The sequence below is a fragment of the Odontesthes bonariensis genome, chromosome 19 (assembly GCF_027942865.1).
Source record: "Odontesthes bonariensis isolate fOdoBon6 chromosome 19, fOdoBon6.hap1, whole genome shotgun sequence".
NCBI lineage: Eukaryota > Metazoa > Chordata > Actinopteri > Atheriniformes > Atherinopsidae > Odontesthes > Odontesthes bonariensis.
This window is the reverse complement of record NC_134524.1, coordinates 2736680-2791702: the sequence shown is the minus strand read 5'-3', so window position 1 is coordinate 2791702 and position 55023 is coordinate 2736680. Positions and strand designations below refer to the sequence as shown.

The 55023-nt window shown below is 42.0% G+C and overlaps 4 protein-coding genes and 1 long non-coding RNA gene across 5 annotated transcripts; 3 read left to right on the top strand and 2 right to left on the bottom strand.

Annotated features, from left to right (window-relative positions):
• Nucleotides 1-5656: 5656 nt before the first annotated feature.
• Nucleotides 5657-20353, top strand: LOC142369472 (uncharacterized). Its single transcript, XM_075451823.1, has 4 exons — nt 5657-5722; nt 5982-6197; nt 8370-8525; nt 18871-20353. The coding sequence occupies exons 1-4, from the start codon at nt 5657-5659 to the stop codon at nt 20239-20241; spliced, it is 1809 nt and encodes a 602-aa protein (XP_075307938.1). The 3' UTR covers nt 20242-20353.
• Nucleotides 11611-15441, top strand: LOC142369413 (uncharacterized). Its single transcript, XM_075451777.1, has 8 exons — nt 11611-12040; nt 12705-12942; nt 13212-13485; nt 13573-13750; nt 14052-14128; nt 14233-14413; nt 14894-15142; nt 15266-15441. Exons 3-8 carry the CDS (start codon nt 13270-13272, stop codon nt 15439-15441), a joined length of 1077 nt encoding a protein of 358 aa, XP_075307892.1. The 5' UTR covers nt 11611-12040; nt 12705-12942; nt 13212-13269.
• LOC142368965 (uncharacterized) lies at nt 15678-16927 on the bottom strand. The gene is made up of 3 exons (XR_012767470.1): nt 16616-16927; nt 16363-16517; nt 15678-16142 (listed from the first exon to the last, which is right to left on the bottom strand). It is a non-coding gene; the product is annotated as an uncharacterized LOC142368965 (long non-coding RNA).
• A 4219-nt stretch (nt 20354-24572) lies between the features above and the next one.
• LOC142369470 (uncharacterized) lies at nt 24573-29426 on the bottom strand. Its single transcript, XM_075451822.1, has 3 exons — nt 29415-29426; nt 27755-28973; nt 24573-24826 (listed from the first exon to the last, which is right to left on the bottom strand). The coding sequence occupies exons 1-3, from the start codon at nt 29424-29426 to the stop codon at nt 24573-24575; spliced, it is 1485 nt and encodes a 494-aa protein (XP_075307937.1).
• Nucleotides 29427-35248: 5822 nt separating this feature from the next.
• LOC142369469 (uncharacterized) lies at nt 35249-52425 on the top strand. Its single transcript, XM_075451821.1, has 3 exons — nt 35249-35371; nt 44860-45057; nt 51283-52425. The coding sequence occupies exons 1-3, from the start codon at nt 35249-35251 to the stop codon at nt 52309-52311; spliced, it is 1350 nt and encodes a 449-aa protein (XP_075307936.1). The 3' UTR covers nt 52312-52425.
• The last annotated feature ends 2598 nt before the right edge of the window (nt 52426-55023 follow it).

The window sequence follows — 55023 nt, the reverse complement described above, 5'->3', positions numbered from 1 at the left end:
TTAGTGAAAAAAAGAATATTCAAAATACTATTGACAAATGCAAAAAAACTTTAAATAATTGGCTACAAAGAGACTTAACGCTATTCGGCAGAACCATGTTAACCAAGGTTGAAACATTATCCAGATGAATTTATCCAGCATACTCCCTCGCCATCCCACCTAGAATTATAAAAGAAATCAATAGAATAAACTGTCATTTCATATGGAAAAATAAGCATCACTACATCAAAAATGGAGATTTGATAAAGGATTATGAGGATGGTGGCTTAAAAGCAATTGATTTTGAAATTATGAATGGTATATTGAAGATCAAATGGCTTCGTTCTTTTTTAAGAAATCATGATGAGATATGGTTCTCGCTACCTTCTCTTGTTTTTAAGAAAGTTGGAGGCATTGATTTTCTCTTAGTCTGTGATTTTGAAATTTCAAAACTGCCCATAAAATTATCCAAATTTCATCAACAGCTTTTGTTAAATTGGAAACTGATGTTCAAGCATAATTTCAGCCCTCATAATGTACCATTGTGGAATAATCGGGTAATATTGAGTGGAAGGAAGTCTGTGTTTATGGAAGACTGGATGACTAAACAAATTTGGTCTGTTAGACACATAATGGATGATAATGGAAACATTCTTGAATTGAATTATTTTAATGCTAAATATAGCTTGTATTGTTCCAGTGCGACTTATAGGAAAGTTATACAGAATATCCCACAAGCCCTTATCCAATCAATAAAGAACAATATCTTGATCATTCCAACTCCAAATTTACATAAAATAAAATTAGATGATTTGGACCTAGTAAGTGATAAATGTAATCATAAATTTTTAAGACAGTACTCAGTAAACACCTTATACCCAGGTATAGCAAGAAGCTCATTCATTCTTAGAAATTATAACAAATGTGAAAAATAAAATATTCGGACAAAATACTTAAAATTCCCAGTTCCCCCAAAATGTAAAGAAGTTCATTTCAAAAGTATAAACAACATCTATCCCTCAAATGAATTTTTAAAAAGAAGATTTAAATTTGTTGTAGAAAACTGTTATAACTGCAAAATAAATTTGGAAACAACAGAACACCTATTTTATGAATGTGAGACTGTCCACAATTTGTGGAAATCTCTACATGACTTATTATCATCCAGTTCCATGAGCACAGATTTTTGGTCTTTTCAAGATATCCAAGTAGGCGTAATCCTCAAAGATAAGAAAACAGAGTTCTTGATAAATAACCTCATCATCATCACAAAATTTTATATTCACAAGTGTCGATATGCCAAATCCCCACCTTCATGGCTTACATTAAAAAATAATATATCCTCATTACAAAAATGTTTGAAACATATAAATAATCCCCATGCAAATAAATTATACACACTCATAGAAGATCTTAACCTGTCCTGACCTCTTGTAACTGTTTAGAAGTTATTTATTTTATTCATTTATTTTTTATTATCCCCCTTTTTATTTTATTTATTTATTTATTTATTTATTTATTTTTATCTTGGGCATTTAAGATCCTTCAAGTTGTTTTTTCTATATGTGGAGGTGTAAATATGTAAAGTTAAAAATAATAATTGTTTACTTCTGAGTATGTCATTGTTTTGTCTATGTGACATTTGAATAATAATAATAAAAAAAAAAAATAAAAAAAAAATAAATAAATACTCACATTGAGAAACGGCCCATTACCCGACACACACTGCGAAGCCTCGGCTCATCTCGGCTCATCTCGGAACATCTGGTAGCATAGCAACAGAAAGCTGCATGCAGGTGAGTCCAGAAAAGAATGAATTTAGCGGTCAGACGTTAGCAGAAATGTCTTCAGAGTGCTCTGTGTCATTGGTTTGACTCCTGCTGCTGGACACGGGCAGTCAGAACATGCAGCAGAGAGTAAAAAGTTCAGATAACCTGGCTGCTATTCACTGTTAGCCCGGCCTGCTAACGCTAACCGCTAATGCTAACCGTTACAGCGTTAAACCATCCCAGAAACACAACCTCAGCTATAGATTTCAATAAGCCGGCCAGATGGCCAAATAAAATGGAGCTTTATCCTTTTAGCTGCGTGTGAAACATACTTCTGGGCCCTTTTCTTCCTCTTTTCTAACCTTTTGGGGCACTTTTTGACCATCCTGTCACATTTCCCACTAAAGCTGCAGTTTTCTTAACTTCTTTCTGTAGTTTTGCTGAAATCTTTTGTGATTTAAAAAGTTTGATGATCAATGTCAAATGTAGAATGGTTCTTTCCAGACTTATCTGAGCATCATTTGGCTTTTTGATAGAAGTGTGCAGCCAAAACATGTGATTTGATGTGTTTAACGTACACGTACACAGGGCAGCTCTGAGCTAACAGAGGAATAGTACGCGTTCATTCATTCATTGGTCTTAAAGTTTCAGTGAAATAAAGACAGATAAAGCCTTATTTAGAGGCTGTATTGTCTCTGCCCTGTTATATGGAAATTATGGGGCGCCGTTTGTAAAGCGGCTCACGCTGAAAATAACAGCTACATTTTGTCACATTTAGCTTTAAACAATGTTTGAAAAACTGGTGTGAATTTTTGAGCTTCACTTTTTTGCACATATACAACAATATTTGTCAACTTAGAGATATTTTGAATATTTAAATCTAAATGTTAAATTTAAATGCTAAATCTAAATGTTAAATCTAAATCTAAATGTTAAATCTGAATCTAAATGTTAAATCTAAATGTTAAATCTAAATGTGAAATCTAAATCTAAATGTTTTGGGTGAAACTAAGTATTTAGCTAATATGCAAAATCAAATGGCGGTAACAGGAAGTACCAAAATAAAAGATTGTGGAGGTCAGAGTGTGTTTATAGTGGCCAATATATATATATATATATATATATATATATGAAGAGTTTGGTTCCAAAACGCTATAAATCCATTTTGATCAATTGGAGTAAAAATGTGTTTTCTTTAGCAAGAAAGTGGTCAGCTGAAAACCACTGTTTTCTGTTTCAAACTATCAAATACCATACTAAGGTTAAAATTTCACAAACAAATAAAATCAAGATTTTAATATTTAAAGATTTTCTTTTAAAACACAATTCGTTTTTTCGCAAAACGCAATAAATCCATGCCATGTTTTTTCCCCAAATGTCTTATATCCTTTGGCATCAACAGAATTTTTATTTTTTTGACTGAAAATGTGCAAAATACAATAATAAATAACAGTAAATTGTACATCTTAATATAATAGTGTGACCATTGGGCCTAAAAACACAAATTTCAAAACATTTATTTTCGAAAAAGTGCAAAATTTTTAATTAACGAACAAGACATTAAGACTATAAAATTCCCAAAATCACATGTTACATTCACGTGCTGTAGTGTAGGGTGTATTGCAGTGTAGTGTAATTTAGTGTAGTGTAGTGTGTGTGTGTGTGTGTGTGTGTGTGTGGGTGTGTGTGTGTGTGTGTGTGTGTGTGTGTGTGTGAAGGGGTGGGGTGAGAATGTGGAAGTGTGTGCACATGACCACGTCCACTGTAAACACACACCATGAACATTTCAGAGAGCACCAGTGCTGAGGTGACACACTGTGATCACTAACATTTTTTTTTTTTACTGTGCAATGCAAAATACAATAATAAATAACAGTAAATTGTACATCTGAATAATAGTTTGACCATTGGGCCTAAAAACACAAAATTCAAAACATTTAGAAAAAGCGCAAATTTTCAAGACAATAAAATCCCAAAAATCACATGTTACATTCAAGTAATGTAGTGTAGTGTAATGTGGTGTGTATTGTACTTAGGGCTGTCGCGATAACCGCAAAATGCAATCACCGCGGTGCTGAGAGGACCTCCGCGGTGCGTGTCCAGGCCACCACCGCCCACCGCATGCCCGCTTGCACGAGCAGAACAACTCGAGAAACTAAAAGAGTTTTTAAGCCTGCACAGTAGATACAAAGCGACTGACAGAACTGATACTTTTTAAAGCCAGCACAGTAATAATGATACATTGTATATTCCCCGCAAGGCAGGAGAAACACATTAACACAGCTAGGTGCCGCGTTTCTGTCGTCATCTTTGCATGTAGGCACCGCACACGCACACACGTCTGCATGCTACTCGTTGTGGTCTCTTTCTCCCTCAGCAGCTGATATTACAAGAATATGCCTACTCAGTGTCGTAGCAATAGAAGTTAAAATAAAATGCAGTGGCCTACCTTTATCTCGGCTTTACTCCTCTGTCTAGTCCGGACACTTTATGGCTTTGAATCTTCCCTTATTATCCATGTTTACCGTTGTAAATGCCACCGTCTAATATCAACAATAAACTAGCTTCCACAGAACCACAGCTTGGTGTGCACATTTGCTGTTGGGAAATACCTGATCATTTCAACAAAACTGTGTAGGTGAAACTATTAAAAAAAAAAAAAAAAGTTTAAAAAATGTGCCGGGGTTGGTTGGTCGGCGGCAGTCTGTTTAAAAAAACTGTATCCCGGACACGTGAGCTCAACTGCTGCCCTGATCTGCTTCGTTTTTCTCCGTCATTACTAAACGAAACGTGCGCAGGTCTGCAACAATGTTGATATTTGCCATGTGGCACTGGCAACAATGTTGCAGAACTGGGGCATGCGCTGCTTGATCTCCGCTATGTTGGTCTGTGAGCGAGTAAATGACAGGCAAAGCAAAGTGAAATGTCAGAATCGCTGGGAAAAAAAGACGGATTATGCGCTCGATTTTCATCTAACATTGCATGTCGTGGAAAGTAGCCTAATGAACAAAAATGCGATATCACCGCATACCGCGCTGTTGAGAGCGGCTATGAGTCACCGCGGTGGGAATTCCCTCACCGCGACAGCCCTAATTGTACTGTACTGTAGTGTAGTATAGTGTGTATTGTAGTCTGTGTGTGTGTGTGTGTGTGTGTGTGTGTGTGTGTGTGTGTGTGTGGTAAAAGGCAACTACTCATCACTCTCACTACCTTGCCCATCAGCAACATGTGATAGAAGTGCATCATGATAGAAGGCCTGCACATGGTCACTGGCACCCATTTCCGAAAGCAAGCGTAACACGTCTCTTTTTTTAGCGTCCTTCACAGTGCTTTGTCTCGGTAGAAGACTTGGTCTGAAGCTGGCCCATGTCTTCCCTCTCTTCAAAACTGAGTGGTAGCAGTAGTCACTGCTGTACACAGCCTTGAAGCCGACTTTGTCATTCTGCAACTGGAGCATTCTAGCCTCGCTCAGCTTGAAGGACTTTTGGGCCTTCACAAAACACTGCGTTTCCTTTTTGAAATCAAAGGCCTGCCAGTGCTGCCCGTAGATACGGACGCGCCCGTGATTTCTCATGATGTCGTAGTACTCCTCCGGCATAAGAGTTGTCTCCTGCTTGCGGACCTGCTGCTCAATTCTCCCAAAAACACGATCCACCGGCAGGAAACTGTGCCCTCTTGATGTGGAAGGCATACTCTGCGGTGATCTGTGGGAATTCTTGTTTGAGAACAGCAAACAGCATGCTCAGGATGTTCATGTTCTTGTTCTGCCCAAAACAGGAATCGCTGAAGAGGCGGAGCTTTTGAGTGCTGTGAAGTGCATCTCTCAGCTCGTGGCGTAGGCAGTGGTCAAGGGCAGAAGCTGTCATATTACTCCCCTTTGTGTTTTCATGCTCCATCCATGTGTACAGATGGACGTCATCTGTGGCTTGCCTACTGCCCTTACCATGATGGAGAACAACACCAAAGACATACATGTATAGCTGGCGTGAGTAGTATGCCTGACCGATAGGGGTTCTAGGGAGCACTAAATTCTGCATCATGTCAAAGCACACCGTCACAGCATCATGCTCCACCTTTCCCAGCATATCATAAAAGACTCGTGCTCTCCTTCTATGCAAAATGTACATTGCGGTCTCTCTGCGCAGAACCAATCTTTGGTCGACTTTGCCGCATGAGCCGGTGCAAGATGCTGTTGAAATATGAAGTCTTCTTCGCCGAACTGTTCCTCAACAGTCGGAATCAGGAACGTTTCCGGAACATCTTGATATACTGTACAGTATCAAAGATCGGTTCACTAAAAAACAGCTTGAAGTTTTGGCATGGCCGGCCAACTCGCCTGACCTCAATGTCATTGAAAACCTTTGGGCCATCGTCAAGCGGAAAATTCGCGACAGAAAGCCTACTACGCTGGACCAACTGAAGCAGAACATCGCCACTGCCTGGGAAGCTGTGAGTGCGGAAACATGCGACAAGCTGGTCAAATCGATGCCGCGGAGACTTCAGGCAGTCATACAAGCCAAGGGGGCAGCCACAAAATACTGAGAAAGTGATGATTCTAATTATAATAAAAATTATTCTAATTCAATGAAACGGTTTCTCCATTATTCTAATTCAATAAAACAACAGTGTCACAGTTAAATGGCCTAAATGGGCCTTTTGGAAAGATCAGCTGAGCAAATTTTTTACAGGTAACGAGTTCTGTGATTAGTCTAACGAGTAGGACAGGTGCGGTGAACACCTGATTTGCTTTCTGCACGAAAAATGCATTCAAAGAATTTATTGATTGCACTATTTCAAATTATTCTAATTCGTTGACCAGCACCTGTACCATTCTGATTCTGGCTCAAACTCTATTTTTTTTTTTTAAACGGCGTTTATCGCGTTTTGGAACCAAACTCTTCATATATATATATATATATATATATATATATATATACATATATATATATACATATATATATACATATATATACATATACACATATATGTGTCTAACACCGTAAGAATGCTCAGCCTGAAAGGCATGGTCTGCTAGGTCGGGTAGCTAAGGAGCTAACTCCTAGCAAAATAATGTGTATACATCACTTCAACCTGGTCCCGTTAAAGCGATGACCTAGCGTCATTTCCACCATGACATCCAGCCAAATACCCCATCAGACGCATCTTTAGCAATGGTCAACACTGGTCAAGATAGGGCTATCCACCGAATGGCTTATTACTGGCGCTAATGCTAAATAGATTTTATCTAGTAAATTATCCCACTAATAATGCATTGATTGTTACCAAACTTCTGCCGTAGTACACATAGGCTCTTAACTCACAAAACGAGGCATTAGAAAGTTTGTAAGTTTACCGGGAGTTTATTTAAAAGAACACTTTCCAGACAGCAACAGTGCTGCTAACGCTAACGCTGCGTCGACGTCACTTCCGGTAACTCCCGGAATATGACTAATTGCATTGTTTGCACACCAAAAGCTATGTCAACTTCTGTTATCTGACATGTTATCTGTCATCTGTATTTATAGTGTTATTGTATACGTGTTATGTAATCCTTTGTACTGTGTGTGATGCCTTTTTGTTTGTATGGACATTGAGTCTGAAGCTATAGCTTCTTGAATCTTGACACATACCACCTGCCGTAGTTCAAGAAGTTGCAACGCACGTTTGAAAACGCGAGGCGCTAGAGAGCAAATTCATTCGACTTTGCAAAATAAAGTTGCACCACTAGATGGGGGAAGAAATTACATAATGTCCCTTTTAAGAAAGATACTTATTTTATTCAGTTGATTTTGTATTAAAGTGAATTCCTGAATAATAATTTGTTTTCCATGTGTTCATGTCACTCAAAAAATATGCATCTAATTCAATTCAGGTTCGAGTTAAATAGTTAAAAAATCGTTTCACTCACAAAAAAAAGGGGCTAAAAAATTCATCAGGCCAGGAAGGGAGAAGGCAATCGGGTCGGCCGGCCCTTCTAATGAGGGGTCCCTTATTTCCACAGTTCTGATAACTGCGTTCTTAGAACGGTCTGTCCGAAAGCGGCTATTGTCTTAATGTAGTAAAATGATTTAAGTTGGTGGTGTTCCACTGACTCAGATGAGATTTATGGGATATTGCACACAGTGGCTGTCGGTCTACAGAGTTATTATTACATTTTTTTCTGAATTTGATCAAAAAGCTACAAATATTTTGAACTGTGACCTTAGTGGGTCTTTAAAGAAGCGTTTTAAAGTTCACAGGGGTTTAAATAAAAAGCACAGTAATGAGTTTAATGGAATGTGACTGGATGGTTAAAAACTGTGCAGAAAGGTTATCAAGAGAAGAAGAAAAGTGGGTGTGGTTTAACACGCTGCACGCCACAGCTGGATCTTATCGTATGTGCTGACAGTTGCAGAGTCCATCAGTTGGACCAGAATGGAGCTGAAGCAGGAGCTGAAGCAGGAGCAGAACCAGGAGCAGAACCAGGAGCAGAAGCAGGAGCTGAAGCAGGAGCAGAACCAGGAGCAGAACCAGGAGCAGAACCAGGAGCAGAACCAGGAGCTGAACCAGGAGCTGAACCAGGAGCAGAACCAGGAGCTGAACCATGAGCAGAACCAGAACCAGGAGCTGAACCAGGAGCAGAACCAGAACCAGGAGCTGAACCAGGAGCAGAACCAGAACCAGGAGCTGAACCAGGAGCAGAACCAGAACCAGGAGCTGAACCAGGAGCTGAAGCAGGAGCAGAACCCCTCCACCAGGAACAGAGCCGGCTCATCCTCTGGGTCCACCGGGCCACAGGTCAGTGTGGAGGGGGTTTTTATTTTATTTCTTATTTATTTGGTTAGGACTCTGCACATTAATCAACATATCAGCAAAGCATCCATGTAAATATGCCGGAGTTAGCACAGCTGCTAAATTTCATCCGTTGTCCTCAGGCAGGTATCATAAACACATACAGACAATACACCATGACAAAAAACTAAAGAACAAACAAACAGAAAATATTTAGAAAGATTCACATCAAAGTTAAAGGGACAGTTCGCCTCTTTTGACATGAAGCTGTGTAACATCCCATATCAGCAACATCATTTCTGAACATCTTCTTCCCCCCTGCTGCGTCCTGTGAGCAGAGTTCCAGCCTCGTTTTGGTGTTGATGAAAGTAGTCCGGCTAGTTTGCTAAGGTCCCGAAAATAAAGCGTTTTGCTTCTCAAAACAATATGCGTTCCAAAGAGTAATACATTTGCATCACAAAACCCTCCCTCCAGAAAAAGTCAGAGCTCACATCGCTTGGCCCTATTTTCTCTCCCTTCGTATCACTGCCTGCTGTGTAAACCGTGCAGACCGAAGTGCAGCCCGAGCACTCCCCTGCTTCCGAGCAGCAAACACCGTAACAGCTGCGGCTATCGCTAGGTGGCTGTTAGCATTGATATGAAGGGAGGCAAAAGTAGTGAGGGATACTCCATCATACTTAGCTGCCTTCCCTCTAATTTTTCATGTGTCTGGGCAAACACACCAGCTCCCTGAGCACACTGAGGAGCACTGTGAGCAGCATCAGATGTGCACGCTGTGGCCACACACCTGTATCACACCTGTTCAACCCCCTGGATCATAGCCAGTTACATGGCTTATTAAAAGAATCAAATCACACCAGCAGTTTTCATTAGTTTACTTTTAATAAAAGCGATTTGGCCCACTTAAAATGAAAAAGACAAAAATCTTGTTGTTCATGAGATGTGTAGTATGTTATCTGTTATATGTGAGAGTCATGCTTGCAGCCTTGTTTTGCAGAGTAGACCTTTCTCGCTCGAAAAAGAAAAAATCTGACCCAGTTTCAGCGCTTGTTCTTCTGTTTGCACTCAGACAGCCATTCCATCCTAAAAGAACCGCATTTCTTTTTTACTTTGGCTCGGTGAGTGGATGTGTCGCTGGCGCTGCCTGTTCGTTTCGCCATGATAAGGGGTTGCGTCTCACTGTTAGCTAGCTAACCTGCACGGCGCGTATGGGCAGGGCACATATGCAAGCACCATCAATGCTCTGATTGGCTGCATAGCGCAAGTAAGCCGTATCATTGGCTGAACACCTGTCACTCACTGCGTTATATTGAAAAATGGTACAGAAAAACACAGTATTGGTCTAATTAATTACATTAGATTAGGTCTAGTATTAGATATGAATTAATACGTTTATGGTGAATTTATTTTATGCTCTGCATAGATTTTCTTGTGCGCTGAGACTGTGCGAGCAGATTTCCTCCCGGGCTGACAATAACTGACAGTAAAAGTTATAGCAACTGCAGTTGCTATAAAACAAAACAAACAAACAATATATATATATAAAATAATAAATTAAATAATAAATTAAATAAAATTCAGCTGTAAGCTAAACTAAAAAGGTCTTGAGCCTTTTTTTAAAAACATCAACAGTCTCTGCAGCCCTGAGCTTCTCTGGCAGGCTGTTCCACAGACGAGGTCCATAATAGTGGAACGACGTCTCACCATAAGTTTTTGTTCTAACTTTAGGAACAACTAAAAGGCCGGTACCAGAGGACCTCAGGGTCCGCGAGGGCTCATAATTTAAAAGCAGATCAGATAGATAAGAAGGCCCAAGACCATTAAGACATTTATAAACAACTAAAAGAACCTTAAAATCAATCCTGAAACGCACGGGGAGCCAATGCAGCGATTTTAAAACTGGTGTAATGTGTTCCCGCCCTCTGGTCCTCGTCAGCACACGTGCAGCTGAATTCTGTATTAATTGTAGGTAATGAATACTTTTTTGGGAAGACCAGAAAGCAGGGCATTACAATAATCTATTCTACTAGAAATAAAAGCTTGCATCAGCTCCTCCGTGCTGGTAAGAGAGAGAAATGGGCGGACTCTGGCAATATTTTTAAGATGATAAAATCCTGTCTTTGTTACATTTCTAATATGTTGGATAAAATCCAGCTCAGAGTCAAAAAGAACACCCAGATTTTTTACATGTTGAGAAGATTTAAAGTTTTGTAGTTTGGGTAAAATGATCTCTCTCTTGTCTTCAGGACCAATAATCAAAACTTCAGTCTTGCCCTGGTTGAGCTGTAAGAAATTCTCTGCCATTCATGACTTTATATCTAAAATACAGTTTAAAGGTCCCATGGCATGAAATTTTCACTTTTTAAGGTTGTTTAACATTAATATGAGTTCCTCTAGCCTGCCTGCGGTCCCCCAGTGTCTAAAAATGACGATAGACCTAAACCATGCACTGGAAATTATTCTCTGCCTTTGGAAATGTGACCATGCAGAAGGCCTGATCGAGAAAGCCGCCGCTTATGACGTGTGCCCGCTTATGACGTGGAGGTTGTTTCCACCCAGAGCCAATAAACTGCCTTTCCCCGCCCACAGCTCTTTGGCCAGCTCATTGTAAAATCAGTTGAAAGTCTGCGCAACGCCATCTTGATTTTTCTGCGTAGGATATCTAACACACCATGGCTGATCGAAAGCATAACATTTGCTCTGTACATGGATGTACAACGGATCTAAAAAATCTTTTTAAAGCTCCTGCATCAGAACCCCTAAAGAGCCAGTGGTCAGATTTTGTTTTTTCTGGGAAAGTGACAAAAGAACAGAAGAGATTTGTGTATGTGTGCGCCAAACATTTCACGGAGGATTGTTTCCAAAACTTGGGCCAATACCGAGCTGGCCTTGCCGATCGTCTTAAAATGAACCCTGGATCAGTACCAACTCTCTTTGGCCCAACTACAGACCTCGGACAAGTAAGTAATTTAACGCTCTATAATTGTCTTGCTTTTATGTATGTACAGTATAGTTAAATAGCTTGTTACCACAAGAAAGTGTCCTGAAAGTATCGTTAGCTCTGCAGCTAATAGCTAATGCAGCTACTGTCGCTAATGTAACTGTAAATAGCATGAGGTATGCGAGTGGACACCTCATTTACTGTAACGCCAGTGTTGTGTACTTATTTGTTGTTTTGATAGCCGTCCTGCTGTTGGTGTTATGGCGCGCACGATATCTGCCTTTCCCCTGATTAAAATGACTAGCACTACGTCCATCTTTGCAAACCAGAGCAATCAGCTGAGAATGTCAAAATCGCGATTAGCATAGGGCTAAGTCTTCAAACTTGCATTTGGAAGATATACAAAGTAATAACTTGTACTAATTTGACCTTGTTGTATCTACACAGGCCAGCACATCAAGTGCTTTTATTCAGCTGCCTCTCTCAAGGGATGTTGCCTGCCAGACAGACCAACTGGAAACACATACTGTAGCCACACAGCTATCCTTTAGGACTTTGAAGGCCCACATCAGAAGTGAAGGTATTTTGACCCTGTATTTATTTTGCTTGAGAAAACAACAGAACAAAACTTTACTAAAGACCAGTGTTATATTTTGCATGTCTTACTAATGATCGCAAGAAAAATTATTACAATGCGTTGGATGCAGCCTGAGCCTCATACAGTGGCTCAATGGAGACAGAGGTGTAATCAAGTCCAAGTGATGGAAAATATGACTGCCATTCTACAGTTAAAATTACCCCTATTCCTTAGGAGATGGACACCTGTCATTCTTTATATTGGTTAAGCATATAATTGTATAAGACGAATGTAACATAAGCTTGCAATCAAGGTGAACCTTTTTTTTTCTAATGTATTTTTATTTTAATTTTATTTTAATTTTCAATTTTATTTGTATATGTGTGTTTTATGTATAATATTGTTATTGTTATTATTTGTCTGTTTCTGTGTGGTGTGTTTGTTTGTATTGCCTATACGTTATTGGCAATAAAGTAAAAAAAAGAAAGAAGTGAAGGTATGTTCTAGCCACCTTCAATAAGATGAGATTAACTTTATTGTCCCACATGTGAAATTGGGTTAGAAGAGTGCTGTCACTGTATGAATACATCATATGTCATACACATGAATGACTTGACATATCAAACAAACATACATCCTGACGGTACAATGGTGATATTTGTTGCAGGTGTCCAGGCAACTGTCTCCTGCAAAGACTTTGGTGTTGGGACGTCCAATGTAGACCCTTTGTTCCTGTCATCAACACCAGTAAAGAGACCATCCAAAAGACCTCGATTGGATCTTGAGGAGGAGCAGGAAGATGATGCATTGGAGGGAAGCTCTTTAGTGGATACCCCAAAGGGACAGGATTCCACTTATGACCCTGCAGACTCTGTCACAGCGTCCGAAAACTCTACACTGAGGCTGTAAGTTATCATTATCTGTGTGTGAGTGTGAAGAAAATGTAGGGATTGTGAGAACTTTCATAATTTTTTTTTAATTGTATGGCATTCCAACATGAAGGATTGGTCTCAGCGAGACTGTTGTTGTTTATAGCATTACTTTTAGGATTATTTATGTGCATACAGATTATTCATCCGGCTTCAAGGAGTGTGCTGGTTTAAAGTACTGTCCAGATGAAAGCTCAATCTGATCAACTCAAAATGTGTTTTGCTTTCTTTGTGGTTTTATATAGAGAGGAGTCCTCCACTTCCACACACATCAAGAAGTACATAGTGTACGAGAACTGCATCATGCAGTTGTTTAATGCATGTCCGGTCTGCACACGGGCATGTGATGTGAAGACTCAAAGGCTGGGGACATTCCTGTCTGTGAAGCAGCGGTGTCCCCACTGCACATTTAGAAGACAATGGAATAGCCAGCCTATCCTGGGTAGCACGCCAGCTGGAAACCTGCACCTTTCTGCCGCTGTGTACCTGAGTGGTGCATCTTTCATACAAATAGAAAAGGTAAAGTATGTGCAACTGTAGATACCGTAACTGAAATACTTGTATTTATATCAAATTACATGTATTATTTCTCCCCTCCACACCCAGGTCTTCAAGGCAATGAAGCTGGAGTTGTTTCGGTATGAAACATTTCGCCGGCATGCCAGAGCCTTCATTGAACCTGCAGTTATTCACCACTGGAAAGTCACACAGGATGTGAATCTGCAGCGGCTTACTCGGGAGGAAAAAGTCATACTCGGTGGTGACATGAGGGCTGATTCTCCAGGTATTGTTACTTGACTGAAGTATTGTATTTTGTACAGTGATATTGTTTGAAGTTCAAAGGAATGACAGCAGGCAGGGGGTGGTTTTATCAAGGTCTTTAGCTCCAACTATCTGTAGCCAAAGGCCAGCAATCAGAGTGTAATAGTGCTGGCTCTGAGACACACAAAAGCCAGGGACCAGGTCTGATGGCTCTAAGCAGTGTGTTGTTATGTGAAGTTATGAATTGCACCTAAATATAAGAATACATAATATGTATTGAATAGTGATTCCAAGTGTCATTATTTAAACCCAATTTTTAACAGGTCACTCTGCAAAATATGGGAGTTACACCATGATGGATCTCCAAACTAACACCGTTGTGGACATTCAGTTGGTCCAGGTGAGTTGTTGAAATTGACTCTGTAAAGGGGTTATTTGTTGTAATTTAAAAATCAAGGTCCATAATACATTGTCTACTAATGTGTTTTTTTTCTGTGGTGACAGAGCAACGAGGTTGGTGGTAGCTGCTATATGGAGAAAGAGGGCCTGACGAGGAGTCTGGCCTTGCTCGAGTCGCGTGACGTCAAACTGGATTGCATTGTCACCGATCGTCATCCTCAAGTTCAAAAGTTCCTCAGGGAGAGAAACATCACCCAGTACTACGATGTGTGGCACTTCGCAAAAGGTAACTATTCAGGTTTTCAGGTAACCTAAAGTACTTATGGCATCTGAGGTGGAAAAGACGCTGGCGTTCACCAGTGAATCAACATGTTTGGTCAAAGTCAGATGTTCAGAAATATCAACACCAAGATCTACTCTTTCCACCTCAGAGTCGTTAATCTGGACTGGTTGGTAGACTTTCTGCTGATATTGCCTGAAATCTATATATATCTCCTTAGTCTTGGTAACAATAGGAGTAGGTTGTTGTCTTGGCAACAGTTTGAAAGTCTATCTACCTCATTCAAGTAAGCCTGCTCATTGTTCTTAGAAATTAGGTCAACTACTGCTGTGTCATCAGAAAAATTGACAGCAGTGATGTTGGACAGTCAAATGCTGACATTATGAGTCAATATTATCAAATGCTTTGAAATTGTTTTTGAATTGCTACAGCATAGTTGTCACTCTTACTCTTTACTAAGTGGAATGTTGTTTGCTTTCATTTTAGGAATTTCAAAGAAACTGGAAGTCCTATGTAAGATGAAAGACTGTGAGAAACTGAACAAGTGGATGAAAAGCATCAACAACCACATATACTGGACTGCAGCTAATTCAACCTCAGGGCCAGAGAGAATTGCCAAGTGGAACGCGATCCTCAACCATGTGCAAGATATCCACACGCATGAGAATCCTCTTTACCCCAAGTGTGAGCATGCAATCCGCACAACAACGGACAAAAAGAAATGGCTCCAAGCAGGTATCTCAACCAATATGCAGGCAAAATGTTAAAACAGCAAACAGACAAGCAAACAACGAGGTCATTGCTGTGATATTTGTTACTGTATTGTTTTCTAATAAGATATTTTGTTATTGTTTGCAGCAACTCCAGCTTTCTACAAGTTGGAGTCTCTGCTGACAAAGAAAAGAACGCTGAAGGATGTGGAAAAACTGAGCCCCCACCACCAAACGTCATCTTTGGAGGCTTTCCATGCAGTCATCCTTCGTTTTGCTCCAAAAAATGTAGTGTTTCCCTTTATTGGAATGCTGTGCAGGTAAAACAAATCTTTACTCAATACTTTTAGGAATTTTAGTTTAAAATATCTGTCAATATGAACAAATATTTTTATCTTGTACTTCCAGACTCTACCTGGCTGCTATGCATTTCAATGAAAATGCGGAACGACCACAGGCCGAAACGGAGGAAGGTGTACCCCTCTTTAAACTCTCCTTTCCAAAGTCTCGGAAGGGAGAGTGCAGAGCTAAACCAGTAAAGACAAAGGCGACCTTTGGTAATGGTTCAAATCAATTAAAATGACACATTGTTTGGAATTTTAACATTTATTTCTCTCGAAGAAAAATGGATTACATACAAATGCACAGTAAAAACAAAACTCAACCAATTAAATGGAGATATTGCTTGTGCTTTATGATACAGGTTATGTTTCTGACATGATGGACCTAATCTTCGATGAAGTCTTTTTTAACCCGACACCATACAACGATGCGCTGTTGGCCATCTCTGTCCCAGAAAACTTATCAGCGCAGTATGAGAGGCCGGACAAGGAGGAGGTCATTGCCAGCTTTGTTTCAAGGTTCAAACAGGGGGCCGTTTAAACCCAACATAGTGGCCTTCCTCATCAGGAAACTCCGAGCGGATGCGCAGGACCACACAGGCTGGAATTACAACCCGGATTCTGCGTCCCAAGAAGCCCCAGCACCAGCTCACAAAACTGCGACAGGACAGATACCTGTAGCGACTGAACAATTGATTCAGAAATTTTAGATATTAAATTCTGAATGTATCATTGTGTGTGTGAAAAAATAATTCTATGCACCAATGGATCATATTCGGTCTGTTTTGTGTCCCCCCCCCCCCCCCACCCCATCCCTCGCTGTACAAAAATAAATAAATTATTGGAATACAAAGTCAAAACTCTAAACTTCTGTTATTAACTTATCTAACAATGCACAATTTACCGGTGTATTTCTCTGAACTGTAGAGGACCATAGTCTGCTCTGTATATTTGGCTGGCATTTTGAAGTGAGTAGACATTTAGGCAGACAGGCTCCAATCCAGAATGGTCTACCATGCATGGGAGCTGTTCTTCGACCTCCCGAAGTCGTGTAGTAACCTTTTTTAGAATTAGAAACGGTAAGTGACATTTATTAGCAAAATTAGTTGCCGAAAGAAGAGACAAATTATTTTCCAGTGAGGTGGTGAGAATGTTACCTGTGGTATCTCAAGGCAGCAAATATTCTCCACTTCTGTGGGCATAGTTGCACATTTTCCACAATGGCACCTATGTAAAAAATGTAGGTGGATATAAACAACATAAAAAGGTATAATGGCTTGTTAGTGTCTAGCTTGTGGCTGTTGAGTAAGTAAACATCAAATGTGCTCTGGAGTAAATCAAATATTATTTTTCATACGGTGAACATTTATCTTCAGGAATAAATCATGAGTAATGTGCAACATGATTTACATGGATGTGAAGGCTGCATAGCTCTTTTTTATGACAAAGATTACTGATATAACTAGACATACAACTACTTCAGCATAGGTAGCTAAGCCCACATGATGATATCTGTAACAACACATAAGCAAAACAAACTAAATTAACGGCGAAATACTTAACTAACCATTCAGAGACGTCCTGCTGTAGTCGCTGATTTTCAACTTCTTCAACTTCTTCTCCATCTGGATCAGACTCTGGGTCAAATTGAAAAGCTTGAACGACTGCTGTTCTACGTGCCATAGCGATTCACAACGCATTTGCGCATGGTACCAAGGGCGGAAGTAAGGCCACACCCCCACCCTCCGCTTTGCCCCGTCTTTCTCCTCCTAATTTGCATTTAAAGCTGCAGGCCCTAAACAGCTCATTCTGAGGATCCTAAGAAAAACTCATTTTGGGACTGGCTGTAATTCTGCACCAAGGCAGAATGTTGCCTATATACAGTATAATACAGTATAAGGGGACCACTAAAGCCTCTAAAAATATATAAAAGCCTCCATTTATTTTCATGTCATAGGATCTTTAAAAGAACGTTAACTGGTTCTAGGTCATCAGGAGACACGGCAATGTAAAGCTGTGTATCATCAGCATAGCTGTGAAAACTAATGCCATGTCTCCTGACGACATCCCCAAGCTGCAGCATGTCTAAAGACAAAGCGTGATCGTGCCTTTGAGGTTGTGGCTCCAACTCTTTGGAACTCTCTTCCTCTCTGTCTACGGTCTGCAACTTCTTTAGACATTTTCAAAAAGAATCTGAAGTCCCACCTATTTAAAATACCTTTTATCTGTTCTTAAAGTGCCCATCTGCTCTGTAGCCTCATGCTTTTCTGCATTTACTGTGTTTTCTTATGTGTGTATATGAAATGTTGACTTGCATCGTATTGTGAAGCACTTTGTGAATTTTATTTTCTGTGAAAGGTGCTATACAAATAAATTTATTATTATTATTATTATTATTGTTATCTGAGCGAGCCTCAATGTCGTTATTTTTCAGACCTTCTAGATTTTGGATTTCCTCATTCAGGAATTGTTGCTGGCTTTTGGGTATGAAGTAGAACTGGTGACGTCTGGTGGATGCCATTAAATGCTTCCTCTTAATTTTCCATGAGCACAAGATAAAATTGTGATCTGACAGGCCAGATAATAGATTAAAAGTCTTACAGAGTCTTTCAGGATTATTAGTAAATATAAGATCAATTGTTGTATTTGACGTATTAGTTATTCTTGTCGCTCCTTTTATAATTTGTCTCAAATTGTAATTTTTTCCCTGACTTGATGTTCCAGTTGATATTAAAATCAGCGAGTAGGATGATTTCCTTCTTCGAGTTGCAGTGATTTAAGATTGTCTGAAGATGATCATAAAACACATCCTTTGCTGAGGTGGATCCACACAAATCACAGTAAAAGACAAATTGCAGAGCAGAGTGATGCATTTAGACCAATACACTCAGCGTAAACGTCTTTAGGCCACCTTATTAGTTCATGTTGAAACTTCTCTCTGACATAGATCAATACTCCCCCACCTCGCCCTGCTTCTCTAGCCTTTCTACATACATTATATCCTGGAATGCTGCTAGCTGCTGTAGATGATGATGAATGTGTCAACCAACTTTCAGATATTTCAAGTAGATCGATATTAGAGTCACTTAATAAATGTTCCACTTGCTTAGTTTGTGTTTTTCCTGGTTAAAAACAGCAAAGTGTTTCCTGGTTTCATCTCCTCTCTCTGAGCTGCAGAGTTTACTGCTTAAAAAGCTGAACGTGTGCAGAACACATCAGAGCACAGTGCTGATAACTGAGGGCACTTATAAACGCACCCTCAGCGTTCACTTTTGATCTGAGATATTGAGACCTGTGTGGCTCGGTCTGTCCAGCTCCAGTTAGAATATGTTGGTTAGCGTAGGTTAGCTTAGAGAAATCTTTTGTGTGAACTTCAAAAGGATCTAAGTCTTCTTCCTCTCTGTCATTGCAGAAACGTAGAGCCCAAGAGGGATCCAGATGGCACTGCTGTAAGGACTGTGGGAAAGTTATCAAACAATCAAATCTGAGGTATCATCAGAGGATTCATACAGGAGAGAAGCCATACAGCTGTGACCAGTGTGGGGCAGCTTTCACTGGATTATTTCATCTAAAGACGCACCAACGTATTCACACAGGAGAGAAACCTTTCAGCTGTGGTCAGTGTGGGGCAGCTTTCACTCAATCATCTCATCTAAAGAGACACCAACGTATTCACACAGGAGAGAAACCTTTCAGCTGTGGTCAGTGTGGGGCAGCTTTCACTACATTAAATAATCTAAAGACACACCAACGTATTCACTCAGGAGAGAAACCTTTCAGCTGTGGTCAGTGTGGGGCAGCTTTCACTGATTTATCTAATCTAAAGACACACCAACGTATTCACACAGGAGAGAAACCTTTCAGCTGTGGTCAGTGTGGGGCAGCTTTCACTACATTAGCTAATCTAAAGACACACCAACGTATTCACACAGGAGAGAAGCCTTTCAGCTGTGGTCAGTGTGGGGCAGCTTTCACTGCATTAGGTAGTCTAAAGACACACCAACATATTCACACAGGAGAGAAACCTTTCAGCTGTGGTCAGTGTGGGGCAGCTTTCACTCAATTATCTAATCTAAAGACACACCAACGTGTTCACACAGGAGATAAACCTTTCATCTGTGGCCAGTGTGGGGCAGCTTTCACTCAATCATCTCATCTAAAGAGACACCAACGTATTCACACAGGAGAGAAGCCTTTCAGCTGTGGTCAGTGTGGGGCAGCTTTCACTACATTAAATAATCTAAAGACACACCAACGTATTCACACAGGAGAGAAGCCTTTCAGCTGTGGTCAGTGTGGGGCAGCTTTCACTCATTCATCTCATCTAAAGAGACACCAACGTATTCACACAGGAGAGAAGCCTTTCAGCTGTGGTCAGTGTGGGGCAGCTTTGACTACATTAGCTAATCTAAAGACACACCAACGTATTCACACAGGAGAGAAGCCTTTCAGCTGTGGTCAGTGTGGGGCAGCTTTCACTACATTAGGTAGTCTAAAGACACACCAACATATTCACACAGGAGAGAAGCCTTACAGCTGTGGTCAGTGTGGGGCAGCTTTCACTACATTAGGTAGTCTAAAGACACACCAACGTATTCACACAGGAGAGAAGCCTTACAGCTGTGGTCAGTGTGGGGCAGCTTTCACTACATTATCTCATCTAAAGACACACCAACGTATTCACACAGGAGAGAAACCTTTCAGCTGTGGTCAGTGTGGGGCAGCTTTCACTCAATTAGGTAATCTAAAGACACACCAACGTAGTCACAATGCAGAGAAATGATTGGCTTAAATCAACATCAATTTTTACGGCAGATAAGCAAATATTCACCTGGGAGCAGCAACTGGAACTACCGATCAGAAGCCTTTCCTTTGTTCAGATTAAAAATCTTCTTTGTGGATTACCACCTTCTCTTGTTAGGACTTTAGTTCTGAATGTTCTGTGGGGAGCACATGTTTGACGAACCATTGAAAGTGCTTTATAATTTGTTGGGATTGCTTTAACTGGGGACGGATCTCCCGACGTTCAAGACAAACATGGCATCAATTGTGAGTTGATGGACAGAACAAAATGCAGTCTGTTTGAAAGTAGAAACATGTTTATTCTGTTATACTGAACATGTTTGTTTTGTTTAAAGTTAAGATCCACAAAGTAGCTTTGCACCAGCTGTGGGTATTTCTGTAAACATCTGAAGAAGCAATATATCATTTCAGTTTGATGTGAAGTCGAGCTTTACACTCGTCTGTATTTCATTGTTCTGCATTTCATTAAAGGTCAGATGTTAACTTTTCTCATGCTTTTCATGTTCTTGCTACACAGATATTTTTGAAGAAAATGTGTATTTGGTTACGAGGGAAAGTTGACCCTTATCATCTTCCCCAAAGACCCAGAAATCTTTAACGCAGTCTGAAAAAGGTTTGGAGTTGTTCCCTGTACTTCCCAGACAGCTGTATGATGCTGATGACTGAAGCTGAAAGTTAAGGCTGTTCCAACACTAAAAGGGCACGAGGATCAACTTCAAGCTGTGAAACTCTTTCAAATGTCTGTTGTGTTGGAATCAGACGTGTGAACGCATTTTAGTCCAAACGTCATGGCTGCACTGAGGGAAAAGGCAGCTAAGCAGGCTAACGCTACTTTGAATTGAACCGTTTAACATGAGAAAACTGAACTGATCTGTTTGTCGCTTCTACAACTGCTCAGTTACTCACACAATCAGGTACTGAGCAGATTTACCAAACAGACATTCTGCTGTAATCTCAGATGCTCTCAGTCGCGCTGCTCACGTTGTTTTAGTCCACAACTCTTCTTCTTCTTCTTCTGCCCCGACGGCTGCACAACTTACCCAGAACACCCGTTGGCAGAGTGTGCACACGACACCCTTATACTTTATTGGATTGTACCTCAAACTCAAACGCTGATCATTTAAACCTGCTTCAGGCTGTTTTTGTTCCTTTTTTTTTTTTTTTTTTTGTTAGTTTAGTTTAGTTTATTCCAAACAAAAAAATATACAGAACAAGCGGCTAAGTACATTACAATTTTTGTACAATACACAAACTGAACTTATTCGTAGTATTTTAAAAGTACATTTATACAACTTAGATTCAAATAAGCTTGGAAAGCTTAGAAGGAGCGTCTCTGCACCCCAGATGTTGAAGTGCTGGCTGTGAGTTTCTGTCCATGTTGTCTGCTGACAGAGTTCACCTGAGTTACCTGCTGACGCTGTGTGTGACATCATCAGCTGAGCTGTTGCTAAGCTACAGAAACAACAGCCCGACCCACTGATGGAGACCTCTGAAGGTTTCTACCACACCTTCCTCTCTGCTACACTTCAGCTGATTACATTTTATTTAGTTCTCTGTAACAGCAGCTGATCTTTAGTAATAACTAATCCTGCAGGGATATAATTTACCTTCAGGGATTAATGAGTATTGTTGAGTTGAATTCAACTGAGCTCATTTACAAAACTGATTTTGTTTGATTCATTTAAATGTTGATAAAACTTTATCATAAAATCACATTCACCGAGTTAATGATAAAGTTTCCCGTCTCATGGCCTCCCCGTCCCAACGAGATGCTGTAAGGTGTGGTTGAGGTGCAGCTTTGAGCTTTCTTTCTGAGGCAGAAACTGAAGTGTTTTACCTTCTGTCAGTGTGAGGTCCCAGCCTGGAGCCCTGAGGCGCCCCTGAGTGTGAGAGTCTTTCCCCTCGCCATCTTGGACACATGCCTAAAGTCTCTGAAGGATGGGTGGAGGCTCTAAGTTATGGGGAAATGTCTTCATTTGTAACATTCAGTCACAAAACAAAAGAAACTCCTTAAGGCTAAAATAACTTTAATGATTACAAATCGGTGGAGGTCTGCTCGGGGCCCAAATGCTAATTACTCCTTTCAACAGCGGCATTCCTCATCAACTGTGACAAACGGGCATTTGTAAAGTCATTAATAAAAATGTAGGAGGATCTCCGGGTGAGAAGGAGCAGGAACAACGAGCGCACAAAGACAAAAAGTGATGGAGCAGAGCTGATGACCCTCTGATAAATCTGCCAGGAGCCACCACTGAGTTATTATGATAAAACCTGCATGCAAAGCATAAATAAATCGCTGTAGAAGTGAAATAAATCTCCTTCTCTCAGACTGCATCTTCTGCAGCCATCAGAGCTGTTTGTGTTGAGTTCAGCTGCATATTTTCTGATAATCTGCTGTAATCTAAACTGGACTAAAGTCTCTCCCAGCAAATATATACAGGATACAGTGAATTATGATTCCAACTGTTTATTTACAGCTCAGCATAAAGAACATACAATGTTCAGTAGATTTTACATGAAACGTTTATTCTTGTTTTAACACTGATGGAGCAACAAGCCTGAAAGAGATACAATTATTTTCCGATATATAACTTCTGTCTTTTGGGTTTTATCTTTTATGTATAATGTATAATTTCTTCATTTTTCAACTTAATAAAATATCTGAGTAGTACACAATCTGCTTCTTTATCATATATTAGTGCTTATATATATATATATATATATATATATATATATATATCCTACATCACATATGTTACAGAGCAGAATATTCTATTACTGCTGAGCCTACTATGAATGTTAAAATACGTGTCATGTGTCCCGTATCATGCCTACATGTATCACGTTTGCAGAAACAAAAATCCGTTGAAAATCAGTTTTGTATTCAGCGATTTATGATTGATTAAATGCGCTGACGCTTCATGGCTCCAGCCAGACAGATTACACTGAGTGGAGCGATGACCGGTCCAAGATGGCCGCCCCAGGTTACAGGCTGAAGGTTGGCTTTGTTGTCCGAGGGCTCTCAGCAGGATGGATGGACCGGAGGTGTCCCATCATGGAGGATGTGTTGGCATGAAAGGCCAGTTCTTGTGGGCAAATCAAACACCGCACCTTCAGCAGACAGAAAAGAAAGAGATAAGCCATCACTTTTTAAAATGTGTGGAATAATGGCCGTAAGCGCTTTGTTTGGGATATGCGCTAAATAAACAAGTCCAAAATGAATGTATTGTCCTACATACCTTAGATTCTTAAATGTGCTGCCCCCTTATTTTAAGAAGAGAAGTATATTAGCATGCATACCCATAATAATAATAAAGCTTATATTTACAGTTGAAAAACAAAAACAAGCAAACATCTTGCATCACACAACAGTATATTGTACAATAGTATCAGCTTATTAGGAGAAACCAAGGTGAAGTGATCCCAAGCCACAGAACGTTTCCTGTCAGAAGCCATGGAAAAGAGCAATGAATTGAGTTCAATTGTGACAGTTTGGGATTCATTTTACTTTTGTAGAGAACAGCGCCCCCAAGTGTTCAAACGATGAGAGACCTCTGAACCGTGGTTCCACCGAACAATGCGTTCTGCGCTTCTGACGTCATCAATCACCTGATCAGCGCCATCTGGTGAGAGAGAGAGAGAAAGGAAAAGAGGAAAAAGAAAAGGAGAGAAAAAAAGAGAAAAAATTTAAAAAAGAGAAAAAAATAAGAGAGAGAGAAAAAAGAAAAAAGGGGAAAAAAGAGAAAAAAATGAGAAAAAAGAGGAAAAATAAAACAAATGAGAAAGAGAAAAAAAATGAGAGAAAAAAAGAAAAGAAAGAGGAAAAAAGAGAAAAAAAATTAAAAAGAAAAAGAAAGAAAAAAAGAGAAAAAAGAGAGAAAGAAAAAGGGAAAGAAAAAAAAGAGAGGAGAGAGAAAAAGAGGGAGAGAGAGAGAAAAAAAGAGAGAAAAATAAACAAAAAAAACAAGCACCGACAATGGATTCTGCCCAAAGATGCACCTCTGGAAACAACAGCTGGAACGGGCCAACCTGGACATGTTCCCCCTCTGAAATGACTGAAATGAAGTGTTGCAGCACTTTGGGGGACAATATATAACAGGTGAGCACCTGAAAAAGCCTCGACTGGGTTACGGATCCTAACAACTCAGCTGGGAGGAGCTAACTGAACTAAGACGAGACCGAGGTCTGAAGCTACAGGACGCTTTGCTCATCACCTTTGGACAGTTTTTGGTTGACTGCTGCAGAGGAACTGCTCCCATCGTCCAAATATATCTAAGAGAGCAAGAAGTGTCCAACAACCGTCTCACGGCTCTAAACAGAGGTGCTGTCCTGTTGGCTCTCAGTGTAAACCGTGATGCCATCATTCACAACACGAATAGAATCCGTAACGTGATGGAGGGCTTTGAGTTCTCCCAGGAACCTGAGAGCTTTGTTGTCGGGGGTTACCTTCCTAGTAGGGTCTCCCCTGGCACCTTGCCTCAGGGGTGGGGTCAGGCTTGGATTGACACAAAGACCTTGATGGAGCAGCACCAGATTGTGAACGCTCACCTCCCAGGAAAGGGAAACTGGAACACACCCGAGGGGTCAGGCCTAGAGAAGGAGCTCACCTCCCAGGAAAGGGAAACTGGGACACACCTGAGGGGTCAGGCCTAGAGAAGGAGCTCACCTCCCAGGAAAGGGAAACTGGGACACACCCGAGGGGTCAGGCCTAGAGAAGGAGCTCACCTTAGAGATAAGAGGAGGAGCTCCTGGGAGGTGGCCCCAGTCCAGTTACTGTCCTCTTGTTCATTTACAGGAATCTCAATTAATCCGTCTTTATTAAAATGTGCACTCTTTCCACCTTAAAGCCTTTCACTCTTTGCTTTGGCCTCTAAAACCTGGAGACATTTAAACTCTTTGAGCAGCTCTCACAGGACTTGAACATATGATCTCCGAGTCCCAAAGCAGTTTATTGCCCCTCTGAGCGATGCCTCCGCTGCTTTGTGCTGCTTTCTTGGCACTTTTTACCTGAGACTGATGAGCACAGACACTATCTTTTAGTCTTCCAACATGTTTTCTGTGAAGCAGCTTTGCTCATCAACTGTCTCTGCTTTGTTCAGCTGCTCGGTGTTCTGTCTCATGCTCTGTATCCCAATAAAGTCTCAGACTCGTTGGTTTCAAACTTTGAACACTGAAAAAGATTGAGTGGAACCTGGAAAAGGCTTGAACTCAGTCCCTATGAAAAGAAAATGAAAAGAGAAAGTTTAGGATTCAACCTTTCAGTGTGTAGTTGGTGCATGTAGTTGTCTTATCCACCAGTGACCTCACATTTCCCCTGATGATCGAGGGAAGAAATGCTTTAAACTTCCTCCTCCTTTTCCTCCAGGTTGTTCCTGCTCTGCATCCTAGACGTCTCCTCTTCAGTTCATCCAGATTTGGGGTATTTTTCCAGCCATTTCTTGGGCTTTTGTGAAGCTCAGTTAGCTAAACCAACAGGTGAACAACTTTCCCATTGCTACGGTTACGCATCATAACAGATGTGAAAACCTACCAGAGTGACCAGCAGAGGTCCTTCCAGCAGCATCCACACCAGCTCAGAAACATGTTTCAGAGGTCTCTGTTTTCACACAGAAAATCTGAAGAAGATGCAAAGAATTCTGGGATAATGGTGCTGACCTGGTTCTGTTCCACCTGAACCCAAAACATTTCATCCGGAGTCAAAAGCTTCCATCCAATACGTATCATCAATCTACATTTATAAATAACTAAAGCCGACACATGAGTTTATCATTTTATTTTTTGAACTAGAATTATATTACGGTGGAATTCTGCAGTTAAAGAAAGAGGTAAACCTCCATTTAACCAGGAGTTACAGCAGATTAAATCTATAAGTTAGTGTAAATATAAACATATATGGTGAAAAACACTAACTTGATGGTGGCACTGGAGGACACTCAGGTATTCTGCAGAAGCACAGGAGTTCATCCCCTTCAGATCATGAATATCTGACGCTGATTGCCGCTTTTAAAAGAATCAATGAGAAATCCCCAGTGAGACGACGCTGCCACCAGAAGGTCAGATTGGAACATTACACTATTGTTTGGATCCAGCACTGTGTTCTTCAACAACCTTCAGTTTTACAGATCATTACGGAGGTGGAAAAAGTGAACACAAACTCCTGAAAAACACTGAAGCACAGAAGCAGCGCTCAGTGTGCTTTGGGAGCAGGAACCACAGAAAGACTTCTGGGGACTGAGGGGATTTTCCTCATTTTTACGTCCCTTCATTCATTTGCCTTTTTCAAGCACTTGTTATTACTTATTTGAATTGGCTGATGTGACAATTCTTCATGCTGCTTCCTGCTTTTGATTAGTTTCAGGTGTAGTCTGAGTAAGAGGAGAGAATAATGCAAAACAAGAAACTGCAGCACTGATCAGACACGGCTGGATCTCAGCAGGAAACACTCCCTGAGAACCAGATCTAACATGTGACTTCCACTGTGAGTCAGCTCAGTTACAAACTGGGTTTAACTTCTGAGGTTGGTCTCTGACTGAGAGACTGTCTCTGTCACGCTAACAGCCCCCCCGGCTGGCTCGCCATGTTTCGCCACATATACACAACATGACGGGGTTCATTCGGGGGAGGTGACTTCACTGATGACCATCTGCATTCAGGAAGACCGTCCTGCATAACATTCAGTGGCTACAGCGACTGTCTTGCATTTCTGGTGGCTACTTACTGTTCAGCCAGGACCATAGCTTAAGTCATGAGCATCATACAGCTGTCTGGGAAGTACAGGGAACAACTCCAAACCTTTTTCAGACTGCGTTAAAGATTTCTGGGTCTTTGGGGAAGATGATAAGGGTCAACTTTCCCTCGTAACCAAATACACATTTTCTTTAAAAATATCTGTGTAGCAAGAACATGAAAAGCATGAGAAAAGTTAACATCTGACCTTTAATGAAATGCAGAACAATGAAATACAGACGAGTGTAAAGCTCGACTTCACATCAAACTGAAATGATATATTGCTTCTTCAGATGTTTACAGAAATACCAACAGCTGGTGCAAAGCTACTTTGTGGATCTTAACTTTAAACAAAACAAATATGTTCAGTATAACAGAATAAACATGTTTCTACTTTCAAACAGACTGCATTTTGTTCTGTCCATCAACTCACAATTGATGCCATGTTCGTCTTGAACGTCGGGAGATCCGTCCCCAGTTAAAGCAATCCCAACAAATTATAAAGCACTTTCAATGGTTCTTCAAACATGTGCTCCCCACAGAACATTAAGAACTAAAGACCTGATAAGAGAAGGTGGTAATCCACAAAGAAGATTTTTAATCTGAACAAAGGCAAGGCTTCTGATTGGTAGTTCCTGTTGCTGCTCCCAGGTGAATGTTTGCTTATCTGCCGTAAAAATTGTTGTTGATTTCAGCTAATCATTTCTCTGCAGTGTGACTACGTTGGTGTCTCTTTAGATGAGATAATGTAGTGAAAGCTGCCCTACACTGACCACAGCTGAAAGGTTTCTCTCCTGTGTGAATGCGTTGGTGTGTCTTTAGATTATTTAATGTAGTGAAAGCTGCCCCACACTGACCACAGCTGTATGGCTTCTCTCCTGTGTGAATACGTTGGTGTGTCTTTAGATCAGATAATGTAGTGAAAGCTGCCCCACACTGACCACAGCTGTATGGCTTCTCTCCTGTGTGTATACGTTGGTGTCTCTTTAGACTACCTAATTCAGTGAAAGCTGCCCCACACTGACCACAGCTGTATGGCTTCTCTCCTGTGTGAATACGTTGGTGTCTCTTTAGACTACCTAATGTAGTGAAAGCTGCCCCACACTGACCACAGCTGAAAGGTTTCTCTCCTGTGTGAATACGTTGGTGTGTCTTTAGATTACCTAAGCTAGTGAAAGCTGCCCCACACTGACCACAGATGAAAGGTTTCACTCCTGTGTGAATACGTTGGTGTCTCTTTACACTAGATAATGTAGTGAAAGCTGCCCCACACTGGCCACAGATGAAAGGTTTCTCTCCTGTGTGAATACGTTGGTGTGCCTTTAGATGAGATGATGTAGTGAAAGCTGCCCCACACTGACCACAGATGAAAGGTTTCTCTGCAGTGTGAGAACGTTGGTGTGTCTTTAGATTACCTAATGTAGTGAAAGCTGCCCCACACTGACCACAGCTGTATGGCTTCTCTCCTGTGTGAATACGTTGGTGTGTCTTTAGATCAGATAATGTAGTGAAAGCTGCCCCACACTGACCACAGCTGTATGGCTTCTCTCCTGTGTGTATACGTTGGTGTCTCTTTAGACTACCTAATTCAGTGAAAGCTGCCCCACACTGACCACAGCTGTATGGCTTCTCTCCAGTGTGAATACGTTGGTGTGCCTTTAGACTACCTAATGTAGTGAAAGCTGCCCCACACTGACCACAGCTGTATGGCTTCTCTCCTGTGTGAATACGTTGGTGTCTCTTTAGGTGACCTAATTCAGTGAAAGCTGCCCCACACTGACCACAGGTGTATGGCTTCTCTCCTGTGTGAATGCGTTGGTGTCTCTTTAGATGAAATAATGTAGTGAAAGCTGCCCCACACTGACCACAGCTGTATGGCTTCTCTCCAGTATGAATTATCTGATGATACCTCAGATTTGATCGTTTGATAACTTTCCCACAGTCCTTACAGCAGTGCCATCTGGATCTCTCTTGGGCTCTACGTTTCTGCAATGACAGAGAGGAAGAAGACTTAGATCCTTTTGAAGTTCACACAAAAGATTTCTCTAAGCTAACCTACGCTAACCAACATATTCTATCTAGAGCTGGACAGACCGAGCCACACAGGTCTCAATATCTCAGATCAAACGTGAACACTGAGGGTGCGTTTATAAGTGCCCTCAGCTATCAGCACTGTGCTCTGATGTGTTCTACACATGTTCAGCTTTTTAAGCAGTAAACTCTTGCATTTTGCTCTTTTACTAATTCTTTTTGTCATGATGAAACTCTGAAAAGGAACTTGAGCTACAATATTTCAGATAGATAGATAGATAGATAGATAATAACGTCTCATAACGTCCACGCCTTGTAGCGGTGTGAGGGCTTGCGTGTCTCAATGACCCCAAGAGCTATGCCAGCGGGAGTGCCTCAATGCTTAGCACCCCCGGCAGGGTCACCCATGCTGGACAGGTCAAAGGGTAGAGGCCAGACAAAATGTGGACCACCTCACCTCGAAGGTAAAAAGGGTTAGCGTAGGGCCAACTACCTTATTTAGAAAAATACAGTTACAGAAGCACCGATGATAAGAATCCAAGAAACACAAGTAGAAACAAGGACATCACTTTACTTATGGGCGACCTCAATGCCAAGATAGGGTCAGATAACACAGGCCATGAAGAGGTAATGGGAACACAAGGGCTAGGTAAGATGAACGAGAATGGGGAAAGATTTGCAGATCTGTGTTCGCTCAATCAACTAGTGATAGGAGGCAGCATCTTTATGCACAAACGAATCCACAAAGCCACATGGAGATCACCCGACCACGTCACAGAAAACCAGATCGACCACATGTGCATCAACCGGAAGTTCCGACGACTGTGGAGTGATGTAAGGGTGATGAGGGGGGCAGATGTGTCATCAGACCACCACCTTATTGTGACGTCAGCAGGGCTGAGGCTGAAGAAACACTCCACAAACACCAATCCACGTAAAAGATTCAATGTAGGCCTGCTCAAGGATAAGGACATCCAGACAGCATTCAAACTCAGCATTTCAAACAGGTTTCAGCCACTGCAGGAACTCTTTAAAGAGGAGGATACAGATATTGAGAACCAGTGGCAACAGGCCACAAAGGGCTGGCTGGACACATGTGAGGAGGTCTTGGGCAAGACGAAACAACATCACAAGGAGTGGATGACCTTCCACACTATGAAGAAGCTAGAAAGGAGGAAACAAAAGAAAGAGGTATTGAACACAAGCCGGACAAGATCAGAGAAGGCAAGGGCACAGGAGGCCTACACAGCAGCAGACAAGGAAGTTAAAAAGAGCATCAAAAAGGACAAAAGAGACCACTTTGAGGACCTAGCCAAGCAGGCAGAGGAAGCTGCAGGGAAGGGAAACCTGAGGGAGCTCTACATGACGACAAGAAAGCTAGCAGGTAAATTCCAACAAGTAGAGAAACCAGTTAAGGACGAAGAGGGCAACCCACTTACAACAACAGAACAGCAACTTAGAAGATGGGCAGAACACTTTAATGAGCTATTAAACAGACCAGCCCCAGAGGCACCTCCAGATATACCACCTGCAAACACAGAGCTACCTATCAACACGGGAAAACCTACAAAGGTAGAGGTCAAGAAGGCCATCATGTCTTACCCAGGCTCCGCCCTCGCAGTGACGCAACACCTTCGGCTCTGCTACACTTACTCAGGCCAACTGCTCATTCAGGTGGATTCGAGTTCCCGAAAAAATGGGAACTCCACCCACTTTGTCGGGAAGCAATCAACTTTGAGCAGCGCCAACCAAGGCGGGTTCAAGGTAGTGACGTGGTTGAACTGCCACTCAACCCATGGATTGTACACGGAAGCGCTTCATTCAATATCACATGGAGCAGCATCAAGCTTTTGACACTGCTGTAGATGCTGTAATGAAAGTGTTCGACGGGAGATTCTCGTTAAAAATCGAGCAAAGAACAGCCCTTGAATCGTTTCTTGACAGGAAAGACGTTTTCGCCTGGCTTGCTCCCTACTGGCTTTGGTAAGAGTTTAATCTACCAGTTAGCCCCGCTGGTAGCTAAATCATACGTCAGAGGAAAGAGTGGTGTGATTGGCTTAAGCTTAGGCACAGCCTTTTCTGGCCACAACCAGTAGCAACCCGAGGGAGGCGGGTTGACCAGGCCATTTCGAATCGTATTCGTTATGGTCTTGGTCAGACCAGAATCTCGAAGAGATTTGAAAGTCTATGTTAACCAGGCTAATCATGTCTCTAAAGAACGGGAAGTCAGCAGGACCAGATGAAGTACCAGCAGAGGCCCTCAAGGCGGACATAGTGAGCTCAGTCAACATACTGCACAGCCTTTTCAGTAGGATTTGGGAAGAGGAGCATGTTCCCCTGGAGTGGAGGGAGGGCATACTCGTTAAGGCGGTAGCATGGTTGCCGCGTCTGTCACGGCGGTGTCGCACCGTGACGTCAAAATGACGTTTCAGGCCTGGCGCTTCCCTTGAAAAGACGGCGCAGCGCGTTGTCGTGCACCAGTCGATTTTTGTAACTTGGCGGCGCCGAGCACAACGAACCGGATGGACCGATGTGAGACCAGGCTAAGTGGGGAGGTGCGTTTGTACAGCAGCTGTACGAAACTGCAGTGAAACAGCACAGGGAGCACGTAAACTCCCCAAACTGGTGCACAGAGATGGGCAGAACTTTGGGGAAAGAGGGAGAGTTCTGTAAGAATGTGTGGAAGAAGCTACGGGACAGATACGTGAAGGCAAAGAAGAGGGCAGAGACTCTGTTGATGCCGGGGGCTTCAAACCTTCACCTCTTTTAATTGAATTAAAAAATTAAAATGATCCGAAAACTGCCGCAGTATCATTAATTACAGTATTCTTGCTCTTGACAGCGGCATTGTTTTCTTCTCCCCTTTCGTGGTTGTAGAGTAGAGGTAACCTTCACGTAGCAGCGCCACCTCTGTGACGGAGAAAATTGCAACTACTGGCGCGCAACAACTTGCGCCACTATATAGGGTCCTATGGCGGGCACGAACTCGTGACGTCATCAACACCGCTCGCGCGAGCAGACGCGGCAACCATGCTAGAGCCTTAAAACTACCGAAGAAGGGGTATCTTGGTAAGTGTAACAACTATAGGGATTATGCTACTGTCAACAGCAGGGAAAGTGTTCAACAGAATTGTCCTAGAGAGAATGAGGGATGTAGTGGATGTCAAGCTGCGAGATGAACAGGCAGGTTTCCGGAAGAACAGGTCCTGTGCTGACCAGTTTGCCGTCCTACGCATCATAATAGAACAGTCACTGAATTGAACTCTCCTCTCTACATCAATTTCATAGACTACGAGAAGGCCTTTGATAGCATAGATAGAGACACCTTGTGGAAGTTGCTGCGGCACTACGGGATACCAGAGAAGTTTGTATCTCTAATCCGGAAAACATATAAGGACATGAAATGCAGAGTAGCCCATGCAGGACAGCTAACAGAGAGCTTCAATGTGAAGACAGGAGTACGTCAGGGATGTTTACTGTCGCCATTTCTTTTCATACTGGTTATTGACTGGATTATGAGGACTACTACTAGAGGAGGGAGAAATGGGATCCAGTGGACACTTTGGACACAGCTGGAGGATTTAGATTTTGCCGACGACCTGGCACTCCTCTCACACAACCACAAACAAATGCAAGATAAAACAGCCCATCTGGACAACATCAATCAGTACAGGACTCAAGATCAGCAAAAAGAAGACTGAACTCATGAAGATTAACATTACAAACAGCACACCAGTCACAATTGGAGGGGAAGAGGTGAAGGAGACAGAGTCCTTTGTGTACTTGGGAAGTGTGGTTGACCGGCAGGGGGGCACGGATAGGGATGTAACAGCCAGGATAGGGAAAGCAAGAGCAGCCTTCATCATGCTTAGGAACGGCCTCCAGAGTGATTCGCATAGCCACCAAACTCCGGATCTTCAACTCCAACCTCAAGTCAGTATTGCTCTACGGATCCGAGACATGGAGAACCACAAAAACAACACAACACAGGATACAAACATTTATAAACACTTGTCTGAGAAGGATCTTTAAGATTAAGTGGTCAGACAAGATCAGCAACCTGGAGCTGTGGGATAGAGCAGGACAAAACCCGGTGGGAAGCCAGATCCTCAAGAGGAAATGGTCTTGGATAGGGCACACCCTTAGGAAGACACCATCCAGCATCACAAACCAGGCACTAACCTGGAATCCACAGGGTAAATGAAAGAGAGGAAGGCCAAAAAACAGCTGGAGAACAGACACAGAGGAGGAGATGAGGAGCATAGGCAACAGCCGGCAAGACCTAAGGAAGAAGGCCCAGAGATGAGTGCAGTGGAAGGGTGGGGGGGGGGGGGGAGAGAGAACCGCTGGTTTAAAGGAATAAAAGTAACAGCGGTGGTAATACATGACATTCTTTACACTAAGCCTCTGTTCCAGCTTACAACTCAGAGGTCTGCAGCCATTCAGCTCAACAGCCATCAGGGAAACACAGTCCATTTTAACTCAACCTGTTTCTCTTTGTTAAAACAACTCTACAAACCTGTCATCTAACCATTAAAGACCCAGAATATTACCACCCATCCATCCATCCATTATCTATACCGCTGAATCCGTCGATCGGGTCGCGGGGGGGCTGGAGCCTATCCCAGCAGTCAATGGGCGAGAGGCGGGGTACACCCTGGACAGGCCGCCAGTCCATCGCAGGGCCACATAGAGATATGAATATTACCACCACCAGGTTCAATTCATGTAACCCAGAGTAACCCAGAGACTTTAAACACAAAATGAAGATAAGCTCCTGAACCTCTCAAATCTGCAGACTGAGAGCCAGAAAAAGTCCCACCAAAACAATCTGCCCGCTGATTTTCTTCCAGCAGATCATTCAGCCTGCAGCACATGTTGAGTCTGAGCACATCTGGATCTGCAGCTCAGAGAGAGGAGATGAAACCAGGAAACACTTTGCTGTTTTTAACCAGGAAAAACACAAACTGAGCAAATGGAACATTTATTAACCCCTTAACGTTTTTATGTCCCGCCGGCGGGACGTTGCACACTTCAGCGCAAATCCGGGGTTTTCCTCAGCCCGCCTTTATATGTACCTACATATGTTATATACTGTTGGAAAGCTAAGGGTCTTGTGATTCCAATGATGTATCCAGGATACAATCAGAACTGTGGACGCAGTTAACACTCATGTAAAACCAGTCGCAACAAAAAAAAAAGTGTCAAAGTCACCTATAAAGCCTCACAGTATTCTAAGAAAAGAAACAATTCCAATAAAAACGGTCCTGTCACGTTGGCAAGGATCCAATTAATGTTCTCCAGTAAAATAGTTAGTCTATAACAAGTATTTCGCCCACAAAGACACAAAGTCTGCGGCGGCTAACTTTCAGAATTTCTGTCAGAAGCATATTTTTTAGCCTACAGGGCAGTGGAAGGAAATGGTAAGGTTTGCTTACCTATTGTTCCTGTTGTGGTTAGAAGCAAGGCTAGCAGCATCAGTTCTGTCACGTACGCATTACTCGATCCAGGAGCCAACACCAGTTTAGAGTCGGAAGAACTCACCAAGACACTCAAAGTTAAGGGCAAGCCTGCCAGGTTAGACCTTGATACAGTAGGAGGCAGTCGAGAAGGAATATTTACTGGAAGTGTGGAGCTTGAGATAGACTCACTGCACGATGGCAGCATGTACACGCTTAATGGTGCGAGAACACTAAATAAGTTAAACATAGGACTTATCCGTCTAGCTACACCTGATGAGACGGCCAGATGGGATCACTTAGCGGACATCCCTATTCCCAGTGTCAACTCCAAAGATGTGCACCTTGTTATTGGACAAGATGCACCACGTCTTCTCAGAGCTGAAGAATATCCTGTAGGAGGAGATAATGACCCATATGCTACCAGAACGGTGCTTGGCTGGGCCATAAATGGACCAATTGATTGCAAGGAAAGAAGGAAGGCCAGGGCCTACTTCCTCAAGCCCGATCATAGCCTGCAAACTCAGGTGGAAAGGTTTTGGAAACTTGATGACCCCACAGACAAGAACAATCTATCAATCAATGACAACAAAGTCATTAAACTGTGGGAAAATTCATTCTCCAAAGAAGGCTCATACTATAGCTTAGACATCCCTTTCAAAAAGGAAACCGTGACATTACAAAACAACATCAACTTAGCAACACAGACTACGATTACTGGAACACAGACTAAGAAAGAACGCAGACCTGAAAGAGAAGTATGTGGAGGCGATGAAGTCGACCATCGACAAAGGTTATGCAGAAGAGGTCTCAGCTTCGTCACTTGACCGCAGCGATAGCAAGATCTGGTACCTCCCACATCACCCAGTGACTCATCCCCGCAAGCCTGGAAAGGTGCGTGTCGTCTTTGATTGGGCAGCTAAGCAACGTTCCCTCTGAGCTGCTCGCACATTCTCAGCGCACAAGAACATCTATGCAGCGCATAAAATAAAATTCACCATAAACGTATTAATTCTACCAATGATACGGCTTACTTACGCTATGCAGCCAATCAGAGCATTGATGGTGCTTGCATATGTGCCCTGCCCATACGCACCGTGCACTGTTAGCTAGCTAACAGTGAGACGCAACCCCTTATCGTGGCGAAACGAACGGGCAGCGCCAGCGACACATCCACTCACCGAGCCAAAGTAAACAAGAAATGCGGTTCTTTTAGGATGGAATGGCTGTCTGAGTGCAAACAAAAGAACAAGCGCTGAAACTGGGTCAGATTTTTTCTTTTTCGAGTGAGAAAGGTCTACTCTGCAAAACCAGGCTGCGAGCATGACTCTCACATATAACAGATAACATACTACACATCTCATGAACAACAAGATTTTTGTCTTTTTCATTTTAAGTGGGCCAAATCGCTTTTATTAAAAGTAAACTAATGGAAATTGCTGCTGTGATTTGATTCTTTTAATAAGCCATGTAACTGGCTATGATCCAGGGTTTTGAACAGGTGTGATACAGGTGTGTGGCCACAGCGTGCACATCTGATGCTGCTCACAGTGCTCCTCAGTGTGCTCAGGGAGCTGGTGTGTTTGTCCAGACACATGAAAAATTAGAGGGAAGGCAGCTAAGTATGATGGAGTATCCCTCACTACTTTTGCCTCCCTTCATATCAATGCTAACAGCCACCTAGCGATAGCCGCAGCTGTTACGGTGTTTGCTGCTCGGAAGCAGGGGAGTGCTCGGGCTGCACTTCGGTCTGCACGGTTTACACAGCAGGCAGTGATACGAAGGGAGAGAAAATAGGGCCAAGCGATGTGAGCTGTAAATTTTTCTGGAGGGAGGGTTTTGTGATGCAAATGTATTACTCTTTGGAACGCATATTGTTTTGAGAAGCAAAACGCTTTATTTTCGGGACCCCAGCAAACTAGCAGGACTACCTTCATCAACACCAAAACGAGGCTGGAACTCTGCTCACAGGACGCAGCAGGGGGGAAGAAGATGTTCAGAAATGATGTTGCTGATATGGGATGTTACACAGCTTCATGTCAGAAGAAGCAAACTGTCCCTTTAACTTTGATGTGAATCTTTCTAAAGATTTTCTGTTTGTTTGTTCTTTAGTTTTTTGTCATGGTGTATTGTCTGTATGTTTTTATGATACCTGCCTGAGGACAACGGATGAAATTTACCAGCTGTGCTAACTCCGGCATATTTACATGGATGCTTTGCTGATATGTTGATTAATGTGCAGAGTCCTAACCAAATAAATAAGAAATAAAATAAAAACCTCCTCCACACTGACCTGTGGCCCGGTGGACCCAGAGGATGAGCCGGCTCTGTTCCTGGTGGAGGGGTTCTGCTCCTGGTTCTGCTCCTGGTTCAGCTCCTGGTTCAGCTCCTGGTTCTGCCCCAGGTTCTGCTCCAGGTTCAGCTCCTGGTTCTGCTCCTGGTTCTGCTCCTGGTTCTGCTCCTGGTTCAGCTCCTGGTTCAGCTCCTGGTTCAGCTCCTGGTTCAGCTCCTGGTTCTGCTCCTGGTTCAGCTCCTGGTTCTGCCCCAGGTTCTGCTCCAGGTTCAGCTCCTGGTTCAGCTCCTGGTTCTGCTCCTGGATCTGCTCCTGGTTCTGCTCCTGGTTCAGCTCCTGGTTCAGCTCCTGGTTCTGCTCCTGGTTCTGCTCCTGGTTCAGCTCCTGGTTCAGCTCCTGGTTCTGCTCCGGGTTCAGCTCCGGGTTCAGCTCCGGGTTCAGCTCCTGCTTCAGCTCCTGCTTCAGCTCCTGCTTCAGCTCCTGCTTCAGCTCCGGGTTCAGCTCCGGGTTCAGCTCCGGGTTCAGCTCCTGGTTCAGCTCCTGGTTCTGCTCCTGGTTCTGCTCCTGGTTCTGCTCCTGGTTCAGCTCCTGGTTCAGTTCCTGGTTCTGCTCCTGGTTCAGCTCCTGGTTCTGCTCCTGGTTCTGCTCCTGGTTCTGCTCCTGGTTCTGCTCCTGGTTCAGCTCCTGGTTCAGTTCCTGGTTCTGCTCCTGGTTCAGCTCCTGGTTCTGCTCCTGGTTCTGCTCCTGGTTCAGCTCCTGGTTCAGCTCCTGGTTCAGTTCCTGGTTCTGCTCCTGGTTCAGCTCCTGGTTCTGCTCCTGGTTCTGCTCCATTCTGGTCTGCACAGTTTTTAACCATCCAGTCACATTCCATTAAACTCATTACTGTGCTTTTTATTTAAATCCCTGTGAACTTTAAAATGCTTCTTTAAAGACCCACTAAGGTCACAGTTCAAAATATTTGTAGCTTTTTGATCAAATTCAGAAAAAAAATGTAATAATAACTCTGTAGACCGACAGCCACTGTGTGCAATATCCCATAAATCTCATCTGAGTCAGTGGAACACCATCAACTTAAATCATTTTACTACATTAAGACAATGATCCTGTTTGAGGAAAGGGTCCCAATATCATCCCAAATAAGGCCCCACCGATATATCGGGGCGATATTTAGCATTTTGGGGATATCGGCATCGGCCATACTTTCCGTAAATTTCCACCGATAAGTTTATATCCGCAAGTTGGGCCGCGGTGGTGGCAGTACTACTTGAAGCAGAGAGAACAAACTCCCTTCAAGGTAAGCATATACGAAGCCTTATCCCCTGCAATAAGTCACAAACACACCAACGTTGCAAAAGCACGGCACCACAACGTCTTTATTAGTGTATACAACTAGTGAAAAAGGTCCATTTGATCTGTGTAACGACGCAAACCTTTAGCTCACGTAAGGATAGCCAGAATGACGGCGAATACTCCTCACTGAAACGGCTGTCCATAAAGCAGTCTCAGCATAGTGTACAGTCATTTTTAAACCCCCACATGGAAACGTGAACGTGTCTGTAGTTCTACACGAAAGGTGGACTGAAAGCCATGGTCAATGAAGACCAAATAAAACGTGTTTGTGTTTGTTCCTGAGACTAACCATGTGTTAGCGCAAGCCTGCTAGCTACTTGGTAGCCTGCCGGTGTGAGAGCCTATCTTGTTCCGTAACAACTGGTTACCCAGCACGTCAGAACCAGCGGTGATTGGTCGTAATGTCCCTCTTACTTAACTTTAATAGAATTAAGTTTTGGCCAGTCGATGCGTTTCAAACATCTGGAGTAACATCTTGTTACGGGTAGCCAGACAGGCCGTCACACCACCACCAAGTAGCTAGCAGGCTTGTGCTAACAGCCATGGTGTTAGGTGAACAACTTCATGAAGCCGTACGCGACGCGACTCAGATGGTTCATTGTAAAGTTGTACAGGGATGTTTATGTTTATTTTGCTGTTTAAAAATGCTGCAGCTCCCTACACTTGCTTTTCAGTTCTCAGTCAGTTCATTTTCTATTACTTCTTAATATAAAAATAGCATATATTCAAGTATTCTCATAGCAGGGAGTGATTTATTTTTTTATTGATAATTATGTATTTATATTATTATTTTATAAGTTATGTTTGGCTTTATTTTACAAATGCTGCTGGCAGCTCCCTGCACTTTTCATTTTTACAATTAAAAAAGACTTAATGGATATGAAAGTTTGTGTCAGGGCATGCTATTCTTAATTTATCGTGAATAATGTTTCTATTTATCGGTTGCACATATCGGTTATTGGCCTCCCATTTCCATAATTATCGGTATCGGCCCTGAAAAAACCATATCGGTCGGGCCCTAATCCCAAAGACGGAGGTTCAGATTCTCTCCGTTTCTAAACCTGTTCTCATTTCCAGAACCTTTTTATCATGTGCTCAGTCCTTGTTGGTTCGTGGATAACAGAAAATATTGGATATGTAAAGGAAAGTGAATAATGAAGCTTTCATGAGACACTTCTGAAAAGGACAGTCAGACTGTCTTTTAATGGGCTTCTGAGTGTAAATCTGAGAAATCACACACTGATACTGAGGAGAACTGGATTTCTACTGCTCCTGTGATACTTTCCTGGATCACCCACAAGTCTTTATAATAATGCTATGACTCCTCTTCACACAACTTAAACTCTTCATGTCATTAAAGGATTTATATTGAGTAGAATTAAGTCCCATTTTAACATCTAATCATGAAATATGGCATATTGTGTACGTTAAACACATCAAATCACATGTTTTGGCTGCACACTTCTATCAAAAAGCCAAATGATGCTCAGATAAGTCTGGAAAGAACCATTCTACATTTGACATTGATCATCAAACTTTTTAAATCACAAAAGATTTCAGCAAAACTACAGAAAGAAGTTAAGAAAACTGCAGCTTTATTGGGAAATGTGACAGGATGGTCAAAAAGTGCCCCAAAAGGTTAGAAAAGAGGAAGAAAAGGGCCCAGAAGTATGTTTCACACACAGCTAAAAGGATAAAGCTCCATTTTATTTGGCCATCTGGCCGGCTTATTGAAATCTATAGCTGAGGTTGTGTTTCTGGGATGGTTTAGCGCTGTAACGGTTAGCATTAGCGTTAGCATTAGCAGGCCGGGCTAACAGTGAATAGCAGCCAGGTTATCTGAACTTTTTACTCTCTGCTGCATGTTCTGACTGCCCGTGTCCAGCAGCAGGAATCAAACCAATGACACAGAGCACTTTGAAGACATTTCTGCTAACGTCTGACCGCTAAATTCATTCTTTTCTGGACTCACCTGCATGCAGCTTTCTGTTGCTATGCTACCAGATGTTCCGAAGCGCAGAACGCATTGTTTGGTCGAATCGACTCGGCTTCCGTCGCCTGCTGATTACGTCACAGTATATGGCTGTGGGCTTGAACAGGAGTACATTGTGATTGGCTGTAGTAGCCATAGTAACCGTAACTAGGAGAGTTTTTTTCTCGGTCTTTCGGTGATCGGCAGCAGCTATGGAGAGCTTTTAGGAAGAAATTAAATATTTCCTACAAAATAGTGTGTACCACACCGTGAGCACCACTAGCCCCAAAGCTTTAAGATCTAGTTTGTTTTGTTGAATCATTTTGGCCTTGGTTCACTCTGAAGAGAAGCTTCAGTTTCAGCTTTGTGTGCTGAGCAGCAATAACCTCTTTGACTATATGCGTGTGGACTCCTGCACATAAATGTACATAAAACTAGCAAAAATTATTCTGTTTGAAATGTGTGTATATACATACTATATTTATATATATATATCTATATATATATCTATCTATCTATATATATATATATATATATATATATATATATATATATATATATATATATATATATATATAGATATATATATATATATATATAGATATATAGATAGATAGATAAATAGATAGATAGATATAGATATATTAAAATCTATATATATGTATATATTTTTTTCTGATAAATAGTTTCTGTCTAATGTGTTTTATCTTATATGTATAATGTATTATTTCTTCATTTTTCAACTTAATCACACACAGAATAACATGTTGATTATGTTGATATTTCTACAGTCAGCTCAACACTACAGATATCTGTACAATGTTTTGTATGCCATGCTTTTTGTACATTTACATACAACAATACATTTTACTGAAAAAAAACCCCTCCTAAACCGGTCACATGGTACGGCCGGTTCGAAAGGCCTCTGACGTCACCACATAGTCATCGACACGCGCCTCGGTACGAGCTTCACAAAATACATCCGAAGTTACTGGACACGCGCTTCAGAGTCAAGACCCTGTTGGAAACATCACTACAGACAAATACGCACATTGAGAAACGGCCCATTACCCGACACACACTGCGAAGCCTCGGCTCATCTCGGCTCATCTCGGCTCATCTCGGCTCATCTCGGAACATCTGGTAGCATAGCAACAGAAAGCTGCTTGCAGGTGAGTCCAGAAAAGAATGAATTTAGCGGTCAGACGTTAGCAGAAATGTCTTCAAAGTGCTCTGTGTCATTGGTTTGATTCCTGCTGCTGGACACGGGCAGTCAGAACATGCAGCAGAGAGTAAAAAGTTCAGATAACCTGGCTGCTATTCACAGTTAGCCCGGCCTGCTAACGCTAAAGCTAATGCTAACCGTTACAGCGCTAAACCATCCCAGAAACACAACCTCAGCTATAGATTTCAATAAGCCGGCCAGATGGCCAAATAAAATGGAGCTTTATCCTTTTAGCTGTGTGTGAAACATACTTCTGGGCCCTTTTCTTCCTCTTTTCTAACCTTTTGGGGCACTTTTTGACCATCCTGTCACATTTCCCACTAAAGCTGCAGTTTTCTTAACTTCTTTCTGTAGTTTTGCTGAAATCTTTTGTGATTTAAAAAGTTTGATGATCAATGTCAAATGTAGAATGGTTCTTTCCAGACTTATCTGAGCATCATTTGGCTTTTTGATAGAAGTGTGCAGCCAAAACATGTGATTTGATGTGTTTAACGTACACAAAATGCCATATTTCATGATTAGATGTTAAAATGGGACTTAATTCTGCTCAATATAAATCCTTTAATGACATGAAGAGTTTAAGTTGTGTGAAGAGGAGTCATAGCATTATTAGAAAGACTTGTGGGTGATCCAGGAAAGTATCACAGAAGCAGTAGAAATCCAGTTCTCCTCAGTATCAGTGTGTGATTTCTCAGATTTACACTCAGAAGCCCATTAAAAGACAGTCTGACTGTCCTCTTCAGAAGTGTCTCATGAAAGCTTCATTATTCACTTTCCTTTACATATCCAATATTTTCTGTTATCCACGAACCAACAAGGACTGAGCAAATGATAAAAAGGTTCTGGAAATGAGAACAGGTTTAGAAACGGAGAGAATCTGAACCTCAGTCTTTGGGATGATATTGGGACCCTTTCCTCAAACAGGATCATTGTCTTAATGTAGTAAAATGATTTAAGTTGATGGTGTTCCACTGACTCAGGTGAGATTTATGGGATATTGCACACAGTGGCTGTCGGTCTACAGAGTTATTATTACATTTTTTTTCTGAATTTGATCAAAAAGCTACAAATATTTTGAACTGTGACCTTAGTGGGTCTTTAAAGAAGCATTTTAAGTTTAAAGTTTAAAGTTCTTTGAACCCAGTCCTTTTTTCCTGTCATGTACTAATAACACATACATGCATAGTTTTTAAACAAACAGCAACCAACAAACATCCAGATGCTGATACTGTGCAAGGTGTGGCGTCAGAGGAGTAGCCTTCCAGCGCATCCCACGTCCTGCACAACCAAAATATTACAATTACCATTCATTTCCACTAAGTTATGTAAGCAATTTAGGTGTATTGTTGCATCAATAACAATGACCTTGTTTGGTCTCTCCTTGTTTTTCGGTCTGGCCTGGTTCTGGTGTTGACTCTCCCAAGTCATCTTCTGAGCTATCAGCCTCAATCTCTTGAGTTTGGCAGCGTCGTCTGTGTGTGCGGGAGGAACCTGTACCTGACTCTGTCCCTGAACATGAACCTGTCAACAAGTGTTGTACATAAGCTTTCTGTAATTCCAGCTCTTTGGACCTAACTGCATAAAACAACCAAATGTGTAGTGGATCTTGGCTAACCGTTATCTGCACTACGGAGACGTTTACGTCCTCTGCTGTGGTCAGTGGGTTCAGGAATGGGAGCCTCATCTTCACTACTGTCCCCCTCGTCCTCACTGCTGCTTTGCTCCTGTGGTGATGGCTGGTAATTCTCATCCAGGATTGGATCATCATTTTCAAAGTCCAAATCTGAGTTGTCTCCATAAATTAACCCAAGAAGCTCCAATGCTCTTTGCACAGAAAACGCTCTGGAAACATAAACATGACAAAATCAAATACATATCAATTATAATCAAGTATGAAAGCAGTTATGCACATGTATTTATTATTCAATTGGACAATTTAGGCCTACAGATTTCTAGCTGCACCAAAGTTAGCTGTAAGCTAATTTACATGTTCACATTTTTACATTTTACCAACATTTTCAACCCAGCTAACTGATGTATTGGTTATGCATTCAGTGATTCAATGGTTATTTATTAAATTGGAAAGATGTATAGGTTTTTAGCTGCATCAGAGTTAGCTTTTTTCTCATTTTACATGTTTGCATGTTCACTATTATATTACATAGTAAACATTAGTTTTGAGGAGCTTCAGTCCATAAATACACATATGTGTACTTCATGTTTAGCAACAAAGAAATTACTTATTTTTAAATATTTTTTTTCAAATGTGAATGGCACGACAAAAGTACAATGCTTTTATCAATGTCTAAATCAGAATAAGTCTTAAAATGTGTTAAAAGTTCTTACCAGGTCGACGTTTGTGCATGGAGCTGCCACCGGCATCTTCCCTTGTGTTTACCGCCATTTTGGATTTTTACCGTAATGTGTTAGACTCTTCTGACACCACAAGATGGCAGTATAGATACCTATGTAGTATCCAAAACGTGCCCTAACTAAGCAGTTTACACAATTGTGGACATAGGAACTAAAAAGTGCTGTATTTGTATTTGCTCAAAAACAGAATAAATGCTCAGGCCCTTAGTAATACTAATATTGAATAAAATAATCATAATTATAAAGAATACAAGCTCAAACCAATAAAAGATGGCATATCAATTCATTGAGACGTGGAACATGTTTGACTTATGACGGTGCCACTGCTGTGTCGCACAGGCACCGTCACTAACTCCGTCATTTTCTTTTATTGCATCTTGCAAAGCTCAATTGTTGCTTTCTCTTCTGTGAAAGTTGCGGTGTTACGGGGCATTTTCGGAGATTCAGCGAAAGCTAAACACAGAAGTGTCAGAGTCCACCACATGATGCGTCTGAGCGAATCACGTTAGCAGAAACGAGCAGCAGCAAATGAGATTTTGTCATTAGCTGTAAGTCCGCCTTTAGACTTCCACGATTGGTTACTGATAGAAAGGAAGTGCCGTTATTTGGGTGACATATCATTGTGCAGGAGACTCAGAGCTTTCCAACGATACCGGTCATGACAGACTTCAGTAAATAGACGAAGCTCGGCATGGCGCGTTGGAATGCTAACTTTTTGGTCAATTCGGGCGAAACGTACTGCCGCGAGTAAACAAAATGTAATAAAATAAACATTTTAATTTATGTTTTCAACCTTTTCTTTATAGCAGGTCTAAAGAACACATCTGAAAAATCACTGCTTTTGCCTGCCGTGTCACGCCTTAATGGAATGTGACTGGATGGTTAAAAACTGCAGAAAGGTTATCAAGAGAAGAAGAAAAGTGGGTGTGGTTTAACACGCTGCACGCCACAGCTGGATCTTATCGTATGTGCTAACAGTTGCAGAGTCCATCAGTCGGACCAGAATGGAGCAGAACCAGGAGCTGAACCAGGAGCTGAAGCAGGAGCAGAAGCAGGAGCAGAAGCAGGAGCAGAAGCAGGAGCTGAAGCAGGAGCAGAACCAGGAGCAGAACCAGGAACTGAACCAGGAGCAGAACCAGGAGCAGAACCAGGAGCAGAACCAGGAGCAGAAGCAGGAGCAGAAGCAGGAGCAGAACCAGGAACTGAAGCAGGAGCAGAACCAGGAGCAGAACCAGGAGCAGAAGCAGGAGCTGAACCATGAGCAGACCCAGGAGCTGAACCAGGAGCAGACCCAGGAGCTGAACCAGGAGCTGAACCCCTCCACCAGTAACAGAGCCGGCTCATCCTCTGGGTCCACCGGGCCACAGGTCAGTGTGGAGGAGGTTTTTATTTTATTTCTTATTTATTTGGTTAGGACTCTGCACATTAACAACATATCAGCAAAGCATCCATGTAAATATGCCGGAGTTAGCACAGCTGCTAAATTTCATCCGTTGTCCTCAGGCAGGTATCATAAAAACATACAGACAATACACCATGACAAAAAACTAAAGAACAAAGAAACAGAAAATCTTTAGAAAGATTCACATCAAAGTTAACCCTCTAACCGCCAAAGTCGCAGAATTGCGACATGACGTCAGCATAGACAAAACAGTCTGTAGATAAACTAAACGGGCTTTAAGGTGTTCAGTCCTCCTACCACTAGTTGGCAAACATGTTACCCTTTCAAACAAGACCAAGCTCACATCATTTTGTAGTCATTTTGTAGTTCACAGTGTTTTTATAAGGCAGTGCAAAAAAGCCGCGCGAGCTCAGACGGAAGCAGTTATTCAGAGCTGTTCTGTAGAGACGTGCGAGTCGAATTTTTATTTTCAGCGAACTATTAGTGAGTTTTTAACACCATGGCTTGTAAGAAGTTGAACCGTGCGGAAGTATTGAACATGCTATTTGCCGATTCCGACTCCGAAGGAGAGTTTTTACCTCGTGAGGAGGAGGATCGGACGAGCTCTCATGCTTCCCACGGTGAAACTTCCGAAGGCAATGGTGCCGGCATGCGAAGCGAGGCTGTTCTCCAAGCACACACACACACTCCAACTCATTCGCTGCCGTTATCCAACCTCAATGGAGTGGGTGGTAGTGGGGAACGCGGTCGCAGTGTCCGTAGAGGTGTTGGTCGAGGAATCAGGGGTGGGAGAAGTGGGTCTGGTATCTTTAGCATGCGCTCTCTCCATCCAGCCCCTGGTGCCGCGGCGCGGCGCACCTATCCGCCAGCGCAATGATCCTGACATTTTACCACTTGTTTTATTATTGTATTCCTCATTCCTGATCATTATGAATAAGGTTGAACAGGTTAAAAAAAAATAAAAAATCAATACAATGTCTTCCACTTCTTGCATGTGTTTTCCTACCCTATGGTAGCCTAATGATGACAGTATTTTACCACTTTCTCCTGTTTTATTGTTGGTTTCCTCCTTATGAATGATGGTAAAAGACAGAAAAATGAAAATAAGTTCAAACATCAAGTCAATATCCACCATTTCCTGAAAAAATCTAGGCAACTTTTCGCATGTGTTTTCCTACTATATGGTAATGATGATATAGTAATATTTTACTACATTATTCTGTTTTATTGTTGCTTTCCTGTTCCCTGATCATTATAGATGATGATAAATAGACAAAAAGAAAAAAAAAAGTTTTAAAAAAACAAGTTCATAATCACTCAATTCCAATATTTCCTGAACATAATGAGATTCAAAATGGCTGCCACCTGATGACGTCATAATATGCAAATTAGATCAATAATTTCATACCCCACATAAACTATGGATCATGGGCAACATTTTTCTAATGTACAGTAGGCATCTATCTTTAACCCCCTTTCAGCCACCAGCTTTTGAAATATTAATGTCAAAATCCAGTATTTTCAAAAAACAATCTTGGCGCCTAAAGGGTTAAGAGTCCGTACACAAAAGGGAAAAGACGGAGAGGTGACCCATGAGAGCAGCTCTGGCTGTTTGCAACCACTGTTTAAGGCTCTTTTTAAAGGTGGTGGAATTGTCCCAGTTTCTAACACGAGTTGGCAGTGTGTTCCAGCACTGTTCCTCTGATGGACTCCACCATTTGGCCAAACTTAGTCCTGCATCATTGCACATCAGTCTCCTCTAGTGCTCTGGGGCCTCATGTACAAAGGGTGCGTACGCACCTTTTCACGTCAACGATCAGATGTATCAAGAACGAAAAGATCGTAGAAATGTGCGGTGCCTCACACCAACTTCAGGGCTGGCGTACGCACTTTTCTACAGCTGTTGATTCTTTGGCGACACTTAGACGTGATGCTGGGAAACTGTTATAACAAATAAATGTGAAAACAATTAGTCCTCAGGCAGTGATGCAGGGTTCTAGCTAGGATGAAATGATAGCGTAGTGGTGTAGGCGAGGGAGCGAAGCGACCAAGCCCGGGGGGGATGGTGCGGAGATTTAGGAAATTTAAGGTAAAAATTGGCCATTTTAGGGGTACCCAAAGGGAGAAATCGTACTTTAAAAACAATAAAGTCTTAATGGGAGATGTTCCCATTTCTACAAGAAAGGACAGAGCAGACTGTACTTCTTGAGGAAGCTAAGGTCCTTCAAGGTTTGCAACAAGATGTTGCAGATCTTCTACAAGTCTGTTGTTGAGAGCGTCATTTCCTCTTGCGTCATCTGTTGGGGCAGCAGCATCAGAACCAGGGACCTAAAAAGACTCAACAACCTGATAAGGAAGGCTGGTTCTGTTCTGGGGACGACTGTGGAACCTCTGGAGACAATAATGCAAAGAAGGATTTTGCATAAAATCAAGAGAATTATGGACAACCCTGAACATCCTCTCCATGAGACTGTTATCGGAAAACAGAGTCTCTTCAGTCAAAGGCTTCTTCAGTTTGGATGCAAAACAGATCCGCTACAGGAAATCATTCCTGCCCACAGCCATCAGCATCTATAATAACTCCTTGATTTAATTGAGTTACATCAACATTTAATTTCCCTCTGGGATAAATAAAGTATTTTTGAATTGAATTGAATTGAATTTGTTCCCATCTTTGCTTTTGGCAGTGTGTTACCTTCATAACGGACCTTGTCAGAAGACATTAAAACTCCGACATAACCAGGAATAGAGATTAAAAAAAAATGTTTATTAAAGTTACACACTTTTCAGTTAAACAGACAAACAAACAGACAGACAGACAGACAAACCAACGCAACCAAAAACATAACCTCCTTGACAGTGGTAAAAACGCAGGCAACGCGACCAACATATTGTATGTAAGAAGCTTTGAAAAAGCACAGCAACCTTGACCGTTTTTGCTTACTTCAAATAGGGACGGGTTAAAATAGGCTACAGCTATTCTAACATGATTTCTGCCGAATCCCCTTACGTGTGCGCTTCTGCGTGTGTGAGTAACCATGACTGACAAACCAGACTTTGCAAATGCTGCAATTCGAAGAGAGCGTGTGTGAACATGATGGCGACTGGCTCATCAGCCGCTTTAGGTTCCCGAGGGAAATCCTCCTGGAACTGTGCGCAGAGCTGCGCCCGGCGTTGGAGCAACACAGCGAGGAGTTAGTTGAAATATTAAGATGGGGAGATAACTAATTATGGGTGCCAATGCCAAAGGCATTAGACACACATATTTAATCTGTTGCCAGACTTTTATTATTCTCCCGTTTCCGTTCTAAAGTTTGGCGCGCTTCTAGTCTAGCAGTGACGGTCTGACCGGTCTAAAAAGCATCGATCGGGAATGGTGTGCCATTAAGTTTGGCTCTCATTCGTCGAAAGGAATTCCAGCAAAATGGGAAAAAGTGGGAAAATTGTAAATGGGAAAATACATTGAAAAGCACTTAACGAGTACTATGTGCTATTTTAGAGGTCTTATAACTCAGCCATAAAGCATAACAGACCTCATTCAAAGTTCATGTGACCTGAGACTCTCGGCTTTAACTGAACCAAAGGGTTTGTTGATACATTATACAGCTTTGACACAACGGCAGTTTCCGTTTTAGGAAGACTACATCTCAGCTGAGGTGCTTCTCCCACTCTGTTTCTCACTCTGAATTTAATACTGCACCAATTCCTCAAACAAATGTCTCTCATGTCCAAAACATCTGCTCGATCTGGAAAAATTTTACTTCAAAAAGTAGGCATTTTTGTCCTCTTTCACACAAAGTCACACTCATTGAGCTTTTCCACACAGATTTATCACAAATCGCCTCTGAGCGCAGAGAGTCGGCCCTCCAGCTGACATTCCGCCCATTATAAACACCTACAATCAGAAAATTCAGGTGTAAAATGATTTTAAAACTGCCATGAAAAACGAGCCACAGATAGTAGCTGAATGAAAATTACACCGCTGGCTTCTGCCGTCTCCTGGGGCGCTGACGGTTCAAGAATTATTCGGATACAACTTTTACTTTTCGAACAGCGACCGTTTGTTCGAGACAGTCGAGTGCAGTCAAAATTATTAGTGCAATTTTAAGAAACCATAGTGTGCGTACATGTCAAGATGGATGCCCTGTTATAACAGCTTCATGTTATAAATCTGATCTGCTTTTGTCCTTTAAACTGATAGATAAGGGAAGTTTGAAATTACCCACAGTGCAATGGGAAAATGCATTGAAAGCACTTAACGAGCCAAAAACTGCCCTATTTTGGAGGCCTCACAACTCAGCCATACAACATCACAGAGACCTCATTCAAAGTTTATGTGACAGTAGACTCAACTTTATATTTTACGATACAACAATACAACGACTCAACTTTACTATTTTTTTTTAGTTTAGTTTAATATTATTAATTTTGTTCCATATTAGCTTTTAATTACCATTTGCCCCATTTATGGCCTCAATATAGAATCTGCTTTCACCTTACGGGTCATCCTTAAGACTTTATCTCTATCTTTCATTCATTTTATAATTTCTTTGTTCAACCAGGGCAGATTATTTTTATGTTGCTTGGATTTACCTTTTTTTTTTTTTTTGGTGAATCGTTATAATATCATTGGCTTTTTTAATAAAGTTATCTGAGCGAGCCTCACTGTCGTTATTTTCCAGAATATTAGACCTAGATTTTGGATTTCCTCATTCAGGAATTGTTGCTGGCTTTTGGGTATGAAGTGGAACTGGTGACCTCTGGTGGATGCCATTAAATGCTTCCTCTTAATTTTCCAAGAGCACAAGATAATAGAGATTCTTTCAGGATTATTAGTAAATATTAGATCAATTGTTGTATTTGACGTATTAGTTATTCTTGTCGCTCCTTTTATAATTTGTCTCAAATTGTACTCATCCATCAGCTGTTTAATATTTTTCCTGACTTGATGTCCCAGTTGATATTAAAATCAGCGAGTAGGATGATTTCCTTCTTCGAGTTGCAGTGATTTAAGATTGTCTGAAGATGATCATAAAACACATCCTTTGCTGAGGTGGATCCACACAAATCACAGTAAAAGACATTGCAGAGCAGAGTGATGCATTTAGACCAGTACACTCAGCGTTAACGTCTTTAGGCCACCTTATTAGTTCATGTTGAAACTTCTCTCTGACATAGATTAATACTCCCCCACCTCGCCCTGCTTCTCTAGCCTTTCTAAATACATTATATCCTGGAATGCTGGTAGCTGCTGTAGATGATGATGAATGTGTCAACCAACTTTCAGACATTCCAAGTATATCAATATTAGAGTCACTTAATAAATGTTCCACTTGCTCAGTTTGTGTTTTTCTTGGTTAAAAACAGCAAAGTGTTTCCTGGTTTCATCTCCTCTCTCTGAGCTGCAGATCCAGATGTGCTCAGACTCAACATGTGCTGCAGGCTGAATGATCTGCTGGAAGAAAATCAGTGGGCAGATTGTTGTGGTGGGACGTTTTCTGGCTCTGTCTGCAGATTTGAGAGGTTCAGGGGCTAATCTTCATTATATGCGTTTAAAGTCTCTGGGTTACATGAATTGAACCTGGTGGTGGTAATATTCTGGCTCTTTAATGGTTAGATGACAGAATTGTAGAGTTGTTTTAACAAAGAGAAACAGGTTGAGTTAAAACGGACTGTGTTTCCCTGAAGGCTGTTGAGCTGAATGGCTGCAGACCTCTGAGTTGTAAGCTGGAACAGAGGGTTAGTGTAAAGAATGTCATGTATTACTACCGCTGTTACTTTTATTCCTTTAAACCAGCGGTCATCAACCTTTTTCAGCCCAACCTCTACATGGTGTTTAAGTGAACAACTTGGACAAGACTGTGGTTCCTTCCATCATTTAGAAATATTGTAGCCCAAGTTCCTTTTCAGAGTTTCATCATGACAAAAAGAATTAGTAAAAGAGCAAAAAGCCAGAGTTTACTGCTTAAAAAGCTGAACGTGTGCAGAACACATCAGAGCACAGTGCTGATAGCTGAGGGCACTTTTAAACGCACCCTCAGCGTTCATGTTTAATCTGAGATATTGAGACCTGTGTGGCTCGGTCTGTCCAGCTCCAGTTAGAATATGTCGGTTAGCGTAGGTTAGCTTAGAGAAAGCATTTGTGTGAACATCAAAAGGATTTAAGTCTTCTTCCTCTCTGTCATTGCAGAAACATAGAGCCCAAGAGGGATCCAGATGGCACTGCTGTAAGGACTGTGGGAAAGTTATTAAGCGATCAAATCTGAGGTATCATCAGAGGCTTCATACTGGAGAGAAGCCATACAGCTGTGACCAGTGTGACACCAACGTATTCAAGAGACACCAACGTATTCACACAGGAGAGAAACATTTCAGCTGTGATCAGTGTGGGACAGCTTTTACTAGATTATCTTATCTAAAGACACACCAACGTATTCACACAGGAGAGAAACCTTTCAGCTGTGGTCAGTGTGGGGCAGCTTTCACTCAATTAGGTCATCTAAAGACACACAAACGTAATCACACAGGAGAGAAGCCATACAGCTGTGGTCAGTGTGGAGCAGCTTTCACTGCATTAGGTAATCTAAAGAGACACCAACGTATTCATACCGGAGAGAAACTTTTCAGCTGTGGTCAGTGTAGGGCAGCTTTCACTAGATTATCTGATCTAAAGATACACCAACGTATTCACACAGGAGAGAAGCCATACATCTGTGGTCAGTGTGGGGCAGCTTTCACTCATTTAGGTAGTCTAAAGACACACCAACGTATTCACTCAGGAGAGAAGCCTTACATCTGTGATCAGTGTGGGGCAGCTTTCACTAGATTATGTAGTCTAAAGACACACCAACGTATTCACACAGGAGAGAAACCTTATATCTGTGGTCAGTGTGGGGCAGCTTTCACTGAATCAGGTAGTCTAAAGAGACACCAACGTATTCACTCAGGAGAGAAACCTTTCATCTGTGGTCAATGTGGGGCAGCTTTCACTACATTAGGTAATCTAAAGATACACCAACGTAGTCACACAGGAGAGAAGCCATACAGATGTGTTCAGTGTGGGGCAGCTTTCTCTGTATTATCTAATCTAAAGACACACCAACGTATTCACACAGGAGAGAAACCTTTCAGCTGTGGTCAGTGTGAGGCAGCTTTCACTCAATTAGGTAATCTAAAGAGACACCAATGTAGTCACACAGGAGAGAAATTATTGGCTTAAATTCAATTCAATTCAAAATTCAATTCAAATTCAAAAATACTTTATTTATCCCAGAGGGAAATTAAATGTTGATGTAGCTCAATTAAATCAAAGAGTTATTATAGATGCTGATGGCTGTGGGCAGGAAAGATTTCCTGTAGCGGTCCGTTTTGCATCCAAACTGAAGAAGCCTTTGACTGAAGAGACTCTGTTTTCTGATAACAGTCTCATGGAGAGGATGTTCAGGGTTGTCCATAATTCTCTTGATTTTATGCAAAATCCTTCTTTGCATTATTGTCTCCAGAGGTTCCACAGTCGTCCCCAGAACAGAACCAGCCTTCTTTATCAGGTTGTTGAGTCTTTTTAGGTCCCTGGTTCTGATGCTGCTGCCCCAACAGGTGACGCAAGAGGAAATGACGCTCTCAACAACAGACTTGTAGAAGATCTGCAACATCTTGTTGCAAACCTTGAAGGACCTTAGCTTCCTCAAGAAGTACAGTCTGCTCTGTCCTTTCTTGTAGATTGCTTCACTGTTGTGTCTCCAGTCCAGTCTGTTGTCCACATGAACACCAAGGTATTTATATTCCTCAACCACCTCCACTTCTTCTCCCATGATGGAAACAGGGTTTGATCTGACCTTGTTTCTCCTGAAATCTACAATCATCTCCTTTGTTTTGTTAACATTCAAGATGAGATGATTGTTCCCACACCATGCCACAAAGCGGTCCACCAGCTCTCTGTACTCAGCTTCTTGTCCATCTCTGATACACCCGACAACTGCAGAGTCATCTGAATATTTCTGTAGATGACAGGAGTCTGACTTGTACTGGAAGTCTGAAGTGTACAGAGTGAAAAGGAATGGTGAGAGTACAGTCCCCTGTGGTGCTCCTGTGCTGCTGATCACCTGGTTAGACACACAATTCTTCAGTCTGACAAACTGTGGTCTGTTTGTCAGGTAGTCATTAATCCAGGTGATTGTTGAGGCCTCCACCTGAGTCTTTTGGAGTTTCAGACTAAGCAGATCAGGCTGGATTGTGTTAAATGCACTGGAGAAATCAAAGAACATGATCCTCACAGTGCTGCCTGCTTTATCCAGATGACAGTGGATTTGTTGAAGCAGGTGTGTGATAGCGTCTTCAACTCCAACTCCATGGCGATAAGCAAACTGCAGGGGGTCCTGATATGTGCTGGTTTGCTTACACAGGTGGGTCAACAGGAGTCTCTCCAGGACCTTCATGATGTGGGATGTCAGGGAAACAGGTCTGTAGTCATTGATGTCTGAAGGGTGAGTTTTCTTTGGTACCGGAACCAGACAGGATGTCTTCCACAACAGTGGTACCTTCTCTTGGGTCAAGCTAAGGTTGAAAAGGTGTTGCAGAATCCCACAGAGCTGCTCTGCACAGGCCTTCAGGACTCGGGGGCTGACACCATCTGGACCTGCAGCCTTGTTCCAGTTCAGTCTTTCCAACTGCCTCTTCACCTGACTTCTAGAAACAGAAAAGTGGGAGGGGGAGGCAAAGGGGACAGCAGCATCTCCTGATTGGGTTGATGACAAACTAGTGGAAGCAGAAGAATCCATGACTGAGGTGGAGGTGGAGATGTTACAGGAAAGCTGTGGGTCAGAGGAGGGTGGGATGTCTCTTTGGCTGGGAACAGGAGGGGAGGATGGTGAGCTTGTTCCTGAACTGAATCTGTTGAAGAATGTGTTCAGCTCATTTGCTCTGTCCAGACTTCCATCCATCCGATCCTCCCTCTGCTTGAGGCCTGTGATCTTCTTCATTCCTGACCACACATCTCTGATATTGTTCCTCTGCAGTTTACTCTCAAGCTTCTTTCTATACACCTCCTTGCTCTCTCTGATCTTGACTTTGAGCTGCTTCTGTATACTCCTCAGTAACTCCCTGTCTCGCTCCCTAAAGGCTCTTTTTTTCTTGTTCAATAGTTCCTTTAGCTCACTGGTGATCCAGGGTTTGTTATTAGGGAAGCATCTCACTGTTCTGGTGGGGATGGTGTTGTCCACACAGAAGTTTATATAGTCAGTCACACAATCAGTCATGGCATTAATGTCCTCTCCATGTGGCTTACAAAGAGAAATCCAATCAGTTGCATCAAAACAACCCTGTAAGGCTTCTTCAGCATCATGTGACCACTTTCTAACAGTCCTTTTTATGACAGGTAGTCTCTGGACAAGGGGTTTATATGCTGAACAGAGAAAAACAAGGTTGTGATCTGATTTTCCCAGGGGAGGTCTTGATTTGGAAATGTATGAATCCTTGACATTTGTGTAAAACAAGTCCAATGTCTTGTTTTCTCTGGTAGAGCAGCTGACAAACTGTTGAAAAGTTGGCAGTGTAGCAGAGAGTGAGGCATGATTAAAATCACCAGATATTGCCACAAAAGAATTGGGGTGTTGAGTCTGTATCTTAGCAACAACGGAACTGATGACATCACATGCAGTGTCGGCAACCGCTGAGGGTGGAATGTAAACAGCCACCAAAACAACACTGGTGAACTCTCTTGGCAAATAATATGGACGAAAACTTACTGCCAATAGTTCAATGTCAGGACTGCAGATACGACTCTTCACAGTAACATGTCCTGGGTGACACCATCTGTTGTTGACAAGCACTGCCAATCCACCCCCTTTCCTTTTCCTGCTACTATTTAAATCTCGATCTGCTCGTACAGTCAGGAAGCCCGGCAGAGAGACGCTGGAGTCGGGTATATGATCCT

Coding starts and splice junctions, on each gene's coding strand:
- LOC142369472 (XM_075451823.1), top strand. CDS start 5,657: ATGGACGTCATCTGTGGCTTGCCTACTGCCCTTACCATGATGGAGAAC. Junction 5,723..5,981: donor ACAACACCAAAGACATACAT/GTATAGCTGGCG, acceptor GTTCCTCAACAG/TCGGAATCAGGAACGTTTCC. Junction 6,198..8,369: donor TCGCCACTGCCTGGGAAGCT/GTGAGTGCGGAA, acceptor AACCAGGAGCAG/AACCAGAACCAGGAGCTGAA.
- LOC142369413 (XM_075451777.1), top strand. CDS start 13,270: ATGCAGTTGTTTAATGCATGTCCGGTCTGCACACGGGCATGTGATGTG. Junction 14,129..14,232: donor TGGACATTCAGTTGGTCCAG/GTGAGTTGTTGA, acceptor CTGTGGTGACAG/AGCAACGAGGTTGGTGGTAG. Junction 14,414..14,893: donor TGTGTGGCACTTCGCAAAAG/GTAACTATTCAG, acceptor CTTTCATTTTAG/GAATTTCAAAGAAACTGGAA.
- LOC142369470 (XM_075451822.1), bottom strand. Junction 24,827..27,754: donor ACCTTTCAGCTGTGGTCAGT/GTAGGGCAGCTT, acceptor GGTGTGTTCCAG/TTTCCCTTTCCTGGGAGGTG.
- LOC142369469 (XM_075451821.1), top strand. CDS start 35,249: ATGAAGTCGACCATCGACAAAGGTTATGCAGAAGAGGTCTCAGCTTCG. Junction 35,372..44,859: donor ATCCCCGCAAGCCTGGAAAG/GTGCGTGTCGTC, acceptor AACCAGGAGCAG/AAGCAGGAGCAGAAGCAGGA. Junction 45,058..51,282: donor CTGGGTCCACCGGGCCACAG/GTCAGTGTGGAG, acceptor CTGTCATTGCAG/AAACATAGAGCCCAAGAGGG.